This window comes from Lathyrus oleraceus, chromosome 7 (assembly GCF_024323335.1).
Source record: "Lathyrus oleraceus cultivar Zhongwan6 chromosome 7, CAAS_Psat_ZW6_1.0, whole genome shotgun sequence".
Lineage (NCBI taxonomy): Eukaryota > Viridiplantae > Streptophyta > Magnoliopsida > Fabales > Fabaceae > Lathyrus > Lathyrus oleraceus.
Window position 1 is genome coordinate 31,728,166 of NC_066585.1, and position 66,955 is coordinate 31,795,120.

The window sequence follows — 66,955 nt, forward strand, 5'->3', positions numbered from 1 at the left end:
CCATTTGGGTCCTTTATATAGTGTTCATTTGGTCTTAGTGGTTGAGAAAATCAAGGAAGACTTGGTTTTGGTGGTTGAGAAAATCAAGGGAGACTTGGTTTTGAATGAGGGATCCGTGGAGAAAAGTTTGTTGGAGCAAAATTTGGCACGTTTGGCTGACTGCTTCAAAGTGTACTTCGTGGATGCATCAAAGCCAAAAATATAGGAGTGGGGTGTGACGTCCGTCACACCATGTGTTACGCTCGTAACACAGAGTAGCAAGGCGTGACGCTCGTCACAGCCTCTCAGCGCATCTCCTTTGTAGTTGTGGGCTGGGCTTTAGTGGAATGCTCTTTCATCCTCTTTTTGCACCTCTTTTTCTTCCTTTTTCACTTAAGCTTCAAATAAGTTACCTGAGACAAATAGAAGGGAAAATACCACGTAATATCGAATAATATGAAATAAATTGAAACAAATAATAATATAATTTAATTAAATCGAGTCCAAAAATGTGATATTATTTCATGTTATCAAACTCCCTCATACTTAGACCTTTGCGTGTCCTCAAGCAAGATACAGTATAGAAATCGTTTTAAAAATTTGGCCAGATGAAATTTCAAAACACACATCAATTCGTACTAGGTTGCATGTAAACCTTGTTTAGAAGTAACTTGAGTTTAATCTTGACATCAACAACCACCGTCACAACCTAAGATAACCCCACCTTATGCAAACCAGTTCGAGTAATGCCATTATAGCTATCCTAGTTCCTTTACTCTTATTTCACCCGTTTTCATTCTAGCGAAATCACATTAAGCCCTTTATCTTTTCAGGCACATAGTGGAGTAACCGGTTAGTGATTCTGATCCCCTTTTAGCTAGAAGTTCTGGTACATAAGTCGGATAACTTCGTTATTCAGTCCATTGCAAATTGCGGGGGATCGGACCGTAGTCCTCCCTACCAAGTTCAGCACCAGATACCTGCTGAACCAACTCATAATGGATCTTTCATATTATGCTTTTGTATGATCTGCAACCTTTAGATTAAATGATCTGGTAAGGATCACCTAACTTAATTAGTGCATTTCCTGATATATATATATATATATATATATATATATATATATATATATATATATATATATATATATATATATATATATATATATATATATATATATATATATATATATATATATATTATGTTACTTTGGGGATCATTCACTTATATTCATCGGCTCTCCACGTAGTTTGCTATTAAGATGGTGCTGACTTCTCGTATAAACTACTCGGGGTTACTATAAAACTAAAAGTTCAAGGGATTGGTATAATAGGTACTTATCCTGATCTAACATGTTGAGGTTCTTAGAGCGTTGTTATGGTAATAATTTTTGTCTTGATTTCACTCAAGTTTTATAAAATAAGCGACCTTTATACTTATTGGGTGTGTTAAATTTTTGTTATGGCTCAAGAAAATTGAGGGGAATAGATAATACGAAATTTTCACACTCGGGACTTGACTTAAAATAAATTATTCTTATTTTATATACATATATATATATATATATATATATATATATATATATATATATATATATATATATATATATATATATATTTATATATATATATATATATATATATATATATATATATATATATTTAAAATTATGAAAGGGAAATAACAATGAAGGGAAAATAACATTCTTGAAAAAGAAACATTGAAGGAGGAATAATAATAACTGCAACAAAGTTTTCCCTCCCCCATACTTAGATGAAACATTGTCCCTAATGGTTCAAAAGAAAAACAAAAGAAAATGAATAGAAAAAGAAAAGAAAAAGTCAATGTTGCCTTCCGCCTCGTGTTCTGGGACCTGGTGATCGTTGACGTACCCCTAAGTCGTCAAACCTGTTAAGCAACTCAGTGAACCGCTGGTCGGTTATTGCATTCCTTGCTTCCTGTTGTTGTTGCATTTGGCGCATCAGTTGCATCACTTTGACATTCTGCGCCTGCATGGTATCAATGGCGTCCATGATATCCTCATTAGTTGCTGGCCTCCTTCTGCGACGACGTCGGGAGGATGGAGGTGGATCAATAGGGTGTTCATCTAAGTCATAAAGTCAGCTATTGTGGTTGTGAACACTCGTTCTCTCATGGTTAGGCAAGGTAAATAGTCGGGCCACTAAGGTGTTATTCTCTTCCTTACCAAATAAGGTGTGGGCTAGTATTTTATGAAAATATCGGATAGCAGGGTTATGGATCTTTTGTGAGTGCATCTCATTCGGGTTTGGGTTAGGTTCTCCGGATATGCAACCCCAGAAGTCATCGAGATCAATGTCATCAATAAGGTCCTCCTGGCGGGTATTAAAGACGAAAGGGCCGCTAGGGAATCCTAAGAGGTCAGCAAGGTCTCGACGGGTGTATGTGAAGTCCATGCTAAATAACCTAAAGGATATTAACCCTTTGTTAAGTCCGTAACCATGTTCAGGGATGTATACAAGGGAAATCAAGAATTCTAAGGTTAGCTCACGGTACGTGACAAACCGTCTCTTAATGGCTGCGTTCTCCTACCCAAGCTGGTTAAACATAAACAGGAATGATATCTCAGATGCCTAATTTATCCATGGTCGGTCCATAATATATGGTCAGTGCCATATCCTTCTGGGCTAGATAACCATACCGCCTTCTCTGAACACTGCCTCTGAAAATGGTATCTACTGGTTGCATGATAAAAGTCAGTAGCTCGATGAATTCAAGTAGATACTGGCATTAAGTCAGTAATGGTTATTAAAGAAAAATACGGATTGACTTTATGAAAGGGCAGAAAAAAAATGGATAGAGAGAAAAATTGACATTAATAGAACTGGAAACATTCGCTATGTTTTACGTCGATAGCGCGGCGACTCAGGAGTGTAAGTACTCATGGTGGTTCTTTCGAGGATGAATCCTCGGTCAAACTTTTAATTATCCTTGATTTCCATGGCCACTTATCAATCCATCTCTCATATCCGTCACTTTTTCTTCTTTTTCTTCTGCGAGGTAGTTTATCCTCCTGAACTTGTGGTGGTGGTTCTGGCTCTATTCTGGGAGCTAGCTTTTCAGGTTTAGGTTCAATTTTTGAAAATACCACCTCAAAGTCTGGTTTGCCCCTTTTTATACTAATTAGTTCCCTAATTTCATGGGCTTCAAATTCTCTCTTCTTGTTCAGGGTGGCAGATAAAGGTGCATTGGTGTGGATATTTTCTGATAGCTCCTCATTTCTTTCGGATTTGGGGTCTACCTTAACTTCCACAGACCTTCGCGAGAAAGGAATTGGTGATTTATAGGGAGGAGGGACAACACATAGCTCTTCCTTCTCTACCTTTTTGACAACCTCCCTTTCGGGTGGTGTTTGTGGAACTTTCTCAATCTCTACTTTTTTCTCACCTGAACTCTCCTCATTATCACTATCCTTATGATTTTCGGTAAATCTTTCACTGGTGGTTGTTACCATATCCGTATGTTTCTCAGGGAAAGGTCTTAGAGGTGTCTGCGCAAGTACGGAGATTTGGGTCTGTAGCGGTGTATTCGTCGCTATATGATTTGTTGATTAAACCATAAGCAAAGCATACAATGAAATTTCGAGTCGCCACCGCACTTTTATTTATCCAAAGGACTGGCTAAAAAGCGAACAAAAGCCTAAGAAGTTTTACACGTAGAAAACTAATAAAAAGATCAGAGAGTCTGGGTAAAGGGTAAATTACGCAATGGGAAGGTGTTAGGCACCCACTACGTCCTAGGTACTCCTAGGGAGCCCTTTTCACACTTGTTGTATTAAATTGTTATTTGTTATGACATAAACATTGTGCAAACATGATTGGGATGGTGAGAAAAGAATATACAATTTTATTATTGGGTTTGAACGGATGAACCCGTTGCCTACGTACCTTCCATCAAAGGTAAGGATCAAAACGCCGTAGTTCGGCTAAAAGATTTCCAAAAGTTGGTGGATTCAATTTTAAACAATAGCACTTAGGCTTTTCATTATCAATGGGAGAAAACTCGACCAAGACCAACATCCACCATGTGAGGATAGCTTCGACGCACTAGAGGGGTTAACCCTGTTTTCAGTACGGAAGTCTTATAGTCGACTCACTAAAGATAAGGTGAGGTTTACATCAACCACAATGATAATTGAAACCTATGGCTAATGCATGAAAGATTAACAATGGACAAGGCCAAAACAATTGAATGGGTGAAGCTAATTGATTGTGATTGTGAAAGTAGAGTCAAAGTATGATTAAGATTGATTCAAAAGAAGTATCATGAAATGGAGTTTGAAAAAAGTCAAGGACTTGAGGTCCAGGTTTTTAATTTGAAAACATGAAGAAGTTTGCACAATATCTATGTCAAGTTTGAGTTCAAAGTGTGAAAAGGTTTAGGACATAATGGGGATGGATTGTAAAACTTCTTAGAAGGTTCACCTCTTGAAATCATATAGGAGATGATTCAAGTGTGTCCTTTGGAATGGGCAATTAATAATAATAAAACAAACAAACAAATGATACCGGATGCCACTCAATGGTCTTACTCCAATCTCGCAAAGAAAACGGATACCAGATACCAATAGATGGATTTACACCAATCTCCTAAAACAGAAATGGATATCAGAGGCCACTCAATGGTCTTACACTAATCTCCTAACAAAAAGCGGATACCGGATACCAATAGATGGATTTACACCAATCTCCTAAAACAGAAATGGATATCAGAGGCCACTCAATGGACTTATACTAATCTCCTCAAGCAAAGAAACTTGGATACCGGATGCCAATCTGTCTGGACTTATACCAATATCTAACATATAATCATAGGAAAGCAAATGCCAACTTGCGGGGACTTATAATTGCATCCTCACATAAACAAAGAAAGCAAAACATGGATGTTAAATGCCAATCTGTCTGGGCTTACTCTAACATACACAGTATGATCCTAGGAAAACAAATGCCAACTTGCGGGGACTTACAATTGTATCCTCACATACAAACAATGCAACAAGCAAAGATAAGATGAGTGGCCAATGTGATGGTCTTATACTCACTTCCATATCCCAGGAGCAATGGCCAATGGATGGTCTTACAATTGTCCTCAATGGGCAAACAACAATGATAATGTCACAAAGACAAATGAGATGATTATGCACTAATGATCAATTAATGATGATAAATGCATAGAGCATACAAGCAAACATGTGCATATGAAGCAATCAACCAATCAATGAGAATCAAACAACACACTCTATAACCAAACAAGGAGGCTCATACAAGAGGGTTAGGCACTGAGGCCAACTGGAATAGGGTCCAAGAGTTGCTCTTAACCTTGCCATTGAGAGGCTAAGGTGAAGCAGATGAAAGGAGATGAGGGGCGTGCCTCATTGCTCTTATCCCTGATCAGGGAGAGCATATCAGAAGGTGTGGGAGTTCAGAAAGTAGGAACTCTTTCCACAGATTATTGACTCGATAGATCTTGGGTTTGGATCTCAATGCTACAACCATGTAATGGGAGCAAGGAGAAGACTCACTGAATAGTAGGGGATAGGTTGCTTATCCCTTTGATCTACCAATTGCCTCAAAGGAGGACTTTTCCTGCTTGGGACAAACATAAACACACACAAGCATTGCCTCTTAAGGAGGACTTCAGACAGTTGCCTGGCCAAGTAACAGGCCAGGTCTTCCAGACTACATGAAGAAAAAGAAATTATACCTCAAGCAAATTGCTAAATAGCAAAGCAAAGCAAGTTCAAAGAACTTAAGCGACTAAGGGTACCTGAAATAGTCAAACAAATCAGTACACAGTTCAACGGTTTAAAACAAAAGGAAAGGAATCAACAGTCAACACAGAGGGACCAATGTGCAAAGCACAAGACTCAAATAATATGAGTCAAGCCACCTACAAAACAAGGATTAACTCATGATATATAACCAAACTCAATTAAATTGGCAATGGTTTCTTTGAGGCATTGTTGCTTAACCTGAAACAAATGAACTCAAACATAAGCCAAGAGACCACTAGGGCAAGCCTAGGGTCAAAAATAAATGATAAAAGCCAAGACAGCAAGCAATATCCAATCATAATCAAATTCAAACATTTAAGAAGCCAACCCAATTGGTCTCAAGTTCATATCATGCATTATCATCATTTTACAAACAAAAGAAGGCAAAGCATGGCAAATGAGAGCACATAGAAGTCAACAGAAATACTTGGCTCAAACCCAAACATAATCAATTCCAAAAATCATAAAATAATTCATGCTCAATCACAATCCACATAATGACATGCATATAAAATTTCAGCTCAATTGGATCATGGGAAGATGGTCAATTAAAATCAGGAAGTCAAAACAATTTCAAGCATGCACAAAGAAGTCAAATATACATGTATCAACTTCAAAAAATCATAACTTAATTCCAACAGATGAGAAATGGATGGGATCAACACCAATGCAAAGCTCAAGATGTCTAGTATGCACATGTAAAATTTCATGATCATCCAATAAGGTATGAGGATTTCCCAAATAGAATGGCAAGATGTGTCACATAAAGTCAACATTTGACTAGACAGGGGAGAAAAATCTCAAACAATTAGGAAATGGCACAATTAAATCCAAGAAAATTCACACATAAACTAGACATATGAGAGAAGATTCATGCAAAATTTCACATTAATTGGAGGTCAGGAAGCATGTCAACAAAAATCAAGAAATTTCATATCATTGGTGTGACACACATTGTCACACCCTACTTCAAAAATTCATATCTTAATAACCAGATAAGATAAAATCAAGAACTCTACATCAAAACAAACATGAATGAGTGTAGATTAAGCACAAAAAATTTAAGGGGCATTGGATACATCATCACAATTTCACAATGGTTTTGGCAAAAGGTATCAAATATGCATACATGTCAAGAACCCTAATGCCACTAAAAATCCAGCCAACCAAAAAATCATTAAAAATCATGATAAAATAGTAGACATCAAACAGGACATGATGCAAAAAATTTCAGGAATTTTGGAATTGAAACGAGTGAAATATGATTTTTAGAAGATGAGTAATCAATTTGGAATAAAAGAACAAAATGAACATGGTTTAGTGAGTCAACAAGTTGACCGATGGCATTCTGGTAAATATGCGCATCACTTATCAAAACGCAGCGCACAACACACCAAAAGGAAATGTCCTGATTGGTTGTTATGGAATGGAACAGTGTAGCAAGCCTGCATAACACGTGAACAGGGAATAGCAAGCATGGAAGCTAGGGTTTGAGCAGCAACAGTGAACTTCATCATCAACATTCAAATCGAAAATTCAAAACGCCCAGAAACAACAATTAAGCATATCAATGGCACCAGCAAACATCCAGCATGCATATTCCGAACATAGATTTCATTAAATCAACAACATCAAAGCAAATCGACTAAGAATATGTTTGAGCATTATAAATTAAAATCCAGATTTCTCATGCATGACACAACCATTTTAAGTGAGACAAAGTTCAATGGAATCAGCATCAAAAGACCTACCAGAAACATCTCATGATTTTGGAAATAGGGGAGATCGAAAACTTACTTGGATTTGAAGAAAAGAATGGAGCAGTGGTTATTCTGGAGATATAGGCTCAAACAGATGAAGCTGATGGTTGGAAATGATGGGTGCTTGAAGCACTTAGCTCGAACAACTCAAATCCAACTTGAATCAACACTTGCCATGGTTGAAGCTTGAAGAAAAACAGAACACGAGGTGAGCTTCCAGCTGGGGTTTGATGCTTGGAATGGCCTCCAAATGATGGCTAGATCATGAAACAACCAAGAGGGCTCGTGGTCTTTTGAAGTTTTGAGCAGAAATTGCAAAGATGTGAAAATGGCAATTGAGAGAGAATGAGAATTTCTGTGTGATATCAGGCTGCAGCTAGGGTTGAATGGATAGAAAATATCCCTTATATTTGCTGTTTTAACTTGGCTAATGTAATGCTAAACAAGATTAACTTAAATGAAGCCATTTGCAAATTTGCTAATCTTTCAACATATGCACATGGAGGTGTAAGTTCTGGCCGAGTTTGGGCCTCAAACAAGTCTCAAATACCATCTTAAACAAATCCCAATTGGCCAAAGTGAGTAAAAATGCCTAATTCAAAAAGTCACTTTTTGCACATACTTGAAATTAATTAAGACAAGTCCAAAAATGCCATTTTGCATGGTGAGGTTTTGATGAATTATGAATGCATTTTTGGAAAGAGGGGAACAAATAGAGCTTGTAGGAAAAAACCCCACCAAAATTGGCCAAGTGGTTCATGAGATATGGCCCTTTGAAGTTCAAGAAATTGTGAAAATGATTTGATCATATCTTGACAACCATACATGGGAATTGAGATTTCTTGGACTTTTTGGAAATGGGAGAACAAGATCTTCAACTTTCATGTTGGGCAAAAATTCATTTGAAGCTTTTATCATGATGTAAGCTTGGGATCAAGAAGTTTCCATTTTTGGCAGTTAAAATTACAGGTCCAGTTTCTATTTTTGGAAATTTTCTGATTGGCTTCAAATTCTTCAATGATATTGTTTGCCATGATATATGAGGCCTATTGGGACATGCATAAGCTCTCTCAAACCAAATCCATCCATCAAAACCATAAAATCAACCACAGTTGACCAAGTTTGACTTTTTAGGGTTTCTGACTGATTGTGCATTGAATGATGACCTCTGAGCCTCCAATCTTTGACTTAAACACTTCAAATGGATCCCAAAGTCATGTGAACATGTTGGACCAACCCTAGGGCCTTGGCTCCTTGAGAATGGTGCTTGCTTGCTTGGTTGACTGATCTCCTGATCAGTTTGACCTAATTTCTTGACTTGCTTGCACTTGAGGCAACTGGGACAATGCAATGCTATGCAATGGACCATGATATGCTATGACCTAATATGAAAATGTATGTACAATGATAGGTGCAAATTTGAGGTGCTACAGGTGCCCCTATTCAATCAGCTGGGAACCCGAACGGATGATAGCAATGGCTGTCAGACTTTCAGGGTAAACAGGGATTGAATACAAAAGAACCGTAGAAATTTGCACCGACTGGATATAATACAAGAATGCCTGTCAGGATCGGCAAAGAAACAGTCTTGAAAGAACAATCCGTCTGGAACGGAAAAAAGAAATCGGCCTGAATACCGAAACAGAAACGTCGACCTGGATACCAAAATAAATGGTAACACAGGGATAACCAATGCCTGAGTGTCGTAAGTACATCGACCTGATCGTCGGAAACTTCTTCGGTCTGAATACCGGAAAAAACATAAGTACATCGACCTGATCGTCGGAAACTTCTTCGGTCTGAATACCGGAAAAACATAAGTACATCGACCTGATCGTCGGAAACTTCTTCGGTCTGAATACCGGAAAAACATAAGTACATCGACCTGATCGTCGGAAACTTCTTCGGTCTGAAAACCGGAAAAACATAAGTACATCGACCTGATCGTCGGAAACTTCTTCGGTCTGAAAACCGGAAAAAACATAAGTACATCGACCTGATCGTCGGAAACTTCTTCGGTCTGAATACCGGAAAAACATAAGTACATCGACCTGATCGTCGGAAACTTCTTCGGTCTGAATACCGGAAAAACATAAGTACATCGACCTGATCGTCGGAAACTTCTTCGGTCTGAAAACCGGAAAAACATAAGTACATCGACCTGATCGTCGGAAACTTCTTCGGTCTGAAAACCGGAAAAAACATAAGTACATCGACCTGATCGTCGGAAACTTCTTCGGTCTGAAAACCGGAAAAAACATAAGTACATCGACCTGATCGTCGGAAACTTCTTCGGTCTGAATACCGGAAAAAACATAAGTACATCGACCTGATCGTCGGAAACTTCTTCGGTCTGAATACCGGAAAAACATAAGACATATTATCTATAGCCGTCAAAACGTAGATAATACACTCGCATGGAAGATTATCCATAACCGGGTTGTAGGTTGTTAAATGAATGATCGACCGAAAAGAAAGGCATCGGGGTACCAGGACTAGGTATGCAAAAGATGACTAATCAAAAGAGGATAAGGTTGCTTACTCGGAGCAAGTATCCAAAAAGAAGGGGAAGACCCAATGGGGACAATACTGCTTGATCAAGGCAAGTATCCAGAGGGGAAAGAATATCAATATCACAAACCGGATACTGATAACTGCAAATAGGGGATTACATATACCGGTTAGTAGGCAGAAAACCACGGAAAAGTAACCAGTCATCAATAGGATGAGCACAAAGGGTTAACTCCACCAAGGGGACGAAAGTGGGATTTTACAACTACCAGCTTGTAGGTAGAAGCCAACAAATTCCGCTGAGGATAAGATGAATGAGTGTCGATTAGTGAGCGACTATTCATTTATGCCCCAGGGAAGCACGGGAGACAGCCAACAGGAAGCCAATTTAGGATCGATCCAAAAAAGGCAGACTGAAACAGGACTCATCCTAATGAGGAAAGAACTCAATAGGGAAAACCCATCCCGTGTAGGGAGGGAACGGAAACAACCGTCATCCACGAGGATGTATCTCAGTGGGGAAATGTCAGGAAAGGATATACACTTTCTGCTTAAGGGGTAGACTCTACATGGAGAGATCAGACACGCCCACTTCTGCTAAGGGAATGGACCCAAGCTTGCAAAATGATGCCCACTTCGGGGAGTAACACTGCTGGGGATACTCATTCAACCAAGGAGTCACTTGTCGGGAAAACACTAACTTCTCAACCATGCTGATGAACCCAATTCTGAAGCCGATCCAATGGCGCGATGCTAAACTCTCCCCAACAATCCAATCTCGGCTGGCCACCACGGCCTAGGGCTAATGGACATGTTTGCAATGTTGATGTATGAGTTTTTTTGTTTTACATAATGCCCCATGATCATGATCGTGGGAATGCTATGCACTAATGATGCAATATGCTATGCTTATCTAAATGATGAATGCATAAACACATGTCTCCTCCAGAGACAACACCGGGGAGCTCCAGGAACAGTGTTGAAGATCTTATAACCACGTCAACTTCCACCCTGCCAGGGAAAGACAAACCTTGCTTGGGAGTAAACAGACGACTTGCTAGGGATAATCAGGCGACTTCACTGGGGAGAGCCAACCAATCCATAAGTAGGATCGAATTTCGCTTGGGAAAATAACTGCTCCGCTGGGGAAGATAAACCAAGCAAACCTTTGGGGATAAGGCTCATACCAACCTCAGATAAAATAGACTATGCTTTGGGGAATAACTGTTACTCCGCGGGGACGACCCACAATATTCACAAGTAGAATCAACTCAGCTGGGGATGCGGATATCAATCTGTTACGGTAGACTCGTCTAAACCACTAGTAGGATAAACTCTGCTGGAGAAAATAATTGCTTCGCTGGGGAAGACTTAAACAATCCGTAGCTAGGAGAATGGCTCTGTCTGGGGAAAGCACTGCTGGAGAATGCTCACAGGTAACGACCTGCGCAACGAAACAACAGATGCCCCAGGGGGTACGTGGACAAGATATGCTCAAGTGTCCTCAACATTCAAAATGATTTTCAAATGTTTTAATTTTTCTGCACGTCATTGTTTAGCCTTCATGCTTTTTAGATGCAATGTTTATCAAAAATTCGGACGTTTTTTACAAACAAAACAGTAAAAGTAAAAACAAAAGAGCAATTTATCTGAATAACGACTTTTATTGATTGAAAGTGTGCCTGAAAAGGCAAATACATTGGGAAGCAATTCCTAGGAAGAGGTAATTGCGCACAAAAGGAAAATAAACTATCCTAATGGCAATGTGAACACGGCATCCACTGTTTCCCAACTCCGTTATAACTCATAGATCATCAGTTTCCTCCTAATTCCTTGCTTTCTGAGAAGACTGACTGGACCGATCACATCTGTCGAGATGGCAGCTGACGAAGCATGATGAAGTACAGATAACTCAAACTGTAGTCTTCGCTTTAATCCCTCTTTTGGCTGGATCGCCCTTTCGGGTTTTCAATCCACCGGGATACCCATTTTTGCCTAAGCCGCCCTTGCGGGTTTTCGACTTACCGGGTGTACAATTTTTTTTCATTTTTATCCCTAACTTTTGCCCGAACCTTTTCTTTCTGTTTTTGGTTCGCCGGGATGCCCATTTTTGCCTGGACTCTTTTATTCTTTTTGTCCAGCGGGTCAATTTATGCGAAGTATTTTTTGACTACATCCGAGTTAACAGGGGAAGGAAAATCTTCACCATCCATAGTTGTAAGTATCAAGGCTCCACCGGAGAAGACCTTCTTCACAATATATGGACCTTCGTAATTAGGAGTCCACTTGCCCCTGTTATCTGTACCGGGAGGAAGGATCCTCTTCAAAACCAGATCGCCAGTTTGAAATGTCCGAGGACGCACTTTCTGATCAAAGGCTCGCTTCATCCTCCTCTGGTATAACTGCCCATGGCAAACAGCTGCTAACCGTCTTTCTTCGATAAGGCTTAACTCGTTAAACCTTGTACGAATCCACTCGGTTTCGTCCAGCTTGACATCCAATAATACCCTCAGAGAAGGGATCTCCACTTCAACTGGTAGGACTGCTTCCATACCATACACAAGGGAGTAGGGGGTTGCTCCGGTCGACGTACGTACTGAAGTACGGTATCCATGCAAAGCGAAAGGCAACATCTCATGCCAATCTTTGTACGTAACGACCATTTTCTGCACAATCTTCTTGATATTCTTGTTAGCTGCCTCTACAGCACCATTCATCTTTGGTCTGTAAGGAGAAGAATTGTGATGTTCGATCTTGAAATCTCTGCACAAGTCTTTCATCATTTTGTTATTGAGATTTGAACCATTGTCAGTGATGATTCTCTCAGGAACTCCATAACGACAGATGATTTCTTTCTTGATGAACCGGGCAACCACTTGTTTGGTGACGTTGGCATAGGAAGCTGCTTCCACCCATTTGGTGAAGTAATCGATCGCCACCAAGATGAAGCGATGTCCATTAGAAGCAGTAGGCTCTATCTTCCCAATCATATCAATGCCCCACATGGCAAACGGCCAGGGCGAGTTCATGACATTCAACGGGCTTGGTGGTACATGCACCTTATCAGCATAGATTTGACACTTGTGGCATTTCCGAGCATATTTGAAGCAATCGGATTCCATAGTCATCCAGTAATATCCGGCTCTCAGCAATTTCTTCGACATTGCATGACCACCAGCGTGGGTACCAAACGAACCCTCGTGCACCTCTTGCATTAACATGTCTGCTTCGTGTCTATCCACGCATCTGAGCAGAACCATGTCAAAGTTCCTCTTGTATAGCACATCATCCTGATTCAGATAAAAGCTTCCAGCCAGCCTTCTCAGGGTCTTCTTATCATTCTTCGACGCACCCTCAGGATACTCTTGAGTCTTAAGGAAATTCTTGATGTCATAATACCACGGTTTTTCATCAATCGCCACAACAGACTCGGCTGCAAACACATATGCAGGCCTCTCGAGTCGATTCACCGCAACGTGTGGCACATGATTCCACCAATGAACTTTTATCATGGAAGATAGAGTAGCCAATGCATCAGCCATCTGATTCTCGTCCCGAGGGACATGATACAACTTCACCTTCTTGAAGAACGTCAGTATTCTTCTGGTGTAATCTCTATACGGAATCAAATGTGGCTGGTTTGTATTCCAATCTCCATTGACCTGATTGATCACTAGAGCAGAATCTCCAAAAATGTCAAGTGTTTTGATCCTCAGATCAATGGCTTCTTCTATCCCCATGATACAAGCCTCATACTCAGCTTCATTGTTGGTGACGTCGAATGTCAATCTGGAAGAAAAAGGTATATGAGCACCTTTGGGATTGATCAACACTGCCCTAACACCGTTACCGTTCATATTCACAGCCCCATCAAACATCAGTGTCCACTTGTCATCAGGATCTGGTCCTTCCTCGACAAGCGGCTCTTCACAGTCTTTCATCTTCAAATACATGATGTCTTCATCAGGGAATTCAAACATCATAGGCTGATAGTCGTCGATCGGTTGCTCGGCAAGATAGTCGGACAAAATACTACCTTTGATGGCCTTCTGTGACGTGTACTGAATGTCATATTCCGTTAAGATCATCTGCCAACGGGCAACACGTCCGGTGAGAGCTGGCTTCTCAAAGATGTATTTTACTGGATCCATCCTAGAAATCAACAGAGTAGTATGGTTCAACATATACTGCCTTAGTCGGCGAGCAGCCCAGGCCAAAGCACAACAAGTTTTCTCGAGCAGTGAATATCTTGTTTCACAGTCGGTAAACTTTTTGCTTAGGTAGTATATGGCATGCTCTTTTCGACCAGACTCGTCATGCTGACCCAATACACACCCCATCGAAGTCTCGGTAACTGACAGGTACATTATCAATGGTCTCCCTGGAACTGGAGGAATCAGGATTGGAGGTTTCTGTAAATACTCCTTGATTTTGTCAAAAGCTTTCTGACAATCATCATTCCATTTGATCGCCTGATTTTTTCTGAGCAGTTTGAAAATTGGTTCACATGTGGCAGTTAGATGAGATATGAACCTTGCAATGTAGTTCAACCTCCCTAAAAACCCACGGACTTGCTTTTCCGTTTTCGGTTCAGGCATCTCTTGAATAGCTTTGACTTTTGCTGGATCAACCTCAATCCCTTTCTCACTGACAATGAAGCCCAACAGCTTCCCTGATCTCACCTCAAACGTACACTTGTTCGGATTCAGCCTCAGCTTGAATTTGACCAGTCTGTCAAACAACTTCTGCAAATTTATCAAGTGCTCCTCTTCTGTCTGCGACTTCGCAATCATATCATCCACATACACTTCAATTTCCTTGTGCATCATGTCATGAAAGAGAGTCGTCATTGCCCTCTGATAGGTAGCACCGGCATTCTTCAGCCCAAATGGCATCACTTTGTAGCAGAACGTGCCCCAAGGTGTAATGAATGTCGTCTTTTCCATGTCCTCTGGCGCCATCTTAATTTGATTATAGCCCGAGAAACCATCCATGAAAGAGAATACCGAGGATTGAGCCGTGTTATCAACCAATACATCAATGTGAGGTAATGGGAAATCATCTTTCGGACTCGCCCTGTTCAAATCTCGGTAATCGACACACATTCTGACTTTGCCATCCTTCTTCGGCACGGGAACAATGTTGGCAACCCACGGTGGATAGCTGGTAACAGCCAGAAAACCCGCATCCTACTGCTTCTGAACCTCTTCCTTGATCTTGACTGCCATATCAGGACTAGTTCTGCGAAGCTTCTGCTTGACCGACGAACACTCTTCTCTAAGAGGTAACCGGTGCACCACAATGTCTGTATCCAGCCCGGGCATGTCTTGATATGTCCAGGCGAATATTTCCACATATTCTCTTAGCATCTCAATTAGCCTCCTTTTGACAGAGTCTTCTAAAGCAGCCCCAATCTTGATTTCTCTTCTGGCGTCCTCAGTACCCAGATTAACAATTTCCAACTCCTCCTGATGAGGTTGGATGACCCTTTCTTCTTGCTTCAGTAGTCTGACCAATTCTGCAGGGAGTTCACAGTCTTCCTCACTCTCCTCTTCAGCTTGGTAGATGGGATTATCAAAATCATATGGAGCCATAACAGAGTCGCTCACAGTGGATGCCAAAATATCACTTCTGCATGTTTAATGTTTTGTTTTTAGAAAAAGATTCCAATAAAGTCACGAAAAACAAAAAACATTGTCATTTTTATTATTATTTTTTTTTTGAAAAAGTGAAAAACAGAAAATAGAAAGACAAAGATCTCAAAATTTGATTGCAAAACGTCCTTTATTTATGATAATCATTTTAAACATGATGTGGCCCTACAATGAACCACTACGCCTTGGGCAGAACGTAGGGTTTTCATGCAAAATGAAAAAACAAAGGAAAATTACTCTGTTAGTAGAGTAACTTGGACCACTTCTTCAGCTGTCCAGTTGTTGATAGATTCGCCTGGTGCACAAGGGCGGACCCAGACATCCAAATCACACTCACAGTCTTCACCATCAGTAGCAAAGACATCCCCATGGTTTATCAGCCCAGCGCTGGTAAAGGTGCTCGGACCCACATTCTGCTCTGCCTGAAGAGGCTCATAACCAATGCCGAATTTGTCTTCCTTCACTGGCAAGTCAACCATCTTGCCCCAGCCTTCAGCTCTGCCGGAGTCCACAACTTCCTTGGCTTGCTTGTACGATGTAATTGAAGCACCTGGCTTCCTCTGCTCAGCACAAGCTACCCCTTCGAGCGCCACAGTCTCAAATGCCTGGCACAAGGTTTCGTGGATCTCGCCATCTACCTCAACATACTTGAATGAGGAGAGATGACTCACCAGAATTTCTTCTTCGCCACATACGGTCACAATCTGACCGTTCCAGACATACTTGAGTTTTTGGTGGAGAGTCGACGAGACTGCCCCAGCTGCGTGTATCCACGGACGTCCCAACAAACAACTATAAGCAGGCTGAATGTCCATCACATAGAACACGATGTCGAAAACTTCCGGACCTATCTTTACCGGCAAGGTGACTTCACCAAACACAGACCGTTTGGATCCATCAAAAGCACGCACAATAAGGTCACTGGGAGTGAGCACAACTCCCTCGACATCAATCTTCTTTAGAATCTGCTTGGGTAGGACATTCAGGGACGACCCGGTGTCTACCAGCACGTGAGATAAAACAGCACCCTTACACTCTATAGTGATGTGCAAGGCTTTGTTATGATTACGACCCTCAGGCGTTAGGTCTAGGTCAGTGAAACCTACACCGTGCCTGGTACTCACGTTGGCTAGTACACCCTCCAACTGGTTGACGGATATCTCTTGCGGGACGTACGCCATGTTCAGCATCTTCAACAAAGCGTCCCGATGTGCCTCAGAGCACAACAGCAGAGAGAGTATCGAAATCTTGGACGAAGTCTGATTGAGCTGATCTACAATCTTGTAGTCACTCTTTTTGATGATCTTCATAAACTCCTCAACGTCCTTTTCAAAAGAACCCCCAGCCTCCTTCTGAACCGGTTCCTCGTCAACCACAGCTTGTTTACCCTTAGCCCTTGCAGATGCCTCAGCAGTAGCGTCTCTCAAAGGTTGAGGAGCAAACAGTCGTCCACTCCTAGTGAAACCTCCTGGCCCTCCAACATTGTCCACCACCGGACTTGTAACCGCAGGAGTTCTCACTGGAGCACTGATTGTTACTGGCGCTTGTACCACTGGCCTTGCCTGATTACCAGCCCTTCTATCGCTTCGATAAGCGTTGTTGTACCTCCACGGAACCGCCCTACTATTTTCAACCGGTCTTCTGTCGGACGCCACAATAGTAGTTGGTGCATTGATGGTTACCGGAGCTGGAATGGTAACCGGAGTATTGTTTGTTGCTGAGGTACTGACAGTCCCTCGTCCTCGTCCCTCAGACGGCTTGAAATATATGGTGACAGTAGACACTGACCCATTGTCTTTAACAGCCCGGCTGAACTGCAGACAGCCTTCATCAATCAAACTCTGAATACCAGCTTTCAGCTGGTCACAACCATCATCAGCTTCTGAACAACCCACACAATCTTCTTTACAACCCGGGTCAACACCCCCCTTCAGCAAACGGCCCTTGACTACCAACAAAGACGTCTGAACATCTTCGACATCGTCAATCAAATCTTCAACCTCTCCTTCTTCAACATTGTTTACCCTATGCCCCCCATGCTGAGGCATAGGGTTGTTCACTACATTGGGTACCGGAGCAAAGTTGATCGCCTTAGCATCGATCAAGTCTTGTACCTTGTGCTGCAAAACCCGGCATCTCTCAGTATGGTGCCCTGGTGCCCCAGAATGAAAGTCACAGCGAACGTTCGCATCATACCCAGGCGGCAATACTGTTGGTGTAGCCATGGTACGCAATTCAACAAACCCTAACCGGAGTAGTTCGGGTAATAATTCAGCGTACGACATTGGCAATGGATCAAAACGTCGCTCAGCCATTCTTTGTCTGGGCTGATACGGACGTGGTTATTGTTGTTGTTGTTGTTGCGGTTGTTGTTGAACTCTCTGTTGTTGTTGTGGACGAGGTTGAGGTGCAGGAATAGTCACTGCAGCCACTGGACGATACTGATCTCTGTTTGCATTGGCTCTGTACACACCCCTTCTGTGTTGTACAGCATTGGTCTCTCCTTCTCTACGGCGAGGTGCCCCAGAGAAGGGTTTCTTCGAGGACGACGAAGAACCTGCGTCATGAATCCTCCCAGCTTTGATTAAACTTTCTGTTCTCTCGCCACAGATGACGACGTCAGAAAAACTTCCGAATGGGCAACTTCCCATCCGGTCCATATATACACCTTGCAGAGTACTGATGAACATGTCAGTCAACTCCCTTTCCAGCATAGGGGGTTGAACTCTCGCAGCTAGTTCACGCCACCTCTGGGCGTACTCCTTAAAGCTTTCATTATTCTTCTGACAAAGACTCTGCAGCTGAGTCCTGGTCGGAGCCATGTCCATGTTATGCTTGTACTGTCTGAGGAACGCTTCACCCAGATATCTCCAGCACCTGATTGAATCCCGCTTCAATTCCATATACCAGTCCAAGGATGCCCCAGATAGGCTATCTTGGAAGAAATACATCCACATCTTCTCATCATCAGTGTATGCGGATATCTTTCTATAGTATGCCTGCACATGGGTGCGAGGGCAGGAGGTACCGTTGTATTTGTCGAATGAAGGTGCCTTGAATTTGTGCGGGATTCTCAGTCCTTCAACCAATCCCATGTTTGTAACATCAAAACCGAGGGAGTTTTGACATTCCATTGCCCGGATCTTCTCAGCAAGGGCCTCAACTTTACGATCTCTCGCATCATTTCTGCCCAAAATATCTTCGTCTTCACTGAGCATAGTAAACAAATCCTCTTGTCTGTCAACAATCGGAATTCTGTTACGGGCCGGAGCATGAATGACTCTGGCATTAGCAGCATCTGGAGCAATCGGTTGACCGTCAACTCGGATACCCCTCAACTCTTCACCTACAGCATAGTTGTTGACGGGAATAGCAGCAGCAGGAGTGTCAGGAACTGGGTTTCCTTCTGGTAGAGCCTGGTTGGGCGGTGGAATTACAGCTTCTTGCCTCTGAACCAGTGCTCGGAGTTCTTCTTGACCTTGCGCAACCCCTTGCATCATGTGAATGAACTGGGCCATGTTAGCCCTCATCTCAGCTAACTCGGCTTGTACTTGATCCATGTTGCGTTGATGGTTGAGCCTTGTTGAGTAGCGGTGCGGCCTTTGATCAGCTATCCTGCCTGGACACAGGAATCAAAATGAGAAGACGGCACGAGAACACCTGTTTATGCAAAGATGATGCATGCAATGCTTGTGCAAATGCTTTGTTTTCAAGGAACCCTTAGGGTATTATTTGCAATATTTTGAATATTTAAACATTTTAATTGCTCATGGAAATATTTCATTCAATATATTGAGACAAAGAAATACAGCATTTTTGATTCATTACAAAGAGAAAAGGTAAATGACATCCTATGGATCCCTAGAAGCTCGGGATGCTGGAAGACGAGAAGTGCACAACTTCTTGATCTCTCTCTCATAGGCAGCCTCCATGTCAGCTTTCTCTTTTGCAAGTCGATCATACCTCCTCTTCCAGAATTTGGAAGACTGAGGAAGCAGAGAAGTCCAAGTGTCGTTCGGATCGTCGATCACTCGGTGCTCGAGAAATTCAATCATAGCATCCTTCTCCTTGAGCTGCTGCAGCAATTCCTCTCTTTCACGGATCCAAGCACGCGAAAGGTCTTCTTCTCTCAACTCCTCTACACGTTGGGTAGGGAGGGTTGAAGGCCCAGCCACATCCAACAGTGTAGGTCTTGGATGATCATACGGCATCAGGTAGGTGGCAGCTCTCTGTCTGACCCAAGAGGTGTATGGCTCCAAAGCAATGCAGTTCTTTGGACCCAATTCATTCCTACTCTTCTTGTGAATACTGCGCCAAGCACGGACAAATCTGGCTTTCAGGTCTTGGGGATCTTTACCCTCCTGGAAGAACACACCTTCTAACAGAATGTTATTAGGTTTATCCTTTAGGGGGAACCCAAGCTGACGTCGTGCAAGAATGGGATTGTAGGTAATCCCACCACATGTGCCAAGAAGAGGCACATTAGGGAATTCACCACAATAATCGATAATCTGAACGGTATCATACACGCGATCATACCAGGTGATATCATCATTGGTGAGAGACATGAGTCTCTGAGACCACCGTAGACATCCCTTGTTCTCCTTGAAAGCAACTGTCTGCGGCAAGTGCGAAATAAACCACTTGTACAGCAGGGGTAAACAGCAGACAATGACTCCTCCACCCTTCATATTCCTTAGGTGCAAAGAGACATAAGCATCGCCCAACAAAGTCGGAACTGGATTAAGAACTGAGAAGATCCTAATGGCGTTCATGTCCACGAACTTGTCGAAGTTGGGGAATAGCACCAATCCATAGATGAGCAGCACAAATAAAGCCTCAAAGGCATCCTCACTCATGGCCTTCCCATAAAAGGTAGCTTGGGCAATGAGGAACTCGGAAGGAAAACCCTGAATTCCTCCTTTGGTAGTCAGATTAGCTCTAATCAAATCTTCATCTATGTGCAACAAGCTAGCAATCTCTCGAGCAGATGGAATACTCTCTAGGCCACTGAACGGCACTTGATCCAGAATCGGAATCCCAATGAGATGAGAGTACTCTTCCAAAGTCGGCAATAGCTGGAAGTCTGGGAATAAGAAGCAATGATGCAAGGGATCGTAGAACTGAGCCAAGGTACTCATCAACCCTTCGTCAACCTGAGTGGTGAGCAGAGGTAGGAGTTTCCCATAGCGAGCTTTGAAACCCAAGGGATCTAATACATATGATGTCAGATTCCTTAACTCTTTTACGTCGGGCTGCTTAAAGCTGTACTTCTTTGTATGCCTCTTTGGTTTTTCCATGTCTGAAAATTTTGCAAAATAACCCTTTAAGTTCCTTGAAAATTTTCTTTTTCTGATGACATGAATGCGGATGAATGCGTGAATGCATGAATGCAACAAACACACTCAAGGATCAAGCAAGGCACACCACACAAAGGTCGTGGGAAAGCTCTATGTATCCTTAATATCAATCATCCATTTTGGTGGATTTAGGTTTTCACCTTATCGACACCCAAGTTCCATTGATATTAACGGTACATGAACCGGCTCTAACATTCTTAATATCAACCAGCCGCTTTGATGGATTTAGGTTTTACACCTGATCCGGGATCCATTGATATTAACAATGTTTGAACGACTCAACCACGAATCACGGGTTTGTTGAGAGTCACGAGCATGGAGTCTCGGTTAAGAACCACCCAAAGGGAGTGTACTAGGGTTTAAACCTGCCAGGCATGTTCTATCAGAGGTTCCCATAATCATTGTTCCATCTCTCGAATATTATCGGAGGAACGAATACTCGTATTCCAAGAATATTCTCAAGAGAAACTCTTATGAGTGTAGTATCGCGTAACAATCGTATCAGAACTGACATCTGAACGACCTCCGCACTACGGTCCTAAAAATAGGCCAAGATGGGTTTGATAAACTAAGGTCCTTGGCTTCTGCGGCACATGATTGAAAGAATAATGCCTAACCACAAATAACTTGTGTGACATTATTAGTCCAACATGACCTCCACCAAGTGAATGGACTCGCGAGTCAACTGGCTAAGGAATACTCCACACCAGTCAACAAGACTATGCCATTCTCCTATCCTAGAGTGCACTCGAGTTCGGGTATAGAACTCATCTCACGGATCACCAAAGCAAACAGCAATTGTATATCAAGCAATTCAAACATTACAATCAATACAGTGATCCCAAATTGTACAAAAATAAGTCATACAACAAATAACAATATAGCACAACAAAGGTGAAAAGTAGGCACTACCGCCAAGGATATGAGTATTTTCCCCAGCAGAGTCGCCACTTTTCTGTAGCGGTGTATTCGTCGCTATATGATTTATTGATTAAACCATAAGCAAAGCATACAATGAAATTTCGAGTCGCCACCGCACTTTTATTTATCCAAAGGACTGGCTAAAAAGCGAACAAAAGCCTAAGAAGTTTTACACGTAGAAAACTAATAAAAAGATCAGAGAGTCTGGGTAAGGGGTAAATTACGCAATGGGAAGGTGTTAGGCACCCACTACGTCCTAGGTACTCCTAGGGAGCCCTTTTCACACTTGTTGTATTAAATTGTTATTTGTTATGACATAAATATTGTGCAAACATGATTGGGATGGTGAGAAAAGAATATACAATTTTATTATTGGGTTTGAACGGATGAACCCGTTGCCTACGTACCTTCCATCAAAGGTAAGGATCAAAGCGCCGTAGTTCGGCTAAAAGATTTCCAAAAGTTGGTGGATTCAATTTTAAACAATAGCACTGAGGCTTTTCATTATCAATGGGAGAAAACTCGACCAAGACCAACATCCACCATGTGAGGATAGCTTCGACGCACTAGAGGGGTTAACCCTGTTTTCAGTACGGAAGTCTTATAGTCGACTCACTAAAGATAAGGTGAGGTTTACATCAACCACAATGATAATTGAAACCTATGGCTAATGCATGAAAGATTAACAATGGACAAGGCCAAAACAATTGAATGGGTGAAGTTAATTGATTGTGATTGTGAAAGTAGAGTCAAAGTATGATTAAGATTGATTCAAAAGAAGTATCATGAAATGGAGTTTGAAAAAAGTCAAGGACTTGAGGTCCAGGTTTTTAATTTGAAAACATGAAGAAGTTTGCACAATATCTATGTCAAGTTTGAGTTCAAAGTGTGAAAAGGTTTAGGACATAATGGGGATGGATTGTAAAACTTCTTAGAAGGTTCACCTCTTGAAATCATATAGGAGATGATTCAAGTGTGTCCTTTGGAATGGGCAATTAATAATAATAAAACAAACAAACAAATGATACCGGATGCCACTCAATGGTCTTACTCCAATCTCGCAAAGAAAACGGATACCGGATACCAATAGATGGATTTACACCAATCTCCTAAAACAGAAATGGATATCAGAGGCCACTCAATGGTCTTACACTAATCTCCTAACAAAAAGCGGATACCGGATACCAATAGATGGATTTACACCAATCTCCTAAAACAGAAATGGATATCAGAGGCCACTCAATGGACTTATACTAATCTCCTCAAGCAAAGAAACTTGGATACCGGATGCCAATCTGTCTGGACTTATACCAATATCCAACATATGATCATAGGAAAGCAAATGCCAACTTGCGGGGACTTATAATTGCATCCTCACATAAACAAAGAAAGCAAAACATGGATGTCAAATGCCAATCTGTCTGGGCTTACTCTAACATACACAGTATGATCCTAGGAAAACAAATGCCAACTTGCGGGGACTTACAATTGTATCCTCACATACAAACAATGCAACAAGAAAAGATAAGATGAGTGGCCAATGTGATGGTCTTATACTCACTTCCATATCCCAGGAGCAATGGCCAATGGATGGTCTTACAATTGTCCTCAATGGGCAAACAACAATGATAATGTCACAAAGACAAATGAGATGATTGTGCACTAATGAGCAATTAATGATGATAAATGCATAGAGCATACAAGCAAACATGTGCATATGAAGCAATCAACCAATCAATGAGAATCAAACAGCACACTCTATAACCAAACAATGAGGCTCACACAAGAGGGTTAGGCACTGAGGCCAACTGGAATAGGGTCCAAGAGTTGCTCTTAACCTTGCCATTGAGAGGCTAAGGTGAAGCAGATGAAAGGAGATGAGGGGTGTGCCTCATTGCTCTTATCCCTGATCAGGGAGAGCATATCAGAAGGTGTGGGAGTTCAGAAAGTAGGAACTCTTTCCACAGATTATTGACTCGATAGATCTTGGGTTTGGATCTCAATGCTACAACCATGTAATGGGAGCAAGGAGAAGACTCACTGAATAGTAGGGGATAGGTTGCTTATCCCTTTGATCTACCAATTGCCTCAAAGGAGGACTTTTCCTGCTTGGGACAAACATAAACACACACAAGCATTGCCTCTTAAGGAGGACTTCAGACAGTTGCCTGGCCAAGTAACAGGCCAGGTCTTCCAGACTACATGAAGAAAAAGAAATTATACCTCAAGCAAATTGCTAAATAGCAAAGCAAAGCAAGTTCAAAGAACTTAAGCGACTAAGGGTACCTGAAATAGTCAAACAAATCAGTACACAGTTCAACGGTTTAAAACAAAAGGAAAGGAATCAACAGTCAACACAGAGGGACCAATGTGCAAAGCACAAGACTCAAATAATATGAGTCAAGCCACCTACAAAACAAGGATTAACTCATGATATATAACCAAACTCAATTAAATTGGCAATGGTTTCTTTGAGGCATTGTTGCTTAACCTGAAACAAATGAACTCAAACATAAGCCAAGAGACCACTAGGGCAAGCCTAGGGTCAAAAATAAATGATAAAAGCCAAGACAGCAAGCAATATCCAATCACAATCAAATTCAAACATTTAAGAAGCCAACCCAATTGGTCTCAAGTTCATATCATGCATTATCATCATTTTACAAACAAAAGAAGGCAAAGCATGGCAAATGAGAGCACATAGAAGTCAACAGAAATACTTGGCTCAAACCCAAACATAATCAATTCCAAAAATCATAAAATAATTCATGCTCAATCACAATCCACATAATGACATGCATATAAAATTTCAGCTCAATTGGATCATGGGAAGATGGTCAATTAAAATCAGGAAGTCAAAACAATTTCAAGCATGCACAAAGAAGTCAAATATACATGTATCAACTTCAAAAAATCATAACTTAATGCCAACAGATGAGAAATGGATGGGATCAACACCAATGCAAAGCTCAAGATGTCTAGTATGCACATGTAAAATTTCATGATCATCCAATAAGGTATGAGGATTTCCCAAATGGAATGGCAAGATGTGTCACATAAAGTCAACATTTGACTAGACAGGGGAGAAAAATCTCAAACAATTAGGAAATGGCACAATTAAATCCAAGAAAATTCACACATAAACTAGACATGTGAGAGAAGATTCATGCAAAATTTTACATTAATTGGAGGTCAGGAAGCATGTCAACAAAAATCAAGAAATTGCATATCATTGGTGTGACACACATTGTCACACCCTACTTCAAAAATTCATATCTTAATAACCAGATAAGATAAAATCAAGAACTCTACATCAAAGCAAACATGAATGAGTGTAGATTAAGCACAAAAAATTTCAGGGGCATTGGATACATCATCACAATTTCACAATGGTTTTGGCAAAAGGTATCAAATATGCATACATGTCAAGAACCCTAATGCCATTAAAAATCCAGCCAACCAAAAAATCATTAAAAATCATGATAAAATAGTAGACATCAAACAGGACATGATGCAAAAAATTTCAGGAATTTTGGAATTGAAACGAGTGAAATATGATTTTTAGAAGATGAGTAATCAATTTGGAATAAAAGAACAAAATGAACATGGTTTAGTGAGTCAACAAGTTGACCGATGGCATTCTGGTAAATATGCGCATCACTTATCAAAACGCAGCGCACAGCACACCAAAAGGAAATGTCCTGATTGGTTGTTATGGAATGGAACAGTGTAGCAAGCCTGCATAACACGTGAACAGGGAATAGCAAGCATGGAAGCTAGGGTTTGAACAGCAACAGTGAACTTCATCATCAACATTCAAATCGAAAATTCAAAACGCCCAGAAACAACAATTAAGCATATCAATGGCACCAGCAAACATCCAGCATGCATATTCCGAACATAGATTTCATTAAATCAACAACATCAAAGCAAATCGACTAAGAATATGTTTGAGCATTATAAATTAAAATCAAGATTTCTCATGCATGACACAACCATTTTAAGTGAGACAAAGTTCAATGGAATCAGCATCAAAAGACCTACCAGAAACATCTCATGATTTTGGAAATAGGGGAGATCAAAAACTTACTTGGATTTGAAGAAAAGAATGGAGCAGTGGTTATTCTGGAGATATAGGCTCAAACAGATGAAGCTGATGGTTGGAAATGATGGGTGCTTGAAGCACTTAGCTCGAACAACTCAAATCCAACTTGAATCAACACTTGCCATGGTTGAAGCTTGAAGAAAAACAGAACACGAGGTGAGCTTCCAGCTGGGGTTTGATGCTTGGAATGGCCTCCAAATGATGGCTAGATCATGAAACAACCAAGAGGGCTCGTGGTCTTTCGAAGTTTTGAGCAGAAATTGCAAAGATGTGAAAATGGCAATTGAGAGAGAATGAGAATTTCTGTGTGATATCAGGCTGCAACTAGGGTTGAATGGACAGAAAATATCCCTTATATTTGCTGTTTTAACTTGGCTAATGTAATGCTAAACAAGATTAACTTAAATGAAGCCATTTGCAAATTTGCTAATCTTTCAACATATGCACATGGAGGTGTAAGTTCTGGCCGAGTTTGGGCCTCAAACAAGTCTCAAATACCATCTTAAACAAATCCCAATTGGCCAAAGTGAGTAAAAATGCCTAATTCAAAAAGTCACTTTTTGCACATACTTGAAATTAATTAAGACAAGTCCAAAAATGCCATTTTGCATGGTGAGGTTTTGATGAATGATGAATGCATTTTTGGAAAGAGGGGAACAAATAGAGCTTGTAGGAAAAAACCCACCAAAATTGGCCAAGTGGTTCATGAGATATGGCCCTTTGAAGTTCAAGAAATTGTGAAAATGATTTGATCATATCTTGACAACCATACATGGGAATTGAGAGTTCTTGGACTTTTTGGAAATGGGAGAACAAGATCTTCAACTTTCATGTTGGGCAAAAATTCATTTGAAGCTTTTATCATGATGTAAGCTTGGGATCAAGAAGTTTCCATTTTTGGCAGTTAAAATTACAGGTCCAGTTTCTATTTTTGGAAATTTTCTGATTGGCTTCAAATTCTTCAATGATATTGTTTGCCATGATATATGAGGCCTATTGGGACATGAATAAGCTCTCTCAAACCAAATCCATCCATCAAAACCATAAAATCAACCACAGTTGACCAAGTTTGACTTTTTAGGGTTTCTGACTGATTGTGCATTGAATGATGACCTCTGAGCCTCCAATCTTTGACTTAAACACTTCAAATGGATCCCCAAGTCATGTGAACATGTTGGACCAACCCTAGGGCCTTGGCTCCTTGAGAATGGTGCTTGCTTGCTTGGTTGACTGATCTCCTGATCAGTTTGACCTAATTTCTTGACTTGCTTGCACTTGAGGCAACTGGGACAATGCAATGCTATGCAGTGGACCATGATATGCTATGACCTAATATGAAAATGTATGTACAATGATAGGTGCAAATTTGAGGTGCTACAGGGTCTCCAATGCCTCGTTGTGAGTGACGAGGGACTCGACCACAATGTTCAGTTGCGTAAGGGTTTCATTGGTATATAGACTTTGTTTTCTAAATTCTTCATTCTGAAGAGTTTGTGTAGCCACAAAGCGTTCCATCATAGATTCTATCCTTGAGTGAGTTTGCATCTCAATGAAATCCTCCATTAATATTTCCAGGTTGGATTTATAGGAATCTTGCGATTCGTCAAAATACTGGGAGTGATAATCGTAGAGAAAGTTTGGGTGATACATAGTAATAGAAAAAAAAATTGCCTTAGTCTCTACAACGTAACAGAAGAGTTACGATATCGACTAAATAAAAGTCCCCGGCAACGGCGCCAAAAACTTGATCGCGACTTTATGAGTCGAATTTGGGGTACAAACTGCAAGTGCACAGTTCTATCGCGTAGTTTTAAAAGATATCGATCCCACAGGGACTTATGAATCGATATACCGTTTTCTAAGGTTACTTCGTAAAGCTAAGGCAGATGAAACTTTGATTGTTCGGGGGAAAAGTTAAAACTAAAATAAGATCTAAATTAAATATCAATTAAACGGATATCGGTATGTAGTTCGTCGTAATTAGGGAATCAATTCTTCGTTGGTTCCTTGGTTTTAAAATAAATATTTTCAATTAACACTATTGATTAAAAGTCTTATCTCAAACTCTCGCTCTGTTGAATAAACTATGATTTTATATTAACGTAGCTGTCACTTATTAGTTAAGTCAAAAACCACTTTTTGAAAACAATAGAATCCGTAGAAACTCTTTTTAAGAAAACACTAATCGTTTAAACACCCTCGTCTCAAACTCTCGCTCTGTTGACTTAGATTATATAATTAAACTTAAATGCTTAACTCTCGTCCTCACATTTAACCTTTAAAAATACTTTTTGAAAAAGATTAGAATTTAATTAACTCTAAAAATTGCTTTCGCCCTGATTTAGAATTAATGCTCAATTTACTGTGTCCAGTTAAAAACTCAAACTCTCGTTCTATTGAATTTAACTTCTTTATGTCTTTTACTCTCGTACAAAAACTTTGTTATTAAACCTGTAAATTGAGACCATAAAAAGAGTGACTTTATTTTTAAATAAAATTAAACCAACTTAGTTTCGATTCCTTCATTCCGCTTACTTTACATACCGATACCTAAATAAATTAGCCAGACATGCTAAACAGATCTAAACAATTATTACGCTTAATTAAAGCCATATCAGACAAACAATATAAATAAACAGCAGTGCAGAGCATATATAAATTAAAACAATAAATTAAAGAACCTGTAAAATTAATAGAAATCTTGATTGTTCTCTAACTTCGATGCTTGAACACTCCACCACAGACCGGTTGGATTTGTTCTTCACAATCTTCGATCAGACAGTAAAATAAAGGCGAAGGAATAAAATACTATGATCTAACGTAAGGTTAGATCTAGTTAAAGTTACACAATAGTTTCCGGTGTAGAAACTATTGTGAGAAAATTAATTGAATGCCTAAAAAATTAAACTAACAAAGGAAATAAATTGCTGAAGAAAAATATGGAATGCTGAAAAAAATATAATGCTGTAAAAATAATGGCAACAGAAACAAGGTTGCTAAAAAAGAAAAAAATGCTAAAAGCTAGAAAGCTGAAAACTAAATTGCAGAGCGTAAAAAAATGTAAAAGTAGGTCGTCCCCAATTTTTCCCATTTGGGTCCTTTATATAGTGTTCATTTGGTCTTAGTGGTTGAGAAAATCAAGGGAGACTTGGTTTTGGTGGTTGAGAAAATCAAGGGAGACTTGGTTTTGAATGAGGGATCCGTGGAGAAAAGTTTGTTGGAGCAAAATTTGGCACGTTTGGCTGACTGCTTCAAAGCATACTTCGTGGATGCGTCAAAGCCAAAAATATAGGAGTGGGGTGTGACGTCCATCACACCATGTGTTACGCTCGTAACACAGAGTAGCAAGACGTGACGCTCGTCACGCCATGCGTGGCGCTCGTCACAGCCTCTCAGCGCATCTCCTTTATAGTTGTGGGCTGGGCTTTAGTGGAATGCTCTTTCATCCTCTTTTTGCACCTCTTTTTCTTCCTTTTTCACTTAAGCTTCAAATAAGTTACCTGAGACAAATAAAAGGGAAAATACCACGTAATATCGAATAATATGAAATAAATAGAAACAAATAATAATATAATTTAATTAAATCGAGTCCAAAAATGTGATATTATTTCATGTTATCATCGCATCCCCATGTTCACCATTTCGGTGAAGTCAGAGGGAGCACTGGCGATCATCCGCTCGTAGTAGAAAGAGCTTAAAGTCTTTAAAAAGATCTTCGTCATTTCTTTCTCTTCGAGTGGGGGCACAATCTGTGCAGCCAATTCACGCCACCTCTGGGCGTACTCCTTAAATGTTTCCTTCTCCTTCTGGGACATATCCCTCAGTTGGTCCCTATCGGGAGCCATATCAACATTGTATTTGTACTGCTTGACGAAAGCTTCGACAAGGTCGTTGAAGGAGAGGATTTTCGCACTATCCAGACCCATATACCATCTGAGTGCGGCACCGGACAGGCTATCCTGGAAATAGTGGATGAGGAGTTGATCATTGTCAGTTTGCGTTGACATCTTGTGTGCGTACATCACAAGATGGTTGAGCGGGCAAGTGTTTCCTTTATACTTTTCAAAGTCAGGCACTTTGAACTTGATGGGAATCTTGACGTTTGGCACGAGGCACAACTCAACAACGGATTTACCGAAGAGGTCTTTCCCTCTTAGAGTCTTCAGTTCCTTGTGCAGCTCAAGGAATTGGTCATTCATAGCATCCGTTTTTTTATAGACATCTGGGCCCTCAGACGGCTCAGAATGATAAATGGTGTCATCAACTCTCGATAAAGTGTGCACAACGGGAGGTGGCACAATAAGGACCGGTCTAGATGCCAGCAGAGAAGCAAAAGTAGGGGCGAGACCCTCTGGAACAAAATGAGCAGGCATCCCCCAGGGAAACCCGGCTGGCATAGCAGATGGAGCGAAATGAGCAGTGGCAGCAGGCACGATGGAGGAAGCTACCTCTGAGATGACCGTCCTCTGGGGAGGAGTTGTAGGCGTTGGAGAAGACTGACTTTGGGCGGCCAGGCATGACTCCATCAGGGCAGTCAACCTAGCCACTTCCTCCTTGAGTCTCTGTTCTCTTGCTCGAGGTGATCCATTAGCTTTGAATAATTGGCTCTGGTGTAGTATCGGTGCGTCAGCTTCTCTTCAAAATAAATGAAGAACACAGAGTTAGACCACTGATCAAGAAAGCCCTGAACAAAACTTGCTTGTGCATATGATGCATGTAATGCTTGTGCATATGATTTATTTTTATTCAGAGGAATTTTTAGAGATCTATTTTCAAATATTTGGAAACTATTAGACATATAATGGAATATTCATATCAATAATATTTGGAAAAGATTTTACACCAAAGAAGTACAGTCTTGGTAACCAAATACAATACAAGAGAGAAGGAAAATTAACATCCTATGGAACCCTAGAAACAATCGTCCAAAGCTCTCGAGACCGAAAGATAAGTTGCACAAAGCCTCTTCACCTCTCTCTTATAGGCTACCTCCATATCTGCCTTCTCCTTGGCGAGTCGATTGTACTTCCTCTTCCAAAACCTGGACGACTGAGGAATAAAAGAAGTAACCACATCATCAGGCTCATCGATAACCTGATGCTCCAGAAAATCTATCAAAGCATCCTTATCTCTGAGTTGCTGAAGTAGCTCCTCTCGCTCACGGACCCAAGCACGTGAACGGTCTTCATCTCCTAACTCCTCTACGCCTTGGTTAGGGAGGGTTGAAGGCCCAACCATAACCATAGGTGTAGGTCTCGGATATTCATAGGGCATGCGGTACTCAGAAGCTCTCCTCCTCACCCACGAGGTGTAGGGTTCCAAAGCAATACAATTCTTCAGACCAAGCTCTTTCCTTCCCTTCCTGGGAATCTTGCGCCAAGCGCGGACCATCCTGCCCTTCAAATTTTGGGGATATTTACCCTCTTGAAAGAACACACCTTCTAACAAAATGTTATTAGGTTTATCCTTTAAGGGGAACCCAAGCTGACGGCGAGCCAAAACAGGGTTGTAGTTAATTCCACCACATGTACCAAGAAGAGGCACATTGGAGAATTCACCACAAGAATCAATAATCTGGACACCATCATATACACGATTATACCAAAAGATATCATCATTAGTGAGAGACATGAGTCTCGTGGACCACTGTAGACATCCTTTGTTCTCCTTGAAGGCGAGCATCTGTGGCAAGTGCGAAATAAACCACTTGTACAACAGAGGCAAACAACACACAATGGTACCACCACCTTTTGCATTCCTCATATGAAAAGAGAAATAAGTGTCACCCAACAGAGTAGGAACGAGATTAAGAGTAGAGAAAATCCTAATAGCGTTCACATCCATAAAATTTTCGATGTTGGGGAATAACACTAGCCCATAGATGAGAAGTACAAATATGGCTTCAAAGGCGTCCTCACTCATGGCCTTCCCAAGTAAAGTAGCTTGAGCATGAGGAAATCAGATGGGAGACCTTGAATTCCACCTTTGGTAGTCATATGAGCACCAATATCAGATTCATCTATATACAACAGATCAACAATCTCTTGAGAAGAAGGATCTCTCTCCAACCACTGAACGACAACTGATATAGAATAGGTATACCCACAAGATGGGCATACTCCTCAAGTGTAGGCAAAAGCTGGAAATTCAGAAAAGTGAAGCAATGGTACAAGGGATCATAGAACTGCACCAACACACTCATCAGACCTTCATCCACCTGAGTAGCAATAATAGACAGAAGCTTCCCATGGCGAGCTTTGAAATCCAAGGGATCTAATACATAGGATGTCAAACTCCTTAACTCTCTCAAGTCAGGTTGTTTGAAACTGTACTTCTTTGTATTCCTTCTTTGCTTATCCATGTCTGAAAATTTGCAAATAGACCTTTTAAGTTCCTTGAAAATTGTCTCATTGTTGATGATATGGATGCAAATGAATGCATGAATGCATGGATGCAACAATCACACTCAAGGATCAAGCAAGTCACACCATGCAAAGGTCACAGGATGGATCAAGTTATCCTTAATATCAATCATCCATTTTGGTGGATTATGGTTTACACCTTATCAACACCCAAGTTCCATTGATATTAAGGATATACGAGAACTGATCAACCGTGAATCAAGGGTTTGTTGCAAGTCACGAGCATGGAGTCTCGGTTAAGAACCACCCAAAGGGAGTGTACTATAGTTAAACCTGACAATCATGTTCTAAAAAGTTTCCATAGTCATTATCCCATCTTTCGGATATTATCGGATAAACGACTACTCGTATTCCAAAAAATATTCTCAAGAGAGACTCTTATGAGTGTAGTATCGCGTAACAATCGTATCAAATCTTACACTTGAACGATCTTCGCACTACGTCCCAAAATAGGCCAAGATGGGCTAGGTAATCTAAAGTCCTTGGCTTCTAAGGTCTATATTGGAAAGAGTAATGCCTAACCACGACTACTCGTGTGACATTATTGATCCCAACATTACCTCCACCAAGTGAATGGGCTTACAAGTCAACTTGCTAAGGAATAACTCCACACAAGTCAACAAGACTATTCCATTCTCCAATCATAAGTGCACTCGAGTTCGGGTATAAAACTCATCTCACAAGAAACCACCAAGCACACAAGCAATATATATCAAGCAATTCATACATTACAAACAATACAGTCATCCTAAATTTGCGCAAAAATATGTCACAAAGAATATAAACATACAATACATCAAAGACAAAAAGTAGGCTAAACCCACAAGGAAGCTCTTTCCCCGGAAGAGTCGCCACTTTTCTGTATCGGGGTATTCGTTACCTTTAGATTTATTAACTAAATCAAAAGTAAATCATACAATTCGAGTCGCCACCGCACTTGTATTTATCCAAAGGAAAGGTTAGAAAGCGAACAAAAACCGAGAAGTTTTATCAAATCAAAAAAATGTCAGAGATCTGGGTAAGGGGGTTGGTTATGCAATGGGAAGGTTTTAAGCACCCAAAACATCCTTAGTACTCTAAGGGAGCCCTTTTTGTAAATGTTGTATGGTAGGTTGGTATTTTTGAAAATATTTGTGCAAACATGATTGGGGAGATGAGAAAAGAATATACAATATTTACAATTTTTGTTGTTTGAATGGATAAACCCATTGCATACGTACCATCACAAAGGTAGGATCAAAACCTCGTAGTTCGGGGTAAAAATCTCAAAATAAGTTGGTGACTTGATTTGACAAAAGCCTTAAGGTCTTTTGTTATCAAAGGGAGAAAACTCGACCTAAACCAACGATCCACCATGTGAGGAGAGCTTCAACATACCAGTGAGGGATCCACCCTATAATAAGTATGGAAGACTTATAGTCCAATCACTAAGGATAAAGTGAGGTTTACATCAACCACTATGATAACTCAAACCTAGTAGCTAATGTTTATGAAAAGTTTTGGCAAAGGTGGCCATTGGAACCACAAAACAAACATGAGTGAGTTGTATTTACCAACTAAAAGTATTCACAAGATGAAGTCAAAGTTGACTTAAGATTCAATTCAAAATAAGTATTAATGGAAAGAGTTTGAAAAAATCAAAGGCATAAGGCCTAAGTTTCTAATTTGAAAACAATGTCAATGTTTGCACAAAATAAGTTTGGCTTGGGTTAGAGTGGAGAGAAGAAGAGAAAGGCTAGTCCTAAACATGCAAAGATGAGAGAAGAGAATAAAACCCTTGGAGTTCCTTTCTTGAGATCATAAAGATGATCCAAGATGCTCCTTTCCTTTGGACTTAGCAAGCAATAAGCAATTAACTCAAGCAATCAAAAAATATTCAATCAAGCTCCTAGAATCTCCAATTGGCTTGTCTTTCTCTTAACTTGGATGTTCATGACAATGGTCCTTCTAACTAGCTCATGTTTGGAATCCCCACCACACAAGAACAAACAATCAAAAAGTTCACAATGCAATAAGAGGAATGGACAAAGAGAGTTTAGATTAGGGGTCCTTTCAATGTCATCTTCAAGATTAAGCATTCTAAAGGCATGAGGCCTAGTTGCTCTTCAACATATTTAGCATTCTAAAGGCATGAGGCCTAGTTTCTCTTGAACTCCATTAAGCATAGGTGAGGTCCTAATTCTAAGTCCTTTCTCCTTTTTGCATTGGATTCACACAAACAAAAACAAAACAAGCACAAGGCAATAGTATATACACAATAATATGCTCAAGTGAGCAAAAGGCAAATGACATAAACATAAACATGAGCTCAAGTGAGCAAAGGGAAAAGACAATATGAATAAATGAGCAAGAAATTAAATTTCATTAAAGTAAATTGCAAGAATTAAATGCTTGAATTAAAAGTTAGTAATTAGTAGTTAGTGTTAGCGTGCCATAAGGCAATTTAGCGCTATGTTAAGCAATCGTAAGTGGACTAATGTAGTAGTCACACCTATCTGAGACCGGTCAATAAAACTATAGGCAAATAAACACAAGTTAGAGATCATGACTAGTAAGCCAAGTTCCAACAACTTGCCATGCCAAAAGAAAAGAGAAATGACCTTGTATGGATTTTAGGTTTTTTGCTTGACCAAGAAGTAACCTATCTTGGATACAAAGCAATTCACTTGATCTTTGATCAAGATGAATTTGATTTGGATCAAAGAAGGTTAAGCCTCTCATATGTCAAGGCTAACCACAAATCATTAACTCATTGGTCAAAAGAAAAAGATGAAGAAAAGAGATGAAGATAGAATGTACAAAATGAAAATTCAAATGACATAACCAAAACACATTGATCAAGCATGAATGGAATCAACATCAATCAATGGTAAACAAAAGTGAAATGAAGATTAGAAGTCAAGAAAGGTCAAACATATTTTTGGTATTTTTTTTGGAATTAAAATAATACATAAAATAAAATGAACAAATAAGGGTCAAACTTTAAATCCAATTCAAATCAACTTGGTTAATTCCAATTGGATCATCATAAGTCTAATATAGTCAAACAAGGTTTGACAAATTTTCTCAATTTTTTTTGAAAACAGAAGCTAATTTTAAACAATTAAAAAATGAAGAAAAATAACATAATTGGACTAAAATCTCAAATAAATCTCAAATCTATTAAGAAATTGATGAGAATATTTTTCATAGACTTATCATTATCCAAAGATGTTAAGAATATATTTTTGGCATTTTTGAATATCAAATGGTATTTTAAATGAATTAAAAACAATCAGAAATGAAATAATTCACAAAAAATATTAAATGGAATCACAAAAATAATTAAAAATCATTTTATGAAACTAGAATTTAAGAGAAATTTTTTGCAATTGGTCCTATATTTTTGTGATTTCAAATAAAGAAGTTATGAATTTTTGAAAATAAATAGAATAAAAGAAATTAAAATAGAAATTAAGAAATTAGAAAAATTCACAGGCGTCTGATCCAACCTCATTAATTGACGTGGACCATCAAAAGGCCAGGAAGCGCGCACTCACCATGCACATTAGTCAAATGCGTGGTACCATGAATTAAATGAAGTCAAACAAAGCAACAACCAAGATTAGATCTGGAGATCATCATCCAACGGCCATGGTTTGAACGCGTGGGGACGGTGGTGGAAACCACCATCTTCTCCAGTGAGAAGGCACAATCCGGCCACTAGTTGCAGGTTTTGCAACCTCAACTAAAACACGCGATCCATATACCAAATTAAAATTGGACTTCTCAAATAATGCTGGTGACAACTAGACTTAAAGTACCAATTAAAATTGGATTTTTCAAACAAATTCCAGTGACAACTGGACTTTAAGAAGGATGCCAATAACAATTGGACTTGCAAACGATGCTGGTGACAACCAAACTTAAGGTACCAATTATAATTGGATTTGAAATAGAGTGTCAATCACAATTGGACTTTGAGAATGATGCCAATAACAATTGGTCTTACAAACGATGCTGGTGATAACCAGACTTAAGGTACCAATTACAATTGGATTTTGAAGTCACATGCTAGGTACAACTAGACTTAATAGGTACTAGTGACAACTGGATTTTGAGAACACGAATGAAAATTAGATGTTTGAGAATGAAGGCCAATGACAATTGGACTCTATAGGGGATGCCAGTAACAACTATACTTTTAAAAATAGATGATGGTGACAACCAGACTTAAAAGAGATACCAATGACATCTGGATTTAAAAGACATACACTGATAACAATTAGCCTTTGCAAGTGATGCTAATGAGGACTGAACATGGGATACCAATAAAATTTGGATTTCAAAGCAATGTGCCAATAAAGATTGGACTTTTAAAAAGGTGCCAATAAAAATTGGACTTAGAGAGTAAAGATGGTAACAACCAGGCTCGAAGATGGTGCCAGTCACAACTGGACTTTGGATGCCAATGACAATTGGACTTCGAAAGCAGGGTACCAGTTACAACTGGGACTCAAGGATACCAATAACAATTGGATTTTGCAAATAACTCCAGTGATAACTGGACTTTAAAGAATGCCAATGACAACTGGAATTTAAGGGATTCCAATAACAATTGGCCTTTGAAACGACACCAGTGACAACTGGAACTCAACAATTGTATTTGAAAACAGATACTAGTAACAGCTAGCCTTTGAACAATATGTCAGTGACAACTGGACTTCAGGGAGTACCAATAACAATTGGGTTTAAGCAATACCAATGGCAACTGAATTTTGGATATACCAATAACAATTGGATTTCAAGCAATGCCAGTGACAAATGGAATTTGAATATACCAATAACAATTGGATTTCAAGAAATGCCATTGACAAGTGGACTTTGGAGAGTGCCAATAACAATTGGACTTGGGGGTCAAGGGATAACAATCAACAACGATACCTGATATGATGTAGATGAGCACGAAGTACACTTCGAGCTATGCATGATTTGATTTGCTTCTATGCACGATATATGAATGATCATGATATGCAAATGCTGACATTATGCATATGGGAGTTAATAGGGATTTATAGAGGTTCTGAATCCTCAACACCGATATCTCAACCAAGTGATGATGATAGAGACATTTAAAGGAGGATCTATCAAGCTTGACAGTTACAACTAGCCAAGGGGATCCTCTCATAGGATTGATGAGTTGTGCTCCATGGAGATTCTTGTTGTGATTATCCAGGAGAAGTATTACAACATTGAGACTTGCGGGCAAAAATGAAAGATTTCCTTTTAATATTCACTCATGTCAAAGCAAAATTATGTTTTTCAATATGCTGAAGCTTCTTTTTAAGTTCAAAGTTTCCATTATTAATGAATAAATGACATTTTACATAACAAAGAAAATCAGAGAAAAACAACAAATGATAGCAATTGATACGAAAACTTGTATTTATTCAAGAATGGTAGCACACAAATGGTGTAGCTCCATGGAATGTTATAAATTTGAAAATGGCAACAAGAATAGGTTTACATTGAATCACAATGACCACTACTATCCATAATACCCATGACTCCACAAAACATTGCTTCTGAAGCGAGTTGCTGGATTGATCTTTCACTTTTGGGATCTTCTGCGTTGATTAGTCTTGTCTGATTCAGTATTTTCCTTTTGTCCCTAATTTTTGCTTGGACTGTCCTTTTGGGTTTTCAATCCACCGGGACACTCCTTTTTTTCCTAAGTCGCCTTTTCAGATTTTCAACGTAGCGAGCTATCATTTTTTATACTCCTGGACTTTTTCCTGGACCACCCTTTTGGGTTTTTAGTCCACAGGAATACCCATTTTTGCCTAAGTTGCCTTTTCAGGTTTTTGACTTAGCGGGTTCTTATTAGGCATAATATCTTTTGATTACATCAGAGTTCACGAGGTGAGTGAGCTCTTCGCCATCCATAGTTGTGAGAAACAAAGCACCTCCAGAGAATGATTTCTTTACAATGTATGGGCCTTCATAATTTAGATTCCACTTCCCATATGAATCCTTGTGTACGGGCAAGATCTTCTTGAGCACGAGATCCCCTTGAGCCGTTGTTGGTACAATTATCCATGGCATAGAGCGGTCATACGCTTTTCATCAATGAGGATGAGTTGATCATAACTGTTTTGGATCCATTCAACTTCTTCTAGCTTGGTCTCCATCAGGATTCTCATTGAGGGTATCTCTACTTTGATTGGGAGAACTGCTTCCATCCTATATACCAAGGAGAATGGGGTTTCTCCTGTTGAAGTGCGGACTGAGGTCCTGTATCCATGTAATGCAAAGGGTAGTATTTCATTCCAATCCTTGTAGGTTTTCACCATCTTTTGTAGGATATTCTTAATGTTTTTTATGGCAGCTTAAACAGCACCATTCATCTTCCGACGATATGGAGACGAATTATGGTGGTCAATATTGAAGCTCTCACATAATCCCGTCATTGTCTTTTTGCTCAGGTTTAACCCATTATCAATGATGATCTTGCTTGGAACTCCATAGAGATATATGATCTCCTTCTTGAGAAAGTGGGCGACCACTTGTCTTGTTACGTTGGTGTAGAAAGAAGCTTCTACCCATTTTCTAAAGTAATCAATGATGGCCAGGATGAAACCATGACCATTAGAATCTTTAGGCTATATGGAACCAATCATATTGATGTCCCACATTGAGAAAGACCAAGGCGATGTCAAAAAATTTAGTAGTGTTGGCGGCACATGTACTTTGTCAGCATAAATTTGACATTTATGACATTTCCTAGCATAGCTGAAACAATCAGAATCCATGATCAACCAGTAATAACCAGCTCTTAAGTTCTTCTTGGCTATGGCATGCTTATTAGCATGGGTTCCAAAGGATCCTTCATGAATCACCTTGATTAACAAGTCTGCTTTGTGTCTATCCATGCATCTAAGCATAACCATGTCTTGGTTTCTTTTGTAAAGCACGTCATTTCTCAAAAAGAATTTGGATGATAACCTCCTCAGAGTTTTTTTATCCAACAATGTAGCATTTGCTGGATACTCCTGACTTTGTAGATAGCGCTTGATGTCATGAAACCAGTGTTTACTATCAGTTTCTTCTTCAATCAATTGATAGTATGCATGCTCATCTCTTTGCTCTATTTGGATAAGTGGAGCTTCATTGTGGAACCTGACTTGGTACATTGATGCTAATATTGTCAGAGCGTCAGCCACTTGATTTTCTACTCTTGGGATATGATGGAAAGTAATGTCATCAAAATAATCCATCAAATTCACAACATAAGCACGATACGGGATCAATTTGGCATCACGGGTCTCCCATTCACCTTTGACTTGATAAATCACAAAGGTTGAGTCTCTATACACCTCGAGAATCTTGATTTAGAGGTCAATTACTGCTCCAATGCCAAGGATACAAGCTTCATACCTTGCGACATTGTTTATAAAACCAAAGCCCAACCTCGCCGTGAAAGCGGTATAGCCACCTTTTGGATTCATCAAAACAACTCTCACTCCATGACCATTGTAGTTGGAGGAACCATCGAACGCGAGCTTCCATCGAGATCCTGGTTCAGGTCCTTCATCAAGACCTAGGATCTCATAATCCTTTATCACCATAATATCCTCATCATAGAAATCAAATTTCAATGGTTGATAGTCTTCAATTGGTTGATGAGCCATGTACTATGCCAACATGCTTCCCTTGATAGCCTTCTGGGTTACGTACTGTATGCCGTACTCAGACAAAAGCATCTACCAACGAGCAAGTCTTCCAATTAAGGCAGGTTTTTCGAAGATGTACTTTATTGGATCCGTTTTCGAGATCAACAATGTAGTATGGAAAATCATATACTACCTTAGACGACGAGCGGCCCATGCTAGAGTGCAACAAGGTTCTCCAAGAGTGAATATGTGGTTTCATAATCGGTAAACTTTTTACTCATATAGTAAATAATATATTCTTTCCGGCCAATTTCATCATGTTCCCCAACACGCATCTCGCGAAGATTGTCTATAGCCTTCTTATGAACTTCTTGAGATCCTTGGAACATATGACCTTCAAATCACACAACAAGTAAATTATTTGTTGTAGTTCACAAGTCGCATCTACTAATGCCCGACACTCAGCTTCAGAAGATGATATGGACACAATTCTTTGCATTTTAGTGCGCCATGATATGAGTGATGATCTTATATAGCAACATGAACCTGACACTGATCTCATAGTAGAAATGCGACCGGCCTAATCAGCATCAGAGAATCCTTTTAAATGCAGTTATGAATTTCTAGGGAAACATAATCCTAGACTAGGACATAGTTTGAGGTGCCTTAGAACTCTTCGAGCTACATTATACTGAAAACTGGAAGGATTGGATAAAAACTGACTGAGTTTTTGGGTTACAAATGTAATGTCTGGTCTAGTTGCATTTAGGTAGATAAGCTTACCAATGAGTCTTCTATATGTCGGTAAGTCTATAAATGGATGACTATTATCATGACAAAGTTTGATTGCTGGATTAGATGGAGTGTTAGTTGGCTTTGAGCCAAGGAAACATGAATCTGCCGAGAGGTCGGTGAAATAATTTCTCTGACACAATGAGATCCATTATTTAGAATGTGACACTTCCAAGCCTAATAAGTATTTCAGGACACCAAGATCTTTGATCTTAAAGGCTTGGTGAAGAACATTCTTCATGTGTTGGAACTCAGTCAAGTAGTTACCTTCCAAAATTACATCATCAACATATACAAGAAGAAGTATACACAGAGAGTCTTTGCTTTTGACAAATAAAGAATGATCTCAGGAAGCTTGTTTGTAGCCATGATGAATGAGAAGATAAGCTAGCTTTTCATACCAATGCATACTTGTCTACTTTAAATCATATAAAAATTTGATCCATTTGCAAACTTGATTTGGTTCTAAAGTTGGAATACCAGGTGGTAGAACCATGTAAAAATCCTCATGTAACTCACCATGCAATAAGAAATTATTGCATAAAGTTGATGTAAATGAAAATTATGAATGGATGCTAAAGCTAAGACATGCCAACTTCTTGGATGACGGATTTCTATTTGAGAGGTAAACATGAATGACGGATTTCTATTGCCACCGATAACATTGGATTGGAAGTAGTATCGCACACCATATGCAACTTCTTGGATGATAAGATTTGTTGAGCGGTTACAACATTGACAACACCTTACTCATGTAGTGTCATAATATGTTAGATTATAATTGTAATGTGATTGTTATATTTTGATTTGTATTGATGATTGACTTTATGTTATATTAGATTCATGTTATATTTTGGATTATATTACATAAGTCATAAAATAGTAAACAAGTATCAAAATATCTAAGTCTAAAAAATAATACATAAGTCTGGATAATACATAAGTCTCATAATACATCATTCATCAACATTCATTCCAGCATTAGTTATTGGTCCTCCCTGAGGTACCGGTCCACCCTGAGCTACACGTAGTGCACGAAAGACCTTAACAAAATCATAGTCATCCTCTTCCGCCTCGTGACTGTAAGATCCCAATTTCGTCCCTAAGATCCCTCATGGCATCATAACATTGCATTTGCATAGCCTCAAGGATCTTTAAGCATCTTGGTTCCCCTTGCCTTTGGATGGGACTCCTTGTGAGTGGTTTGAGATCACCAAGCATGCTTGAATTGTATATCATTGCTTTTCTCATTTTATTTACTAACCAAAATCACAAAAATATGTCACTAACATCTTTTGTTTGCAGCTTGAGCAATCACAAGGTCAAAAGCTTTTAGGAGATCATTGGTACAAAGACATTGGTCAAGAGGAGATGAAATCAAGCATGGCAATGGTTCCCAAGGCTCTCATCCATCAAATATGCCTCCCTAGTATCTCAATGCATCATTTTTGATCAAAACAAGTCAAAGGGTTTGAGGTTTGTTCCCCAGAGAAGCCCTAATTCATCTGTGCACCACAATGCCTTGCTCAGGAAGCAACCTCAGCCCATGGTCAAATACAATCAAGGGAAGTTCTTTAACTCTTAATTTCATGCATATTTGAACTTATTTGAGTGTCCTCAATCATCAATTCATCAAGATATGAGTTGTGGACTTGAAAAGTTGATCAGTCAAATCATCTGACTATTTTGAAATACACTGAGACCTAACTTTTGAGGTGTTGGTCAAATGGAGATGGTTCAAAAATAAAAAATGTTCTTAAGGACAATAGTAAAAACTTTCATGTTCATCAAAATTTTACTTGAAGCTTGGAAGACCATCTGACATTCCAATACATTATAGGTCATTTTGACTGAAACCCTAATTTTGGGTCAACTTCCCAAGAACATAACTCATTCATTTTTTATGATTTTGAGGTGGGATCAAATGAATTGGAAAGATTAAGATGTCTAATTTAAATGTTATGTTGATCAAAATTTCAAAATCGCAAATAAAATACATGTGATAATGCAAGACATTATAGGTCCTTTTGGGTAAAAGGCATTAAAAGTCAAAAAAGTCCAACTTCAAGTGCCCATAACTTCTTCATAAAAAATCCAAATGATTCAAAATTTAAGTCCATTTTGATTGTCTTGAAAAGATATACAACGTTCATGTTGAAAGTTTTTTCATTTGAAGCTTGCATCATCAAAACATAAGGGCTTGAAAGTTCGCCAATTTTAGAAAGCTTGCCTTGACATGTTTTGCACATCACACTTTAAACTCAAATTTCACAAATTTCCACATTCCAAATGGACTTTTGACCAACATAAAATTTGTTCCTTATACAAATACATTTCCAACCACTACCCATATGCCTATGCTTGGATTTTCTAAATAGTATTTTCGAAGAGGTGAATGATTAGGTTCAATTGTGGAATTCATGTTGAAACCTTGTTGCACAAGCCAATTTAGAGCAAATTACACGTCCAAACCCTTGGCATTTGAACTCAGCTTGCATTTGGCATTGCTTTTGGGCCTTGTGCATGATCATGCAAGCCCATGCAAGTGGTATCCAAATTTATGCACACGAATCATTCCACCCTTTCCTTGCCAATTCAGCTATAAATAAATGATTCATTCCCTCCATTTCACACCCAATTTCAACCTGAAATGCTGCAGAATTCATTCCCTAACCATCACTAAAGAAGCAAGTTTCATTTCTCTTAAAATTTTCAGATCTCGAATTCAACTACATCTGGTTGTATTCATAGATCTAATGCTTCTAGACCCTCACAATACACTTCATTGAACTTCTGTTTTGATAAAGCAAGCAAGGTTTCAAGCTCAAATCACCAGAACTCAAGCTTGAACTCCAACTGGTATTTTCTTTGATTCTCCTAATCCATTGACCTTTTGGCTGTGATTTTGTGTTGGCTGAAGTCCTCTCAATAGAGGCATCATGTTTATGCTTTTAATTTTTGCAATTCATTGAGTTCATGATGAACACCAGAATTTTCAACTTCTGATTTCTCAAATCATAGAGATCTAGAACGAAAATGGATGGTATAAGGATGATGTACATCATCCCAACTTTCTATTGATGTATAGATCGCACATTATGGTTAATGTTTTAATTTCTGCAAATTGGCCGGAATCCTGGACTCACCGGAGAAGACGGTGGCTCCGGTGGCTTCATTGTCTCCAGATCAAACCCTGGCCATTGGATCCATTTCCCAGATTTAATCTCGTCCCTTGCTTGTTATGACTTGTAATTCTTTCTCATGTGCACGCATTGACTTGGATCCATGGTAGGCGTGCGCTTTCTGGCCTCTTGATTTGCCAGCTCAATTAATGAGCTTAGATCAGACGGTCCACGCTTTTTCTAATTTCTATTTTTCTGTTTTATTTTCTTTAATTCCAATTATTTTCAAAAATCAATATCTTCTTCATTTTTAATCCAAAAATTATGGGACCAATTGCATTATTTCCCAAATAAATTCTAGTTTTTATTTCTGATTTTTAATATTTTTTATTTTGTCATTTGATATGTTTTGTGAATTTTCTCTTTTCTGGTTATTTTTAATTCATTTTAAATAGTTTTTGATATTCAAAAAATACAAAAATATTTTCCTAACCTATTTGAATGATGATGGATCTATGAAAAATATTCTCATCAATTTTTGAATTGATTTGAGATTTATTTGAGATTTTAGTTCAATTAGGTTATTTTTATTCATTTTTTAATTGATTAAAAATAGTTTCTGACTTTTAAAAATGCTGAATTTTTTTGTCAAACTTTGTTTGATCTTGTTGAACTTTGGATAAATCACTTGGATCTTTCAAGGTTGATTTAAAGTGATTTTGAAGTTTGACCTTTCCATTTTATTTTAATTCAAGTTTATTTTTAATATTAAAAATGCCAAAAAATATTTTATTCTTTTCTTGACTTCCAATCTTCATCTCACTTCTGTTTTTGATTGTTTGACCTTGACTTTCAATGTTATTGGTCAACATATGAGGATTGGTATATTTTATTCCATTTAATGCATTTTATTTTGTCATTTCCATTCTCCATTATTCATCTCTTTCTTCTTCTTCTTCTACTTTTTTCTTTTTGATCAATGAGTTGAAGGTTGATAAGTTAGCATTGATTATGAGGACTTAACCTTCCTTGATTCAAATCTAATTCATCTTGATCAATTGATCAAGTGAATGGCTTTGCATTAAGGATAGGTTGTCTTCTAAATCATGCAAAAGGCTTAAACCAATACAAGATCATTTCTCTTCTTCTTTTTGGCATGACAAGTTGTTGGGACTTGGTTCACTAATCAAGACTCCTAACTTGTGTTTGTTGCCTATATTATTATTGACCGGCCTCAGATAGTTGTGACTTCTACATAAGTCCAATTACGATTGCTTAACATAGCGCTAAATTTTGCCTTATGGCACACTAACTACTAACACTAACTATTGACAATTAACATTTACTTTATGCAATTTACTTTATGCAATTTACTTTATGCAATTTACTCTAATGCAATTTACTATTCTTGCACATATTATTCATTTGTTTTTCTCTTTGCTCACTTGAGCACATGTTTATGTTAATTCCATTTGCCTTTTGCTCACTTGAGCACATAATTGTGTATATATACTATTGTGCTTGTGTTTTTGTTTTGACTATTGTGGACCAAAAAGCAAAGGAATGGACTTAGTTTCTATGACTTCCCCTATGCAAAAAAAATGGAGAATTGGACTTAGTTTCTAGGGCCTTTCCTTATGCAAAATTGGAGTAAAGGATCTTAATAATGAAGATGGACTAGAAGGACCAAATCTCTAAACTCACTCTTGTCCATTCTTGTTTTACTTCATGGAACTTTTGATGTGTGTGCTTTTTGTACTAGGAGTATCCTTTTGAGCTTAATTGGAGGACCATTGCCATGTTCATCTAAGTGGAAGACACAAGATACATTGAGGATCTTTAAGAGACTTGTTTGTTTGCTTATACTTTGTGGTTGCTTTGTTCCAAAGGAGGGGAGTTACTTGGATCATCAATATGATCTCAAGAAAGGAACTCCTAGTGTGGTTTTGATTTCTTATCCCTCACCTTTTATTTTCCTTAGGACTTAGCCCTTCTTCTTCATCTCTCCACTCTCACCCAAGCCAAAACTTTATGTGCAAACATTTAATTATTGTTTTTCCAACATTAGAAACCTAAGCCTTATGCTTTTGATCTTCAAACTTTCTTTTCATAATACTTATTTTGAATTGAACCTTTAAGTCAACTTTGATCATTTTTGTATATACTTCTAATTGGTAAATATAACCCATTCAAATGTCTTTTTGTGGTTCCAATGGCCACCTTCTAAATCAAAAACTTTCCATAACCTTTAGCTATTAGGTTTGAGTTATCTTGGTGGTAGATGTAATACTCACCTATATCCTTAGTGGTGGACAATGAGTCTTCCATGCTTATTATAGGGTTAACCCCTCATTAGCATGTTGAAGCTATCCTCACATGGTGGATTTGTGGTCTGGTTGAGTTTTCTCCCTTTGATAACAAAAGACCTTAAGGCTTTTGGACCAATCAATTCACCAACTTCTTTTGAGATTTTTACCCCGAACTACGAGGTTTTTGATCGTAATCTTTTTATAAGATGGTACGTAGGCAATGAGTTTATCCATGCAAACACAAAATGTAAATAACTTTTACATTCTCTTCTCATCTCTTCAATCATGTTTGCACAAACAAAATTTCACAAAACAACAACCTTTACAACAAATGTGAAAAGGGCTCCCTAGGAGTACCTAGGATGTTTTGGGTGTCTAACACCTTCCCATTACATAACCAACCCCCTTACCCAGATCTCTGTTTCTTTTACTAGTTTTTGTTAAAACTTTTAGGTTTTTGTTCGCTTTCTAACCATTCCTTTGGATAAATAGAAGTGCGGTGGCGACTCGACTTGTATGATTTACCTTGTATTTAATCAATATCTCTAATGGTAACGAATACCCCGCTACAGAGACAATGTAAATAACCATGCATCTCATGTGAAATGAATGATAGCCTCGGATCTGAGGGTCTTTTGTTATAGACAGGATCCGAGACCTGTCTCACCCCCCCCCCCCCCCCCCCCCCCCCCCCCCCGAGGTGGTGGTACCAAACAAGGATGTGACACCTTGTAGTACCAATCTAAGTAATCGGCCACCACATCATATGGGGTGGTAGCAAAAACTATCAGACATATGATATCCATCATGCTCGCATCATATGCAATCCACTTATCATCCGTATCAAGTGTATCAACATTGGGTGGTGGAGATGGTATGTACTGCCTATATCTAAACTGACGCAAAGATATGTTAGATAAGTATAATACAACTATGTCATACCATTTCAAGCCACCCCTGTACAAGCATATGTCATCAAATGGTCGGTGTTATCTATGATCCTCAAAAGGGAGCCAAATGATATCAACGTGTATCAATCCATCCAACACATGACTGAGCTCATCAACCCTTTATGCGCCTTGCTTGTACATCCATTTCATTGCCCTAGGAAGTGGACTACCAATACCATCAATCTTAGAAAACCCTCTCTTGCCAACAGTTGGAAAATACTCATGAATCTAAACTGTTACACAACATGAATATTATCAATTAAAAATATTATAAATAAGTTAATATAAGTCAAAATAAAATTAAAATAAAACATTTGTACTTGCAGCAGAGAGGCATATTCCCCAAGCTGCTCGCAAGTATAAAAGGAAGCATCCCCTAGATATTTATAGAGTGTGACAAGTGCAGTTTCCCCCAACAATATCTACCACATCTAGGCAAGTTCCTAAATAGTGATAAATACCTTGCCTTTACAAGAATAAAAGTATTATCGACAAAAATGGTGCAGCCTACCAACAACAACATATAAGCTCTAGCTGCATATTCAAATCTACTCTCAGCTCATTGATGCGTAAAAATCACCTTCAACCAATCCTACCTATAATAAGCACCTATATAACTACGAGTCTCTTCAACTGCCTCCTCAAACGAAACACCTAACAGATTGATAGCTAGAGTAATATCATCAGAACCATTAAAACCATGTGTAGGGTTACAAAACTCCCCCTACACGGTAAATGAAGAAGACAAGAAACATTCTCCAATGTAATCGTCATCTCGCCAAACGACATATGAAAGGACGATGTTTTTGGATGCCACCTCTCCATAAATGCTGATACTAAATTCTGATATATCCTCGACAAACGGCATATGAAAGGACGATGTTTCTGGATGAAACCTCTCCACAAATGCTGATACTAAATTCTGATCTAGCCTCGACAAACTGGTTCTTTGTAGAAAGGATAGACCAGAATTAAACAACCATCTCTCTATCACTGGTGAGAGACTGTATGGAACCTATCCGATCAATTTGCTACCGTGTGCAGCAATCTTCAATTCTTTCTTTGGAACTCTCTCCTAAAAATAATTCATAATATATCTTAGAAAATATAAATAATTAACATTAAATTTGGCTCAACATAAAATGACAGAGATTAAGTTACTTCACCAAACCAAAAATGACGGGCAATGTGGTCCTGATACCTCAACAGAAGAGACACATTGAACGACCATCCAGGGAACTCTGGACGCAATGGACGAGGCTCAGGTGCATCTGTCTGATCTTGCTCTCAATTCTCCAGTTGTTGAGGTTGTCGTCCATCATCATATCGTCGATACATTCTCCGGTCCCTGTCTCTAATGCGAGCCACTAAAAACAAAAACAAAAATTGGATGTCGAAAAACATGAATCTAAAAACTGAGAACTAAGTTCTCCAAAAAAATTTCAAAACCGGATAACTTCAGGGCTAGTTTTCTGGTGTTGAAAATTTGTGAATCGGAAGACTATAACACAAGTTCTCCAGGGTGTAATTTTTTCGTTTATCAAACCGGATAACTTACTCTTGAGTTTTCCGGTGTTAAAAACAAAATAATTGAGTATCTTTCCTCTAGGTTCTTCGGTTTGTAATGGAAACGAATATCTTTCGCGTGCTCTCACTCTCTTTGAAATGAAATGAGGAAAAAGTGGTTTTTTTTAATTATAGGTATTTATACAGGGGTATTTTGGTCCAAATTTTTAATTTATAGGAATAGAGGGATAAATGAAGAGGTATGAGGTCAAATTTTCTTCCAAACATCGAATGAACTTAGTTACATGACTAACGACTTAGTTACTTGAACTTAGTCATTTCAAATTTCAAATAAACTTAATTACACCTATAACAATTTAGGGCATGATTTATTTATTTTTAGGGACTATTTTTATTTTTTAAAATTAAAAATATAATTTATTTAATTATTTAATTTTAAAAAATTATTTTTGAAAATTATCTTCTATTTATAAATTTAAATAATAAGTTTTTGAATTTTTTTTCATTTTGAAAAGAAGAAAAAAGATGCAATTTTTATTAGTGATTAATATTGTACAACTTTAAAATGTAAAATAAATATTCATAAATTACCATGCTTTAAAATGTTAATGCATCAAAATCACAAAAGAAGACCTTAATATCTATTATTTTCATGCTTTAAATTTTTTATTCATTTTGATAAAAGAAAAAAAGATATCCTTGTATATTTATTATTTTTCTGATGATTTTATTTATTTTATGTATTTTTTGAAATTAAACACTTCTAAGAAAAAAAATGTATTTACAACTTCAATTAAAAAATATTGGTAGTATTTAAATTAAAAAAATATATTATTCTACACAGTATAAAATACACAGCAAATTAATTTATAGTTTAAATAAATTGAGAAAAAATAATAGTACAAAAAATCAACTCATATTTGAAATGCTGATACTCCTCCCTTTAAGATGTTTATTGTCTTGAGACGGTAAGGCATTCGGTTGCCTATCGATAATAATCTCATGAAGAGAGATTATTTCTATCCATCGATGTGCAGCCTTTGCAACAACAATCAGGAATAAGTAGAGCATCTTTTCTTTCATTGCCATTTTGCTTTACATATTTGGCACTAATTTTTTAATATGATTAAGTTTTCTATCGTGTCTAACATACTTAGCATCTTGGATATTTGTGACATGAATTGGAGTCCTCAATGCAGAGTTATCATCCAGGCCTCCATTGTGATCATTATCATCAATATTTGGTTGGCCTATAATCAAGTCAAATTCAACAATGGCTTCAAGCACTGGAAGAAAACCCTCAACAAAATCCTTACTGGGGTTGCTTTCATAGGAAATATTACTTCTAAAATGGAGAATTCCTCCATTCATGAGTTTTCTATTATCAAGGCCTTTAATGTTAATCAGCACCCACCTAAGGCGCCTAAGATTATTGAGTTTTTGTGGATGCGCCAAGCTAGTGGTTGGTTGAAGTGCATCTCAGACGGCTCATTCTCCTCTGATTGGGCCCTTGTGGTGGTCTATTCAGAAATCATTTGGGTGATTTTGTTTTTAGTTTTGCTGAGAAGATTCTCTGCTCTTCCTCGATCATTGCGTAGCTTTTTGGAGTTATTATGGCAATTGATTTTGCTCATCTTTGGTTGGAATAGTGTTTGACTGAAAATTGATTCCTCTTTTGTTTTGTTGACTGTTATGGATCCCTCGGTGGTTCATTGGCATATTAGGACCATCTGACTCAATTGTTTAGCCAAATTTAGGAATTTGAAATTCCATATTACGACATATCTAAACTATTTACCTTTTTTATGACATAATTATTAAATGTAATTATGTACTAAATATACGAATATAACATAATTATTCATTAATCGTGGCATATATTCGAGTGATTTTAAGTGGTTCCTAATGAATAATCTCCATGTGGCAAATAACAATTCTTTCTTGTTGTTCATTAGGTTAGATCTCGTGTTGGAGCCTGCTGCATAATTTGAATAAAAAGAAGATGAATATGGTATGATGAAAGTTGCGCAAAATAAATTCTAAAACGTGTGTTTACACTAAGCTTTATGTTCGATTCACCCTCACTAATTTAGGCAAATTGGATGTCAATGGGTAATTCGGCGAATCCCTTTTATGATACTTTGGAAACCTTAACATGAATCACACATTCACATTAAGCATATCAATCAATGATATTTTATAGAATAAAGTTCTCTCATTTATTCTATTTATTCTCGTGCACTAAAAAAATAAAATAATGACTTAGATATAATTTTAGACACTTCAAACAAGTAATTTTCATGTCCTTATAGAAAAATGTCTCTATTTATAGAAAAATTTGTACCAGATGACGAGAAACAATGTTTCAAAATTGTTTCATCATGACCATTCAGGAACAAATATATATTAACAACAACCAATATTATTTTCATGAAATGTTGTGTTGGTTTGGTGACTGGGGTGCCTACTTGTCATCCTTGGTCTTGTGAGTTCAACACCCAGTATATGTGTTCAAAATTAAATTATACATCAGTCTTTTTCTCTTTAATTATCAATCACTTGTTCTACAACCATTTTTAACACCTTAAAGATGTTTTAACATTTCATTCATATATTTTCCAATTCGATTTTGTAAGTAATTTTATCCCTGCCTTTTCATTGATAAGAATACTCATCATATACAAGTATGACAGTGTCTATATTTGGAAGCTAATAATATACAACTATGGTGTATACCAATGATAGAGATATCCTAATAATTATACTAATTATAGAGATATTCTAATACTCCCCCCGCAGTTGAAGCGGGAGGTGGACGGGAGCTGAGGTTGTCTCTGAAGTCTTAAAAAAGTATGAGAGGAAGTCCTTTGGTAAAAATATTTGCGATTTGATGTTTCAAGGGGATATGGAGAACCCTGACTTGACCCCGAGAGACCTTTTCACGAACGAAATGAATGTTCATCTCAATGTGTTTCGTTCGTTGATGCTGAACTGGGTTACCTGAGAGGTAGATGGCACTAACATTGTCACAATACACCATGGTGGCTTTATGAGTAGTTCATTGTAACTCAAGCAGAAGGTTTCGTAACCAGCAGGATTCAGATACCACACTGGCAACTCCACGGTATTCTGCTTCAGCACTAGAGCGTGAGAGTGTGGGTTGTCGTTTAGACGACCAAGAAAGTAGATTGTCTCCAAGATGCACACAGTAGCCGGAAGTGGAACGTCTAGTGTCAGGACATCCTCCCCAATCGGCATCTGTATAAGATAGTAATGAAGTAGTGGATGAGGGATAGAGATGTAAACCATAGTGTTTTATACCCTGAATGTAGTGTAATATCCTGCGGAGAGCATGCATGTGGGTGTCCATCGGATTATGCATAAAGAGACAGATTTGTTGAACCGTATATGAGATATCAGGTCGTTTGAAGGTAAGATACTGGAGGGCACCTACAAGAATACAGTAGAGAGACGGATCCTCATACGGGAGACTATGTGCGGCATTCATCTTGGGTTTTGTATCAACTGGAGTTGGACAAGTTTTGCATGAAAACATGTCGGCTCGTGAGAGGATGTCTTCGACATATTTCTTATGCGTGAGGAATAGACCATGCTTATGACGAGTGATGCCAATACCCAGGAAGTAGTTGAGATGTCCTAAGTCTTTCATAGCAAACTCGGAGTTGAGGAGTGAGATGATGGATTGCCGCAAAGCATCAGAGGAGGTGGTGAGGATGATATCATCTACATATAGTAAAAGGTAGGCTAGATAAGAGTCTTCCTTGTAAATGAATAGAGACTGATCACACTTGCTTTGGTAAAACCCAATCGATGAAGTATAGTCGGCAAACCTCTTGTACCAAGTTCTAGGGGCTTGTTTGAGCCCATATAGTGATTTGCGGAGACGACACACATAACCAGGATGTTTGGAATCTCTGAATCCTAATGGTTGATACATGTAAACTGTTTCATTGAGTTCACCATGGAGGAATGTATTCTTGACATCTAATTGATGAATGTGCCAAGATTTAGAAAGAGCAAGACTGAGAACAGTGTGAATGGTAGCCGGTTTGACAACTGGGCTAAAAGTTTCTCCATAATTAATGCTAACCTGTTGACCTGCACCATCACCTACAAGTCGGGCTTTATGCCTCTCAAAGGAACCGTCAGATTTTTCTTTATGTCTAAAAATCCAAATAGATCTAATAACATTAACATCAGGAGGTCGTGGTACTAAATCCCACGTCTCATTTTTAATTAAAGCATTATATTCATCATGCATGGCCATTTTCCAATTAGGGTCCTTAAGTGAAAACACTGGATTCATAGGGAGGGGGGATTTTGTGACATGAGTGAGTAAACTGTAGTATTTTTGGTTAGGTTTAAAAATGCCATGTTGACTCCTAGTGATGGGTTTTGTGTTGGCTTGGGAGGTAGGTTGATAGATAAGGGGAAGATTATTTTGCAAGGTATGACTTGATTGTGGGGAGGGGAGTGATGAGTTTAGAGTAGGGGTTGAGGGAGTAGTGAGCCGTATTGTTTAAGGGAGTGTATTTGGTAAATGTGTGATGTGGGCCATGTTAGGGAGGTGTTTGATTTTGAAGGAGGGACTAATGAATTATTTTGGTCTTGGGTCATGATATGGTTGATGAGATAAGAGGATAAGTCATTGTCGAGAAACGTGTAGGTAGTAGATTGAGGGGTGTGCAGCTTTGCATAGGGAAATGTGGACTCATCAAGCAAAACATGACGACAAATGATTATTTTGTTTGTTGTCATATCAAGACACTTATAACCACGATGATTGAACGGATACTCAAGAAAGACACATGGTGTGGAGCGAGATTGAAGTTTGTGGATGGTATTTGAGGGGAATAGAGGAAATCATAGACAACCAAAAACACGTAGATGAGAGTATGACGGGTTTTTGTTATATAACATGTAGAGAGGTGACTGAAAATTATTTGATTTACTTGGCAAAATGTTAGAAATATAGGTGGCCATTTCTAGAGCATAATGCCAAAATGAAGGAGGTAGAGATGCATGAATTAATAAATGTTCGAATAATATTATTAATGGACCTTATTTTTCGCTCAGCTTTACCATTTTGAGAGAAGGTGTAAGGACAAGAGTAACAAAAAGATATGCCATTAAGTTCACACATTTTTCGAAAATTGTTAGACATGTATTCGCCACCATTATCACATTGAATTGTTTTGATTTCCCGTTGAAATTGTGTTTTAATGTAAGCTCTTAGCTTTTGGAAAATAGGATAAACTTGAGATTTTTGTGAAATAGGGAATGTCCACAAAAAAATTGAATAGTTATCCAGGAATAAAACATAAAATTTGTGACCTGTTGAGTTTAAAATGGGAGATGTCCATACATCACTATGTAGAATATCAAATGGCAACAAGCTATTATTAAGGGAATTAGTGAAAGGCAATTTGATGTGTTTACCAAGAGGACATGAGTTACAAAAATGTGAATGTGATTTAATGGAGTTATTACATTCGACCAATTTATTTTTGTGAAGAAAAGACAAAACATGTTCGCCCGAACGTCTTAGACGATTAATCCAAATAGATGGTGACAAAGCTGCAAAGGTGGATGGATGCTTGGCTTTAGTTTTGGTCATGTGGTTGGTAATGGGGTAAAGGTCACCTTGGCTTTCACATCTCATGATAGGCATCCCCGTCTGAAAGTCCTTCACAGAAAAATCAAACGGGTCAAATTCAATTGAAACATTGTTATGTGTAGTAAATTTACAAACCTACACTAAATTTTTAATTATATTTGGAGCGTGAAGCACATTGTTTAGAACAAGAGGTGGGTGGGGGTTATCTAGATGTGTACTACCGAGACCATAAATTGGAACAAAATGACCATTTCCGACAATGGTTTTATTATTTTTGCTCAATTTAAAGTAAGACGAGATATTACCTTGTGAGGATGTCATGTGATAGGTGGCTCCGGTGTCCATATACCAAGAGGGGTCTGGCTGAGCAAAATTGAGGGTGTTGAAAGCACTTTCAATGTCAGTAGGGCTGGTAGTATTAACATTGAAAGCAGCCTGCTGAGGTTTGGGCCCAAGAATTCCACTTTGTTGGGGCTTAGGACCATTATTTGGTCTATTCCAATTTGAGGTTGGGTAAGGGCAAGGTGGGTAATTCCAAGGACCTCATTGTTTCCAAGGTGTGTAATTCCATGGCTGACACTGTTGTTTTTGTTATTGTTGTCCGCGATTTCTTCTTCCGGAACTTCGACCGCCACGATTCAGTTCCTTTCCTCTATGACCGCGATATGTCGATGGAGATAGTTGGGAGTTTAAAGCATAGGATGACGGTTTGGGTGCAGGTTCGGTGGCCGGAGCTTCGGCCATGAGAGCGGCCGAAACAGAGGAGGCGTATGATTCGTGAGCGACACGCTGCAACATGGTTGATTCCTCGAGTTCCAGTCGTTATCGTGTTGTGGTGAAAGTGGGGAGAGGGTTGTGTTGCTGTATATAGGTGACAAACCCAGCGTATGCATTAGTGAGACCAAATATCATTTTAAGCACCAGTCGTGTGTTAGTGACCGGAGAGTCGACGTTAGCGAGTTGATCATATAGAGTTTTGAGGCGGTTGCATTATGCTTTTGTCGATGGAAAATCTTCCAGATTTGTGTTACTGCATTGATTTTCTAATTGTACAACACGTGAATGCTTGTTATCATGAAACATAGCGACGATGTGCTTCCAGCATTCTTCGACAGTGTCATCGGCGACGAGGATTGATTGAAGAATATCCTAAGAGACGGTTGCGTACATCCATTGCAGTACCACCGTATCAAGCCGATTCTAAAGTTCACTTAAGGTCTGCTGATGTATGACTTGTGCATCCGATGACGGGATGATGTGATCAAGTACGTTGTGAACACGTGCTTGCACCTTGAAGAGGGCAGACCATGAGAGGTAGAGATTAGAATCATTTTCCAACGTCACTGGGATTATGGTTTTGACGTTGTTGATGGCGAAGGCGGAGTGGAAGTTGGGTTTCGCCGCCTGAGGAAGGTTGGTTTGAGAGGCTGATGAAGTGTCATCGGAAATTTGGGAATGGGAGTTTGTTTCTGTCATGGTAAAACGGATTATAAGTGGCAGTGAGAAGGGTTTAGGTTAGGATCGTGACAAAACTAATACCATGTAAGTAATTTAATCCCTGCCTTTTCATCGATAAGAATATTCATTATATACAAGTATGACAATATCTATATTTGGAAGCTAATAATATACAATTATGATGTATACCAATTAAAGAGATATCCTAATAATTATAGGAGTTATAGAGATATTCTAATAGATTTTAAGTGAGATTCTCTATATTCCATGCCAATTCAATGGTTGTCCTAATGATGCAAAGGACCGCCCTACTCAATCTGTTCCCACAAAGATCGGTTTAAATAATAGAGGAACTCAAATAGATAAGAATTGTCCTAATGATGAGTAGGATTGTGAGACTCTGATGCACTATTTAGTAAATAAGCCAAACTTGTTTGTCCAAATTTTCATGAAAGAGAGCTTTCTTTTCAACCTGACTTATAATTATATTTTTAAGTTGGGATCCGTATCTCTATCACCATGTCGATTATTTGGTGTGCAAATAATACTAAAATATTTGAGGAGTACAAAACTTCCTTTACTTGGTTATTAGGAAATATTTATACTCTAAATTAAGATGCTATCAAAGCTTATGGTGACCTTCTCCAAAAATGTTTGAAAACATATTATCTTTATTTTAAAATAATAAATGTATATATAACTGAACTTTATATCTAATATATCATTGATTTTATTAGGTCATTATGATAATTAGATGCATATTTTAAAATAGGATAACTATTTAATTTTAAGTCGTCTTAAAAAAATTATAGAATTCGGTGGCTTAAGGACGATGATGCTAATTATGAATTCTTTCATGGTGTTGAGAACGGAGGCTGAGACATAAGATAACTATTTTTGTAGTAATTGTGAATTCTTTCATGGTGTTGAGAACGGGAGGCTGAGACATAAGACAACTATTTATGTAGATGTGAATTGTTTTACGGTTAAAAGGGACTTAAGGTATAAAAGGTTATATTTTTAACAACTCCTATAATCATTTCATGTCAAGATAAGAAAAGGTTATATTTTTAACAACTCCTCTAGTGGTCAGTGATAAGAAAGATGAAGTGAAACAAGTTGTTTGGAATTGTGTGTGTTTTAAAAGTCTTGGACCCGATGATGTGAATTTACTAAAGATTTTTGGCAAGATCTTAAGGCATATTTTATGAGAGTTTTGCAAGAGTTTAATTCAAATTAGATGTTGGTTAAGGGTGTCAATTGTACTTTTATTATCTTGATCTCAAAAGTGGAGGATCCTCAAAGGCTTTTTGATTTTTGACCAATCTCTTTGGTCGATTGCATTTACAAAGTACACAGAGACCGACACAAGAACAACATAAGGATTGTCAATCCATATAAAAAAACTACCTGAAAAACAAAAAACAACAAAAAGCTAAAACAAAACTATTACAACAAACCCAACCACCAAGCGAGGGGGTGGCAACCAGAGAAAAAGCAGAAGAACCAGAATCCATGAAAAGCTAGATCTCTCCAACTAAGGACACCTGCAAAAAAAAAAGATCCCACAAAAACCATAAGAACACATCCAAAGGGAGGCCGAAGCCACCCACCTCACTATTAACTCAGAAATAGTGTAGGGTTCTCAAGTCAGGTTGAGAAGGAACGAGTGTTCCCCACAAACATGCCAAGAAACAATTTCCAAGCCAAAACAATACTCATATCTCCCACATTTTTTATTGTCACCGAAGAACTAGAGAAAATGATATCATTCCTAGATTTCTAAATTGACCAGAACACGACATGCCAAATCATAAACAACCCTTCTCAAGTCCTATATCCTTTACTCAGAGGAGTAAACATCTAGAAAATAGTCAAAACATCCTTAGGCAAAGCAACATACCAACTCAATCACCTAAAAATCTTATACCACACAGAAGAAGCAACCATACAAGTCACTGAGGGATTAGAGGACGTCTCAACAATCATAGAACAAAAGGGGTAGGAGACAGTCCCCAAGGTCAATTGGATTTCGCTATTAATTAAGTTATTTGTGGTAGAGATACGATCCTGAAGAAGCTTCCATGAGAAAACTATAACTTTAGAGGGAGCCCAACTAATCCAAATAGATGGAAGGACTAAGTCAACGAGGGAACCTACTGGTCTGAGGAAAACTGATAGGAGAGAAGATTATAGTAAGCAAAGATACGAAACAAACACCATCACTCGAGTGATGACACCTCCACACATGGCTCTTTGACGACGGTATAAATCCTCTAATCATTGACTGAAGGTCAAAGATAAGAGTCTCCTCATAGTCATAGAGAAAAGGTCTCTGATATCTAAGGTCCCAAATCTAGTCCTCTCGCTCCCACCTACCGATCTCCCCAACAGATTTGGAGGCATGAACAAAAATAAGAAACAATCTAAGAAGGGATATCCCTCTCCACCAAGACCAAACCAGTCGAAGGCAAACAACTCTCCCACCCGAGATGGAATACATAGGGGATGTCCAATACATGGCCCTAAGAGTATAACACCAAATACCATAAGCCCAAAAAATAAGACGCCACCTCCACTTACCCAAAAGGGCTAAGTTGACCAACTGAAGGTCACGAACCCCAAGGCCCTCAAGCTTCTTAGGCTTACAAACATTCACTCACTTGACCCATGAAATTTTAGTCTCCCCTTTCACTCCATTAAGCACTTGAAAACCTTTATGTGCATCTGGATTGAAAAGTATTTTGCCCATAAGTTGTTGGAGCTCATAATCTTAGTCAATTGTTTCTTCAATTTCTATAAGAACTCAAAGTGAGAAATGGAGAGTGTCAAGCAATGGGCACTAGATAATGCATATGCCACTTTGTTTCGAGCCCTAGGATTTTACACTATTTCACAAGATTAACCCAATAGTTTTGCTAAGTAAACTGTTGTTGTGGAATCTAAATCAATTGAGTCATGAGTTCTATCAAGCTCCTTTGGTCATTATGTATGGTAAAAGTGATACCCAATAAGTATGTTTGTTATTTCTTTACCGTTGAAGTAATTGCAAACAATTCTTAAACAAAGATAAAAGTCATTAACATTCTATGGAGGAAATGCTTACCGAAGTAGCAAATGAGGTGATTATTTTGAATGAGCACTACTATCATACCCAACCTTGACGCAATGTTTCTATGATAAAATTCTCTACAAAATTGGGTAGGGCTAGCACTAGAGATTCAGACATAGATGTCTTTAAAGACCTAAAAGAGGATTGAGCTTCTCTTGTCTACTCAAATGAATCCTTTTTTAGAAGTGTAGTGAGAGGTGAAACCTGACTAACTGTTCGGGTTGGTTGAAAATATACATGTTGAAGAAGTCTCACATCACTTAGTTTTGTGAAGTAAGAGGGAGTCCAAGGCTATATATAGGATTCAAGTTCTTCATTCTAAGATGCACAAGTCAGAAGCACTTTAAGCTTGTATTTGACTTTGTTTGTTCTCTTATACTCTTGTATTAGACTGTTGTGATATGTAGTTAAATATTTGTTTTGGATGGTGTGGTTTGCTGTGAGCCAGAGTTAGTTGAAGATATATTATGTAATGTAACAATTTTCACATAGTGTTATTCTATGGTTACCTATTGACAACGACCGTGGTTTTTTCTTTGATTTTGGAGTTTTCATGTTATGTTCTTGTGTTCCTCTTTTTTTCTCTATGTTTTGTTTATTTTTTCCAGTAACTGGTCTCAGAGCTTTTGGTTCGATCCATAGATAAGTGTTCTTAATATGTTTTGTGGTTGCAGTTTTGTCTGATAGTCCACATTAGAGAATAAGGGTAATGTTGTGAAAGAGTTGTTGAGTTGCGATCACAAATTCCGCTGTGCAGTTTGGCATAGAGAAAATTGATGGAAGAGTTTTTTACTTGTGGAAAGTTCATGTCAAAGATGTGTTGATACAATCAAGATTACACAAGATGCAAGATTATTTCGATGGTTGAAGAGCTTCCTGCCAACAAGGAAGTTACACCTTAAAGTTTCAACCTAATTTTCGACATGTGAAAATTCTTGAAGTGGTTTAACTTCAAGTGAAATATGCTCTTCTTTAGGTGGAGTATGATAGTTTATTAAAACTATGATTGTAGGTGAAGAAAATGTGAAAATTCTTGAAATAGTTTAACTTCAAGTGAAGTATACTCTTCTTTATGTGGAGTATGATAGTTTTTTTAAAACCATGATTGTCGGTAAAGACAATGTGGAAATTCTTGGAGTGGTTTAGCTTCAAGTGAAATTTATTCTTCATGATAAAGTATATGATTGTCGGTGATGAAAATGTGAAATTCTTAAAGTGGTTTATCTTCAAGTGAAATATATTCTTCATGAGAGAGTATGATAATTTTTAAAACTATGATTGTCAGTGAAGACAATGTGAAAATTCTTGGAGTGGTGTAGCTTCAAGTGACTACACTCTTTATGGTGGAGTATGATTGTCAGTGAAGACAATGAAAGATTATGTATTATTTTCAATCAAAATGGAGATTGTTGGGGTTGATTAAAAATATACATGTTGATACTCTTTATGATGGAGTATGATTTCAGTGAAGACAATTAAAACTTATGTATTATTTTCAATTAAGGTGGAGATTGTTCGAGTTGGTTGAAAATATACATATTGAAGAAGTCTCACATCGCTTAGTTTTGTGAAGGAAAAAGGAGTCTAAGACTATATATAAGATTCAAGTTCTTCATTCCAAGATGCACCAGTCAAAATCACTTTAAGCTTGTATTTGACTTTATTTGTTCTCTTATACTCTTGTATTATAGTGTTGTGAGATATAGTTAAATATTCTTTTGGAGGGTGTGATGTATTAGGAGTCTGGGTTAGTTGAGCGTATATTATGTGTTGTAATAATTTCCACATAGTGTTATTTTCTGTTTGTCTATCGATAAGGACCGTTCTTTTTTCTTCGATTTTGGAGTTTCCACGTTATGCTCTTATATTATGATTGTGTTTTTTTTATGTTTTGTTTGTTTTTTCTAACAAGTAGAGTTTCGTAAAAATTTGTGATAAAGTCGAATGAGCACAACTTTTTAACATTAGTCGGAGGTGGCTAATTGGTCATGATGTTGGTGGTAATGATGGACTGAAAAGTTTGTTGGCTTTCATGAATTGATGGCAAAAAGAGGAAAGTTCATCGATGGTGGGAGGAGAACTCATAATCAATGATACCAACAAATTATCACGAGCATAATAGTAATACAACACACAACACAGCTCAATATGACACTATCACTATTATATTAAAGTCATTAAACTTCCGTATTTTTTAATCCCATATGCAAAAACAACTAACTCACCATAACCGAAACTCACTATTAAAGGAATATTCTAAACTTAGTCTCATTTTTTGCTTTCCTTCTTCTACTTAGGTATCACAAAGTCATTAAAGAATTTGGGCCGGCTGTATTCCTTTTTTGCCCTAAGCTAAGACCCCATATAATTTGTTTCGCAAGCATGAGCCAGCTCTTCAATTTTGGTCTCTTCCTCATTTTCGAAAATTTATCCGCTACCCCCACAGTTTGATTCGTCATTCCCATATTAAAGAGTTTGATTTGTCAATAAAACCAGAGTCGCCACTGCGCTTTTATTGTTTCCAAAGAAAAAGGGAAAAGTACGAATAAAACCCAAAGACAAGAAGTTTTCAAATCAAAACTAATAAAATTCCAGAGATTACAGGTAAGGGGTTGGTTACATAGAGGGAAGGTGTTAGCACCCAAAGTGTCCTAGGTACTCCCAGTGAGCTCTTTTTTATGTGTGCATATGTTTTGGTATAAAAGATGTTTGAGAAAAAAATAGAGTGTGGGGGTGAGAAAAGAATTCATTGACTATATTTTTGTGTTTGACATGACCTTCGGTTTTGTGCCTACGTACCTACATAAAAATGAGGGATCAAAACCCCGTAGTTCGTAGTAAAAATTTCAAATAAGTTGGTGAATTTGCTTTTAATAAGAGTTTAATAAGAAAAGGCACAAAGAGCCAAAAATTTGACTGGGGTTATTAGTTCTTTTTGTCTTTTGAAATTTAAGTCAATATGGTTAAGTTTATTTACAAATTTGATTTAAGAAAGAGTTTTAAAAATTCAATGGCATAAGGCCAAAGTTTCTAATTATTGAAACAAAGTCTAAGTTTGAAATCACAAGCAAATAAGTTTTTGAAAAGAGGGGAGATTTTGGATTTAAAGAAGTGGGAGGAGATGAAAAGGCTATCCTAAGCACAAATTTAAAAGTTAAGAGTTGAAAAGATATGACCAATGAGATGCAATCCAACAGACAAGAATGTCATATAGAAACCCATTTTCCTTTGGACTTTAATCAAGTAATAACCAATAAGAAATGAGCAATATCCAGACATCGTAAAGATCAAGGCATCAAGTAAAGATGGCCACATCCAAGCAAGCACTTCAATAGCTAACAATCTTCATTATCTTCCCATGTATCAGATGAAATATTCCTTGATCAACTTAGAATAAAAAATCAGATACAAGATCAAAATAACAATTAAACACTGAGACAGAGTAGCAGATGAACCCAAGAAATTCTCAAGTCTTGTATCAGATGAAGGTACAGTTCAAAGTAGCCCAGTCTCAAGATGTTGGCATTGGCCAAGTCCTTTTAGCACAAAGAATGTTGCCTAATCCTAAGTCCAAAAGTTCAGTCCAGCTCAACAGTCCACCAGATGTTTTTTTAGGGTTTTTGTTGTTATTAGGTATTTTAAGGTCCTAAGACCATAAACAAAATCAAGTTATATGAAATGTAAATGGCAATGAATGATAAAGAACTAAAACTTAAATTGCATAGTAGTAAATGACTTGAAAATAAAGCAATATTAACAAGAGTTAGTCAAATGTTAGTCAAAAGTTAGTGGTGTTAGAGGTGATTTTTAATTGATTAAGTCATTCTTTTGAGAACACTCAACCATTCATTCACAAGTATGAATCCTTAAACCAAGACATCTTCCATGAGAAGGGCTCCAACTTGCATAATTCAACAAGTATGTGTTGAATGTAGTTTTAAGTGTCGGGTTTTTGTTATCGTCTCCACAGGGATTGTGAGATATAGCCGTCGTTCGACAGTTGTTTTAATTCTTAACTCAAAGTAACAAGGGGGTTTTGGTTTTATTCATGGTAGCTTGCATAAAAGTATAAGAAAGTGCGGTAAAAGTTTTAGTTTTTCTATTTGAGAAAGATTGTCAAAGTTAGGGTTCGACGATCACTTTGCATGTATATGTTCGATCAACAAAACTCATAAACTCATTTAGATGATAAACTATTTCATAAAGTCCTCCCAATATGTTTATCTCTAACACACATTGTGGGTTTTCCCATTTTGATTCATTGTTTATCTCTAACACAATCTATCAAAATGACAACTTTTTGGTTCAACTTTATGGTGAACAAAATCATTCATTACTATCTCTAGCTAACAAACAAGATTGGATGAAAACCTAAGTAAAGAGTTGGTAAACATCTCTCGATCATAAACCAACACAAAGAGTTATCGATAAAACAAAGTTTTCACCATATATTCATCATTAAAGAGTTTACAAATGAAGATCATCCCATATACACACAAAGCTTATGACCATCTACATCTAACCTTGACAAAATGAAGGACTTAGCTACTTATTTTCATGGTAGCTTGGTCAACAAGTTTCGGAAGAAGATTGATCAACATCCGAGTCGAAGAATCGAGATTGGATGGGAATCCACCTTCTTTTTGTAAAATATTGCTAAGAGAAGATCAAAGATGAAAAATGGGTTTCTAGGTCACCAAAATATCTCTAGAACAATGCTGGAAAATATCTAAAAATGCTAAGTGTAAAGTATGGTACAAAGTATGGAAAAGTATGGGTTCCAAAAAGTAGCCCTTGCTACTTATACTGCTGCTGAGCTGTCATGCTCGCTAGGCGAGCAGAATGGTTCGCCTAGCGAGCCCCAAAATAGGCACCAGAGGCACTTGCGCACAGAGAAATATCCTTTGCCAAATTTGCATGTTCGTTAGGCGAACAAAACCTTCGCTAGGCGAAGCCTACGCTTCCACCTTCGCTCCAGCGAGTTTAGGTGGTTTTGCTACTGGAATTGCTCGCTGGGAGCTTGCTAGTGGCTCGCCTAGCGAGCAAGTGCTGGCTGTGCTTTTGACCAAGTCTGGGCGTGTTTGCTACCACCTTCGCTGGCTGCTCGCCTAGCGAGTTTGCTGACTTTTGCTACTGTAAAATTCTGGCAATGCTCGTTGGGTGCTCGCCTAGCGAGCACTTCGCTACACCACTCGCCTAGCGAGCATGTTGATGAATGCTTTCTTCTCTTGGTCCCTTTGCCAACTTTCATGTGCCTTCATTTTCTATTATTTCATGCCTAATTCCTGCATAATAACGCACAAATCAAAGGTACCAAGATCGTTTAACATTGTATTGCAATTCATCTAAAGCAAAGGCGATTTCGAACACTTTAGCAACAAAAAAGAGTAAAAGATGCCCATATTTGATAGCTCAAATAAGCACTTTTGGGCATCTAACAGTATGCCACTAGCTCCCATGAAAGGAAAAAAGGTCAAGTCTCCACACAATGTCATGAAGAATGAGAGACTCACAAGATATGGCTCAAATGAGCAAAGTGAGAATGACATAAACATAAACAAGTTAAATGAAATGTAAATGGAAAATGAATGATAAATGACTAAAATTTCAATTTCATAAAGTAAATGACTTGAAAGTAAAGCAATATTAAAAAGAAATAGTCAAATGTTAGTAAAGGTTAGTCAAGTGTTAATGGTGATTTTCAATTGTTTAAGTCATTCTTCGGAGAACATCCAACCCTTCATTCATAAGTCTGGATCCTTGAACCAAGACATCTTCCATGAGAAGGGCTCCAACTTGGATAATTCACAAGTATGCCACTAGCTCCCATGAAAGAAAAAAAAGGACAAGGCTCCAAATAATGCCATGAAGAAGGGGGGACTTATAATCCCACTTACTAGAATGCTATGCATTGAAGGTCAAATTTAGCTCTATGTTAAGCAATCGTAATTGGACTTATGTAGAAGTCACAACTATCTAAGGCATGGCAGTACAAATTTAGGTGTTAATGCATGTTAGAGATTTGGTATAAAGAACCAAACTCCTAAAACATACCTGTAAGACCCCAATTTTGTCCCTAAGATCCCTCATGGCATCATAAGCATTGCATTGCATAGCCTCAAGGATCATTTGATGCATCTTGGCTTCCTTTCCCTTTGGGGAGAGATCTCCTGTGAGTGGTTGAGATCACCAGGTCAAGCAATTCAAGGATTTCCTTTGTGCAAGAGATGAAGGTATTTTCTTGAGATGAGGACCACATGATATCATATGGAGCTTATATGAGCTAGAGGTTCATTTTGAAGCAAATTCCCCAAGTGGTAAAGGCTCAAGTTCATCAAGGCATGTCAAGGTCGTTTGAGGACCAGATAATCAACTGTATAGTCAACTGAGGGCTTTGAGGTGGGGGAAATGATTTGAGACATCCCATTCATGTTCAAACAAGTCCTATTCATCATGTCAAGCATCTATCTTGAAGATTTTGAAGTCATTGCAGAAGTTTCCAAAAATGGAAAATGACCTGTAATTTCAAGTTTCCAAAAATGGCAAGTTTTTGGTCCACATTCAACTTGACTTTTCAACATCAAAGAAGCTTCAAATGGATTTTTGGTGAACATGAAAGTTGAAGATCTCTCTCTCTCCTCTTTGCAAAAAGTCCTATATCATGTCCATCTGATAATTGGTTGAGAAGTTATGGCCAAATGATTACCAAGTATGCATGGAAGTTCAACATGGCATAATTTTTTATTCAAAATTCCAAATTGGTCCACTCTTTTTGCAAAATGCTTGTCATGACCAAGAGATTCCAAATCAACCATTGCCTTGCATGGAAGAAGCTCATATGATCACTTGTTCACACATGTGCATTTTGGAGGGAATTCTGATAATTCAAATTTGGTTGATCATGCAAGCCAAATACCAATTCCATGATGATTATTGAATGATTTTGAGTGAAATCCCAGCTTGCATGGTATTGTTCACGTGCTACATGGCCATGCTACCTCACACTTGCAATTTTTTAAAACACCTCACATCTCTCTAATCTCAATTAACCAAAGCCTAATCCTGATTTCAGCATGATTAACACAGAGTATATAAGCCAAATCATAACTGTTTTTCAAGGGAGAAGCATTTGAGATCTGAAAAACTCACATTCCCTCCAAAAATTCTCTCTCTTCGAAATCCAAAATTCTTCACACAAACCTTCATTTTCTTTGCACATTCATGATCCTGGAAGAATTCTAAGCAAGATCCAACCACTGGTTTGAAGAATTGAGCAAGAATTCGAGCTACACAAGTGCAAACTCATGGCTATGGATTTCTGAAATTGAGCTAGATCCAAGTGCTTTCAACCACTACTTCTTACATCCAGCTTCATAGGAGGATTATTGGAGTAAAGCTGGAGCTCTATAGCATCTGAGGACACGAGTTTGGATTACTGCAATTTCAGGTAGGTGAAATTCGATCCTCTTATTTTGCCAATTTCTTGCCATGATTGTGTAGAGCCTGTTACACTGAGCATGCTGATATGTTCTGTTTTGAAAATGGATGAAAATTGAGCTTGTATGGTTGAATTAAAGTTTGGATGTTGATAATGTTCTTGCTCGGTCCGTGCGTGTTAGGAAGAATCAGATGATTTTGATTATAGATTTGGAATGTATGATGAAAGATCTTTCGATTGATGTACTTTTTATGCATTTCTGGAAAAATATTGTTGAAGGTCACCGGAATTCAACCGGAGAAGACGACCGGAACTACTGTTCCGGCGTCTGGTTCTTGCTGCTAGGGTTTCATGATGAAACACAGCGTTTTGGTTTCAAGCGCTCCTGGCCTTGCGTGCGTGAGTTCGATCCTTGGCTCATGCAGTTTTCTGA

General features: G+C 38.4%; 1 protein-coding gene across 1 annotated transcript; it reads right to left on the bottom strand.

The window, feature by feature from the left end:
• Positions 1-51,934: 51,934 nt before the first annotated feature.
• LOC127101855 (uncharacterized mitochondrial protein AtMg00810-like) lies at positions 51,935-53,164 on the bottom strand. Its single transcript, XM_051039290.1, has one exon. It carries the CDS (start codon positions 53,162-53,164, stop codon positions 51,935-51,937), a length of 1,230 nt encoding a protein of 409 aa, XP_050895247.1.
• Between the last annotated feature and the right edge of the window lie 13,791 nt (positions 53,165-66,955).

Coding starts and splice junctions, on each gene's coding strand:
- LOC127101855 (XM_051039290.1), bottom strand. CDS start 53,164: ATGGCCATGCATGATGAATATAATGCTTTAATTAAAAATGAGACGTGG.